Source organism: Vicugna pacos, chromosome 35 (assembly GCF_048564905.1).
Source record: "Vicugna pacos chromosome 35, VicPac4, whole genome shotgun sequence".
NCBI classification, from domain to species: Eukaryota; Metazoa; Chordata; class Mammalia; order Artiodactyla; family Camelidae; genus Vicugna; species Vicugna pacos.
This window is the reverse complement of record NC_133021.1, coordinates 26623848-26677423: the sequence shown is the minus strand read 5'-3', so window position 1 is coordinate 26677423 and position 53576 is coordinate 26623848. Positions and strand designations below refer to the sequence as shown.

Sequence of the window (53576 nt, the reverse complement as noted above, 5' to 3'; positions counted from 1 at the left end):
ATCACAGCCCGGGGTCTCCCTCTGCCTGATCCTCCCTCCCACACCTCCTTATGGGGATCATTCCCAGGTGCAGCATCTAAAAAAGCCTCCTGTTTGAAATCTCCGCCTGAGGACTTGGTGTCTTTTAAAAGCTCTCCAAGTAAATCGAATATCCATCAGGGCTGGAAATGGAAGTTTAACCTTTCCAAGCCCCAGTTTTTTCATTTGGCAATTGGAGTAACAACTCCCTTGGAGAGTTTTTGTTAGAAGAGATACATAATGTGATCATACAACATCTGGAGCATTGCAGGTACTCAGTAACTGTTGGTTGTAATTGTCTTTGTAGCCAATCAAGAACAGAGGCTACAGTCCCGGGTGATTGCCCCTTATGTGCATGTGCCCTAATGAGGTCTTCAGACGAACGCAGTAATAAAAGTAATATTTAATTCTAGAAAGATGTAAGGTCAATTTATTTGGGTATCAGATAGCAAATGAGAGATAGTGGTAAGACTACTGCATTAGCTGAAGGAAACACGTGATATTTACTGCAGAGACATTTCTGTAAGACGAGAACACCACACCCCCACCAGGTTTACTGGATAATTAAAAGATCAAAAATATTAACTAGGAAAGTGAAATAGAAACTTTGGAGAGAACTGTTATTTATGTAATTTAAAAAGTTGCTATTATTTTATAGGAAATAGTGACCAGCTGTTCTCACCTCAAAGAAGAGAGAATTACCTACATCTCTTGGATTTTATTCGGGAAGAGGGAGTTGGGCAGAAAGGCACACAACGTTAATTTTTTAAAAATTTTCCTGCTTATGCAGTTTTTAAAAAAAGGGTCATGGTACCCTTCTCTTCTGTATAAAAAGCACTCATAAAAAGAAGCTACTGAATCATACAAAGGAAAGTAATTTCTGCATCTTAAGTAGAATTGGGTGGGGCAGGATACTGTCAGGATTAATAACGCATAATTATTCACCTTGTCACCCATAATCCAGATAACGTTAAAAGCTTTAAGTTGCTTAATTCAGATTTTTTCCCCCTAAAGCATTTATAAATGATTACCTGACTTTGATCAGAGAAAAGCTCAAGGTTCGGAGCTGGATTGTTTGCATTCATGTTTGTCACTCATTTAAAAAGGAAATCAGATAAACTAGCTAATTTTCATCTTATTTCCCAGCTGTATTTCCCAGTGTAACTCAGTCTCCCAGATCTTTGCAATTGGTAGCAACCAAATAAGATCACAGATAACATATTTTGTAACTTAAAAAAAAATTAAAGTACTTCAGATATATAGGAAAGTAATGTAGAAGCTAATTTAATGAAGGGTCTTATGCCTGACACCTGATTTTATAAATGTTTGATAATTTTATGACATTTATCTCAGATTATTTTAAGCAATAAATAAATAAATAAATAAATAAATAAATAAATAAATAAAGCCCCCTCTGTATCCCACTATAATCTTTTTCTCCTCTTTCCCTGCCCAGAGGTAACTATTATCCTGCATTTGCATTGATCACTACTGTAATTATTTTTATAATTTTGATATATATGTAGATAACCATTGAAAAATATAGTAGTATTTTCATATAAATGCTATCACATTTCAACATGCTTTTTCTGGGTAACTATTAAGTGTTTAAAATTGATCAAAGCTGATATGTGTACATTTAATTCATTCATTTACCTGCTGTACCGTATTTCTTTATATGATAGAGCACCGTGTATCCATCCACAGTCTTGTCTTCAGTAATCTAGCTTGCTCCTAATTTTTCTCTATTACAAATATCCATTGTGCCCTGGATGAGGGCTTCTCTGTGATATATGTCAAAAATGGTTGGGTCCCAGGGCCACTAGCACCTTCAATTTCAGTCAGTGTTTCTAATTGGCTCTTGACACTGGTTTAATAATGTTGCATTCTCTCCAGTGCTGGACAGGAAACCCCAGTTCCTCACGATCTGATCCTCACTTGGTATTACAGATTTTTAAACTTTGCCAATCTGATGGTTATAAAACTCTCCTTCCTTCTCTTCTGAGGATTAGTGTTAAAGGTTCCTTCTTTTTTTGAGTGACTTGTAGGATCTTGAAATTTTCACATTTTGAATATATATCATGAAAACAGAAATAAAAGTCTAGTCCCTTTTCTTTTAAATTCCATCATGAACTCCGTCTTTTTTTTTTTTTTTGGTCCAACTTTAGTTTAATTTCCAACTAGTACTAGACTTGCCAGATACAATGAGTCCAAATCTTGGTTCCATCAGTTATTAACTGTATTGCTTTGGGCAGGTCCCTCAACTTTCCTCTGCCACATTTTCTATAACTGTAAAATGTGACCTTTATAATCTTTGCAGTCCCTCTTCCTTAACATTCTGTGTGTCACGATTTTCTGCAGTGGTGGTCTCCTCTTATACATTTGGTTTCTACTTTTATTGTGAAGTAATTGACCGTAACATTGTATTTAGTTTAACCTGAGCAACATAATGATTTGATAAACGTATATATTACAAAATGATCACCACAGTACGTTTAGTTAATATCCATCAACTCATGTAGTCACATTTCTTTTCCTGTGATGAGAACCTTTATGATCTACTCTCTTAGCAACTCTATAATTAATTTAAATGGATGAGAAATTTTGGATTCCAAGTTTACTAAGATAGATGCTCAAATCCCAGAGCATTAGCCCTAGAGGGATTCCCCTCCTCAGATGCAGAGGCTCCGAGGAAGGAAAATTGTGCTTGTAACGCTTGAGCTAAGTAAAGTCTGGGAAATGCTCCCAAATCTCCCCGGGGATGACAGGCTTGTTGTCTGGGCTACAGCCGGTGGCCAAGGAGATAAACACAGAAACTACCCTAGTACCAATTAAGCTGCAAAACATCTAATGCATCCTTGACTCCTGAGGGTTCCTGAGTCCTGCTCCAGGCCCCAAGGAGGGTAAAGTCTCCATTAACTTGAGCCACCTGTGACGTGTGCAGTAATTACTGCCCATACTCTGCCCCACATCTTGTTGCTACTGTCCACCCTACTCTTTATTCTTGAAAACATTTTCTATTGATACTACTTACCAATCAAAATTAAGCACAAGTCCTGTTGTCCACACATGCGCACTCCTGACTTTCAAGTCCTGAAATGGAACCACTGACAAATAAAGAAACCCTCTTATTTCCTATATATTGGGAAATATTGCCGGGTATAAGGGTTTGTATAACTTGCCACGGTTTCAGTCATACTTTATTGAACAAAGTAATTCAGTGCCTGAAGTGTTTTCTTCAGTGGACCAGCTCTGTAGGTCGTAAAAAAAATGCCTAAGATTTGGTGCCACCCTCATGGACCTTACCACAGCTAACCCCCTTGAGACAGGGGACAAGTAAGCAAAAACTGTGTGAGAGTGATGTGTTTTCAAAATATGCTGTGAGGAGGAAAGTTCTATGTCAACCTGATGTCATCACAGAGGCTTTGTCCACAAGGAGCGTATGAAGGATGGGTCAGCACTGAATAGCCCGAAAAATAAAAGAAAGACAAAGGCATAGATATGAAGATAAGAATTAATTTGGTTCTAAGGAATAGTAAACTTTAAAAAAAAAAGGAGTAATTTGGCTGGCAAGTAGGTTGCATATTAAGACACTGAGTGAGGAAACAGGAGAGTCTTTGGTCTTTAGGGAACCCCGACTCCAGTGATAAAGCACCATCCAATTATGAAGCTAGTAGCTAAAGTAACGCCACTAAAAACAAAGATGGAGCTCAAAGCATGAGTCTTTATTGAATTCTGAAAGCTATCAAAGTAAGCCACCTGCTGTAAGAAAAATTGCAGTGGACACTGAGTACAACTGCAGCCATTTCTTTCCTTCCTGCCCAGAGTACCTGGATGCCAGACCAGCAAGAGGAAAAATGGTTAAGCGATGTTTCTGAAACATTGATATCATCGAACCGTGGTCTGTCTTTAGATTAAGAGTTCCTTAGGGTCAGAGGCCATATCTTACAAGTTTTCCATTTCCTAGTCAGACAGAAATGGTGACGGAAGATGATGAATGGCCAAGGATGGTGAGTCTGCCGTCCCCTCCCAGCTGTCAGCTGTCATCCCTCAGAATGTGAAGAGCTAGCAGCTTCCTCCCCACCTACCTTCCTTCTCATTTTAAATCAGGACTATATTTGTATATATTTATCTGAATCACTTTGATGTATGTCTGAAACTGACACAACATTGTAAATCAACTATACTTCAATAAAAAATATTTTCAGAGACACTTGGATATGACTCTGGATCCCCAAAGAGAGCTCTGAGCTTGGTGGATAAATCTGGAAGCTATGAAAATGAATATTTTTACCCCCAAAGAGACAATGGAGCAAGAAGACGAAGAGGCTCAATGTTAATGATTGAGAAATTCCAGTTCAGGCAATGGAGCCACACACAGTGTAGACATAGGGAGAATGTTCAGAAAGACAGGAAGGAAACCAGGCCAGGGTGATGTTTACAGAAGTCAGAGAAGAGAAGAAGTGAAGAAAGAAAGAAAGAAGGAACACATATGCTTGAACTCAGCAGGCTTCTTGCCAGCTCCACTGAATGGACCACATTCTAGAACAAATAACAACATAGTTTCCTACTGGGTTAAAATTACCAGCAGGGTTTTAGTCAGACTCTGAAATTTGCTTTTGTACAAGTAAGGAAATATTTAAATATTGTAAACTTCTAGGGGGAAAAAAATTGGAAAACCCAATAAACTTGACAGCTGTGACACTTACAGGCCGAGCAGGATACATTCCTAATAGGACCAGCATGCAGGGAAGAGAAAAGGTGTAAAACCAACAGCATGTCTGCACACTCTCCTTGTCCACAACAATCAGTCATTTTGCCATTTCACCCACTTGCTTTTAAGGAGAAGGACAGTCTTATGGGAAAATTAACAACCAAGATACGATACGTCTTTTCCCTATGTGTAAATCAAGGAAGAATGCTGTTGACAAGTAGAAATTTCTTTTTCAAATTGCATTCATGAAAGCGAGTTTTGTAAACGATGGCTGCCTGGGTGGTATTCCAGGACAAGCACAAGCTGGCTGTGCTTATTGGAAGTGAACATTGCAATTTGCTTAAAATATTCCTCCATCCCAGTGTGCCTTACTCACCCTCAGTCCAGCTCCTGCCCAGTCAGGATACCAGGATTTCACCTCACCCTCCTGGTCACCTTTCTTTTGATGGGCACAAAGCTCTGGACATAAAACAAGAACATCTAGCATCTTTGTTCTTTAAGAGGTCCTGGGATGCTCTCTGTGGATAATCACCAGCTGTGGAAGGAAATTATAACACGTAACATGTACTGTTTCATCAGCAAACTCGGGGGTGTGGGGTTCATCTCTTCAGGGGAGGTAAATATTAAAACCACTTTTATATGGATTCTTCCAAATTCCTGAAGCTCAGGAGAATATACCATCAACATGAAATCCTCCACGTTTGATATAAAAAGCCAACCCAAGGCTTTGAGGAGGGGGTCGTGCTTATAAGCAGGTGAAGCCTCCTTCAGCCCGGTTGTCTCTGACATATTCCAAGGAGGATGGTAAAGTCTTGACAGCATTTAGATGGAGAAATGCAGGGAAACAAGCTGAAATCAAAAAAATATTCAGAGAGGTGAGTGTAAAAGATTCCAGGAAGGCCATGGGAAAGTGTACACGTTTTTTTTTTTTTTTTTTCCAGAAGATTGATTTGCATTTTGGAAAAGTCTTCTAATCGCCCAGAGTTTATGCAAATCCAAGTTCTGGATGTTTTCGAGGTCTGCCCTATCAATCGTAACACACAATGGAGAGAACTAATTATCTCACAACTGTGCAGCTGCATGCAACCTTCAGATTAATCTCAGAGTTCAAAGATAGAAGCACATGTGTAAGGCAGAAGCCATGCCAAATATGTACTTTGGAGCATTAGGAAATATTTGGTTTGATGAAAGAGTCTTCTTCAATAATAATTTTCCATCTCTCCACCATGGCAATGGGATTAATATATATTAGTCTGTCGACTAGGTTGCTGTTTTTCATTGTATTTGTTATTTTTCCATTTGGGGCTTAATAGACAGGAAATTGCAGCTTTTTTGGAGCTTTTGTAGATTTTGTAAATCCCAAATGGAAGAGACTCAAAAAAACAAATCCAAATAAGGTGCTTCTGCTCTAGTCAATTGAAATTTATTATTCCCTTTTCAAGAGAACTGAGCGTAACACTACACAATTCAATTTGCTGAAACTTGTCTCTTAATTTTTCAGCGAAATAGCTGAGGTTTGGACACAGATTTTTAAGACATCAAGTGTTTGTCAGCATCATACCTGAAGCAATTTTTCTAGAGGCCTTGGAAAGACAGCTTGGATCTCGGGGGCTTGGAAGAGCCCAAAGTCAAAGAGGCTCAAACACCCACTGTGACTCTGAAAGAAGCCTAGCTTTGTGACACTGGCATTTTCTTACTGAAATCCAGCCTTTGATCAGAAGAACATAAAAACATTCCACTTGGAAATGATCTACTTAAAACTGTCCACAGCAAAAATGGCTGGAAAAAAATACAGCAAAAACTAAAAAAGAGTTGTCATTTGTCACTGGTACAACTATATGTGTCTTGATTCTTCTTCTAATTTTTCTTCCTTTTTATAAATTGTCCACAATGAGAATGGAATGGTGTTTTATCAAAATAAAACTAAATATTTTTAAATGTTCCAACTAAATATTACCTCACATCTAACAGGATGCCAGCTCCTTTATGAAGTGAACATACTAGCTTAAAAAGTGCCCAGAATGTATAAGTGAATTTTTGAACCCTATAGTCCTCCTGGAAATGTTTATTTATTGTTAGAGAACAGGGAAGTCTATGTCCCCCTGATTTTTAGTCTTTGGAGTAAGAGATTTTTCTGTTTTCATATTCCAATCATATGATCTTTCCCCTTTACCTTACAAGCTGAAAACATGGTCCAGAGTTAGTGATTTGTTTTCTTGAATATGAATCAACCATTGCTACTTCCCAGCACATAAAGACACCAAGTTGTAGGGTTAGATCCAGGACAGTCGTCAGGGGAGAGGCAAGACTGGTCTTCCTGAACTCGACTGAATCCAGATGTTATTGTGTACAGTGAGCCATTGGAAGAGACATGAGCGAAGATTAAAAACTCTGTTCTGGAAAGCAACAGCCATCATCAATAGTAGAAGTCAGAGACAAGAGCAGCTCTGTAAACAAAAGCCAAAAAGATGGGCAGACTTCTGGACTTTCTCCCTGCTGCAAAGGATGATGGGACAGCAGGTTTAATGCCTGTATCCACAGTCACTACGTCAACAAGTGCTGAACAAACAAAGCATGGCCACGAATCCATCTGCCATATTTGGGGCCCTCTTCTCTATGCCAAGCATGGTGTTAAATGTTTCCCACTCTTTATCTCATTTAGTACACACAACTCTGCAGTGGGTGGTAGAACCCTTCTTTTCCAGGGAAACCTGAAGCTCGTGGTGGGGAGCTAAAATAAATTCCTCAAGATCATGCATCTAGGAAATAGCAGAGCTGGAGTTGGAACCCAGGTGGATGCAACTTCAAAGCCAGCACCCTTCAGTGTTACAATGTGGTGCCTCCTAACTGCAGTTTCACAAGAGAACATATGTCTAGCTCCTTGCAGCTTCATGGCGTCATCTCATGTGTCCTCACACCAGCACTGTGATGTAGGTAGAGAAGATATCACTTCTCTCCTAGACAGAAGAGCACAAAGAGCAGAGAGAAGGAGTGCCTTGCCCACGGCAAGAGAATAGGATTCCTGCCTTTTTTTACCCTCTTAATCCATAATGCATTGTCTGCAGTTTCTCATTTCACCAGTAAAATGTCTTTGTGTGGCAGTGAAAGCTATATGTTTTCTGCCAACTGAGCAGGAAGAATAAAAACACAGGCAGAACAGAGTCAAAATGTTAATAATCCCACCAAGACATGGGATTAACCTCTCCCTGTAAAGACACAAAATACGCTAACTCTGACCACCATAAGGACCTAGATTTGCATCTTATCTCAAGTGTGGATTTCATTAGTTACTTTATCTCCGGCTTTTCCATGAAAATCTTGAGCCTATATTTTATGAGCAACAAAATCTGTTAGATGCTTGTGATGAATTTCTTTTTAGCTTTCAGTCCCACCATCACGACGACAGAAGCCTTCTCTTGAGCTATAACTGCAACCGATTTTTCTACATGTTTGAACCCAAGTACTTTTTGACTGAATACTCTCTCCTTCAGACTTGATTCGAAGGAAGACTTGAGAGTTGGATGGGTTAAGGTTCTACATTGACCATTTATTGCCACGAGAGTGCTGGAAAGCAACCATCCCAAAAGCCCAGTGGCTTCCAGCAACAGGCTGTTATTCCCACGCTCAGAACGCAGCGGGTTGGCTGTGGTTCTGTTGATCCGGGTGGGCTTGGCTGGGCAGCTCTGCTTCAGGCTGTGGGTTGGCTGGTCTTGGTACCAGGTCAGTCTCCGAGGATTAGATTCCAGATCTACACTGTGTAGGTTTACTCTGGAGACAAGGCTAAGAGGGCAGCCAATCCCTAAGATCAGAAGGCCCTCCAGGGAGCAGTGAAGGCATGTTTGCATGTTTCAAATGTCTCCAGGCTGGGTCTGCAAGGATTCCCTGAAGGCTTGGGTTTTGAGGTATAAAAATGCCGGTAACAGTGCCTGAATCACAGGCATCCTTTTGTTGGGGCCACTGGGGAGATGGAGGGATGGAGAGGGACTGTAACACCCGCCAGAGCCAATAAGTTGCTCCTTCACTATCCTCAAGCTACAGCATACTTTTGGACTTTGGAATGGAATAGTTACAAAACACATGGCTAAATAACAAATAGGTTTGGGTGATAAAGCATGATATATACAGTTATACCAAACCCAGGTCTAAACCCAGCCCTATGACAAATAAGTGTAAAGGATGCTAGTCTCCATTTTTGCCCTAAAATTCTAATTTCCATGGAAGCAATCATGAGCCATCTCTAGCAGACAGAAAAAATTAATAAATAAAATATTGTCAAGTTGGACCCCTATTTCCAAACTGATTAGAATGTCAAAGACAAAAAAATTATTGTTAGTGATTTTTTTCCCCCATTGAAATCCTCTGCTGTGATTATGTTTCATTTTGCATAATGAAAGGACAACATCTAGCCTAGTGGTCTAGGTTTACAGTCGCATGTTTCAAATACTGGCATTCATAATTTATGATCACCAGATTTACACTACTTCATTTGAGTAGACAGAAAATGCTTCTCATTAAAAATAAATTCCTAAGCCATGAAAATTTTATCTTTTCTTTTTCCATGTTGACTTCCTCATAGTCATTGGCTAAATATCACTGCAAAAACCAATGTTGAATTCTGATACATTTTTATGTCTTTATACTAAATTCTAAATACACATCCTATGTCTGGGAATATTATGACATGAACAAAAACCTGAAATACAAAATGAAGCTATTTCAGATGTCTAACAAGGAACCATGAACATCCAAACACCCTATTAAATCTCAGTAAATTATACTTCAATTTTGTTCTAGATTTGAAAACCTTGCTTACTGATTTGAGCTGAAATTACACCCAGCCCCACCTTAGACTGTCCATCTTCCACTAAAAGCAACCTGGTGGTCTGTCTGTTTTGACCCCTTTGGATGCACAGTTGTGTGGGACCACTCCTCCAACTTTGCCCCTCCGAGACAGTCCTTCCTTTTGCATGTTCTTAGTTTATCCAACAGAGACCTTGGACCTGCAACCCCAAGCCTTATAATGTACCCCAGCTTCTCGTGAAGATATAGACCTACCTGGGCTTAGCCATCCAGGGAAGGTCCTTGTTTGCTGAGAGGGGATTCTGGGAGCTGAGGCATCATCACAGATACTGGTCCACTGGGATGCAGATTTTTTTGGATAGTAGATACAGGATCTGCAGTTGGCTGACCCCTCTGATGGGGAAAGGTAGACATGGAGGGCCAACTGTCAGTTATCAGAGGACTTTCAGCTGCACAGAGGGGAGGTACCCCGACCCCTATGTTGATCAAAGGTCAACTGTATTTTTACGTGCACACATGAGTCTTCATGAGGAAAGTGAAGATCTGAAGAAGCAGGTAGGACCAAGAGATTATATACTTTTAAACAAACAATAAATTTATAAAGTGACAAGACCAAGAGGCTCAAACTAGGGCAGTGAATTGTGGGACAGTGACCAGCAGATACACGGGGGAAAGTAACAGAAGGTCAGGGTTGTTTAAGTTGGTTGGTTCGTACAGGTGCACTTTGGCATTGACTCCAAGTCTCTAGTGATAAGAATGTTCTTCTTGGGAGAGGGTATAGCTCAGAGGTAGAGCGCATGCTTAGCATACATGAGGTCCTGGGTTCAATCCCCAGAACCTCCTCTAAGAATAAGTAAATAAGATAACCTAATTAGCTCCCCCTACCAAAAAAAGTGTTCTTCTCTTCCTGGTGTAGGGAGAGCACCTTCCTCATGGAACATCTTACAACTTGCTTTTAGGGAGAAAGGAGGAGGCAGAGCACCCTTCCTGCACCTGCAATTTCTCAAGCACCTTCCGCTCCAAATAATCAACACAGCAAAGTGGAAAAATTTTGGAGTGGTGTGTTCTGCCCCCTTTTAGTGGGAAGAAGAGACAAGGATGAGACCAACAGGACCTGATTGCCTGACTAGATGGATTAGGTGAAGGAAGGGGATGTCTTAGAGGATGCACAGATTCGGAAGGGATGTGAATAGTAGTGGAGATATGAGAGAGAGAGAAGGAGAAAGTGAATATGTTGAGTTTGACGTGACAACAGCTAGAAGAAACATTTTGCATACAACGTGATCTTGAAACTCAGTTTGGCTGGAGGACAACCCCGTATAGACGTTTTGCCAGCCCAGAAAACCTACAGAAGAGAGTTTTTAAGTGGAGAAGAAAAATTTTAATGTACTGGCTTTGTTTATAAATCTAAGACTATAATAAAAATCGCTCTTTCATGGAGACCTAAAAAATGATACTGATCTTTCTGATTCAAAATTTGCATGCCCCATCAGTGACTTCTAATCTTCATGGAAAACTGAAGATATGAACATAGTTTAATGCTTTGACATCATTAATTACTACCAACTTCAGATGTTAAAAGCAAAAATCCAGTGACTAAACATGATTTATGTGATTTAAATCAAGCAGATCATGAAGGCCCGTGTAATGATAGAATAAATGCACATTTTTATGCGATCATTGACTATAAAAGAAGGGTTTCTTCTAAGGAGTGGACTTTTGTAACAAGAACTACTCTGCATGAAAGAAAAATTGACTTTGGCTTTTAAAACTGAAGATCTAAGTGTGCTGCGAGCGAGCCAAAATAACTGCAAAGCATCAGGACTGTAAAAACAGTTCTGCAGCTTTTCCCAGTGGTGTTGCCTTCGAGTCATCTGGGATGCGCAGTCTTATAGTCACTGGGTGGGTTTGTACTTGGATGGGTTGTGGATTCTTCAAGAAATTAACAGAGAGTCAGCAACTACGGGGCCAGCTATTAAATTGCTCCAATTTTCATTGCTGAAAAGTTGACCCTTCCGTGAATGTGCCAGAAGCAATGATGAGAATGCAGGTCGAAACCAGTCTGCCAAGTCCCACCTCACTCGGCTCCCATCTGACTTTCGCAAACTCACTGCAAAAAAGCCTTCCTTCATCCAGTGCAGGAAGCCCTCCTGACTTGGCGATAGGTACTGGGAGCCATATGGAGAAAGCCAAGAGTGTGACCAGATGGTAGCTCTCTCTTGGACTTCTTCAGAGATTTATTTTTTCCTATGAAGCAGGGGGAATGGGGCAAGTCTGCCAAGCACATGGCCTGTTTTCTACTTTCATTATATGAGGCAGTCTGGGCTAGTCTTTTGGCAGCTGAAGATTTGGCAGGCTGGCAATCTTGGCAAAGCCACGCGGCTCACGGACTCAGGGGCCCTTCAGACTACAAAGTGATTCTTGCAGTTTGCAAAGTTGCTAGATGAAAGGGAAAAAAAGAAAAAGAAAGAAAAAAGAAAAAGAAATCATCCATTGCAGGCATCTAAAGGCAGGCTGGAAGTCTGACTAGCTCTGCCAAGATAGAGTGAAAAGAATGTATTTAACCAATCTTTCCAATAGGAGCCTTATTTTGAAAGTTTTTAATGCATAAATGATGAGTGGGCATTATAGAATGCCACCCGTGTGTAGATTTCCACACATTTCCCACAGTCAGCTCAGACTCTATGCATTTCATAGTGATGGTACACACTTCCTGGTTATTTTATAATTATAATAATTATTTCCATATTTTAAGGATAACAATGGCACTAAAGGGTTATGTTTCCACCTTCATGTTTAACTTAAAAAAGCAGCTTTATTGAGATATAACTCATAAGCCATGTATAGTGTCCAATCAAGATTTTTATTATATTAAATTATTAATGTATTTAAATTGTGGTAAGATATATATAAGATATATAAAACATAACTTGCCATTTTGACTCTTTGTAAATGTATAATTCTGTGCCATTAATTACATCCACAGTGTCCTACAAACATCAGCCCTAACTGTTTCCAAAGCATTTTCATCACCCTGAACAGAAACTCTGTAACCATCTAGCAAAACCTGCCCATTCCCCACTCTCACAAGCCCCTGGTAACCTCTAATCTACTTTCTGTATTTATGAATTTGCTTATTCTGGATATTTAATATACATGGAACGATAGAGTATCTGCCCTTTTCCGCATGGTTTATTTCACTTAGCATAATACTTTTCTGGTTCACCTGTACTGTAGCATGCGTCAGAACATTACTCCTTCTTTTGGCTAAATAACATTTCATTGCATGTATATATGGCATTTGTTTATCCATTCATCTGGTGATGGATACTTGGGTTCTTTCCACCTCTTGGCTATTGTGTTCAACTGACTTTCATCAATTGAATGACATTTCAACGGGGAGAACACATCCCAGAGTTACTTTGGAATCAACAGCACGTACGTTATGAGTACCTTGCAATTGTAAATCCTCTAAGGACAAGTGTCCCACGATGGGCTCTCCCAGTGCCCAGCACCAATGAAGATTGATTGGAATCAAGCATATATTAAAATAAAGGGCAGAATCGCTAAACATTTTTCCTAACATAATCTATTTGGAAAAAGATAATGTGGTTCCCTTAAGCATAAATCATTCCTGACTAATCAAATAGACTTCTTTGAGGTGATACATATTTATGTGGAAAAGCAGACCCTGAGAATATGGCTTGCTTAAATTTTCAAAATGTCTTGGAGAAAGTTTTATACCAAAGCTGTAATGTTTTACGGAAACCACCACAGAATTGGAAATAGGAGCAAGCAGGGTTACCATTATAGAAAAGTGACATTTTGTTCGATGAATATTTATTATGTGCTTAGTTAGGAACTACGGAAAGCACAAAATAAGATGTACTCCCCCAAACCCACAACCCTACAGGAACGGAAGCACAAAGAATAATTTAAAACGTGTATGGCATAATGGGTCACATTTTTACAAGAAAAAAATGTAAACAATGGAATTCCTTAGGGAATCAGATCTATTTTAAACATTTTATGTAAAGTGGTGGAGAATATATATATCTATATAAATCCGCAAGTTTACATCACCAATAAATTCTTCCAAGAAGGAAAGCCATAGATGAATTCATGCTTCACGAATGAACAAAAACAACAACAAATGGCAATGCACTCCCACTGAGTACTGAATAACAATAATATAATATGAACCCATCTTAAAAATTGGATTTTAATTTATCAATTCTATTCCATCACATATGACCCAGGATAAGTGACTAAGTGTGTTTTTCCCACACCAAAACTATTATATTGAGCATACATGGTTTTTTAAAAAATGGTTTAATACAATAATAGGAAGACGGTTTGGGAACACACCAGAAAACACCTCCTAACCTATCATGATCTTGGACCAGTCTTGCTTAGTCATGAATTAAATGTTTTAAATTATGGAATTATGTATCTAATCCTGCAGTTTCAAAAGGTCCATTTCATTGAAAACATCAACTTTATAAGATAATATGAATCTCACTACTAAAAGCATCAGAATGTTTTTTTTTCAAGAAAAACAATCTGTAGATTCATATTTTATGCAAGACATGAACAATTCCTTGGTATGAACTATTAAAACATTTTGGTTAAAATATGTTTAAAAATTTCATGTGGATTCTCAGAAAAACACACCAAAATTAACAGAATGATCAGAAACAACTGTTTAGCTTTTAGCAAATGTTATTTTCAATGTCAATAGCCAGGTGATAAAATCTGAGTTACTTAATTGTAGAAATAGTAGAAAATAATATGAAAACATCATTAAACTAAAAGAATTCAGAATGTGTCAGAATACTCAAATGCCAAACTTTAAGTTTACTATACATCATAATCATTGATCTAAGTTAACCAAAGGGCTTGTTACATGCCAAGCTCTCCCTCTTTTTTGTTTGTTTGTTTGTTTTTTGCTTTTTGCTTACGAACGTGAATTGAATAGATCTATTCGTAATGGGTAGCATATAATTGACATGGAAAAGATCCAGAGAAAATAAGTACAATGAGGAGAGTTGTGGTGAGGGATGTCAGAGAAGACAAATGAAAAAGTCTAGAATTGTAGTTGGAGAGGTAAAGATGGAGTGAGGCTATTTTGATGTTAAAAATTGCAGAAGGCAAAAGTAGGGGAGACTATGAGGTCATTCATCAGATCCTGGGATATCAGAGCAAGGGGAAAACTCTTTAGATTTTTGTGAGGAAAATTTAAGGTTGATGTCAAGGATATAACTCTTCAGAGTGGAATGTATCATAGACTCAACGTGAAGAGGAAAAGAAAACGAGTTAAGTCAACTCAAAAATTAACAAAGTTTAATACTTTGTAGATGGTGGATTCTCCTTGACTTGCTAGCAGATGACTATGGAGTCAAACACATCCATCTTCCATAAACACATTGCTGCTGAGCTGGGTATAAACAAAGATTCTGAAACCAAACAGATTCTGAAAAAATATGTATGTGACCTCATCCCACTCCAAGCTATTGGAAAAGAAAGTAATGTTTCAAGAGTTTTTTTTTTTTTCCCCTGGGAAACTATTAATGAATCTTACAATTTAGATATATTATTAAAATATTATTGTAATTTATGTAAAAATTTATGTAAAAATCTTGTAATATTATCATAATATTTACATAATTTTCACAACTTTGCTTGTATGCGCAGTGAGTTGGTCTATACATCTTGCCATTTCTAAGTTTCTTTTTTTTTTTTCCCCCAAATTAAAGCTACATCCAGGTTGAAGAAATGTGGTTTCAGTGAAAATAGGTTAATGGGTCTTTGTCTCTGGCAAAGCAGATATTAGTTCAGACTTAATTTGGATCAGGATTCACCTGGTTTCATTAAAGTTCTAAAATCTGAAACAGGGGAAATCTGAAATAGGGGAAATAAGCTAGGACTTTATCAGGACAATAAACAAATTAGATCAATAACATGCAGATAATTCTTAACTTTATCAGAAAGTCACCTTTAATCCTAAAATGTTCCAGCTGGAGCTAGAGGAATAAACAGATGACTCCAGTAATGTAGAGATAAAATAATGGTTGACTTAATTCATCTCAGAAACTATCACCCTTTATCTGCTGGGAACAGATGCACAAGGTACTTCCAATTATGGAACCAGGATCAGAACGCATTCTTCCCTCCAGTAAGAACATTTAAAAGTAAAATCAACGTCTCTCTTCTCAAGGTGCAACTTTCAGCTACATTTTTCTCGAAATAATGCATTGGTGGAAAATGCTAAATATGCTTCCGTTGAAGGGCTGAATCAGAAAGCACCCCCACAAGATCCATCATTCAACGTTATTCCCCTGTGTGTGCACCCGTGTGGGAGTACCTAGGCTCACAGGCCAAATGCCCAGAGGGTCAGGAAATCTATAATGACACAGGAAAAGAGCTCCATTTTTGTCCCCCAAGGATATACAGTAAATGCTATGTCATCTGGAGAATTCTGTAAGGGAGCTATGGACCAAGATTAGGCTGTACCAAGAAGAAGACAAAAATCCTGATGAAAATGTATTATTTTAAAATCAAGTCACCACATTTCATAAAGGTGGACCAGATGTCTAGAACTGAGTATATCTGCATGACTTGTGTCTTCTATTTCATCTGGATGGCCTGGCCAAGGGCAGACCAACATGTGTCTTAAATTGCACTTGCTTCTTTCTGATCATGCTCCTTAGGTAAGGTTAAACTTTTTTCTTCTCTACAACAAATGATTTAACTGTGTAAACTGGCTTGACTTCACCAACAAATTGTGGCTTTCATGGAATTGTTTTAAATGCCCGTTTTTAACCCTGCACGAAGCCCCCATTTGATTTGCCTGAATTTTCACCTTTTGAATGGGGAAGTTGGTTAAGTCAGTGTTTCTCAAAATTAAATTCTGATGCAGTGGGTCTGGTGTGAGCCTTGGGGGGTCTTCACTTCTGACAAGCTCCCCAAACAGGCCTATGCTGGTGGTCTGAGGATCACACTCAGGATAGTGGAGTTAAACAATTACTTAACCCATCAATTATAACACTTGGGTGTATTCTGAAGATACTCTGAGAGCATCATTGAAGTTCTGCATTTTTATGTTTTAAATTTTGCCATATTTCCACTCAAGAACTGACTCTAAATCTGCCTGGATCATTCAACAGGCAGTTCTTGTCTTGAATTCACAATATTAGACCACACCTTTGAAGGACCACATCTAAACCAAGTAACGTCACCCAAATATAGAGAAATGCCTTTGAGTAAATAAAAATCACTTTTTGTTTCAATAAACTTTATCTATAAAGACTGAAAGCTATTTTCTACTTTCAAAAACTTCTCAAATGGAAGGACAGTGACTACACTTCTGAAAGGTCAAGAGATTTGCCTTGGGTTTCTACAGCTGATGGGTTTCATTCCTTTTTCTGTTGAGCGGCTTGGACTTTGAAATTTAATATCTACCCTTGCAAAGACTGATCACAAGTATTTCAGATTTTCACAGATAAGTTTCTAACTGGAAAAGGCTGTGAAATGCTGGCTAGCTGGTTTGGGACATTGCCACAGTCTATAGAAAAATTCAGGCAAACCCTTGAGAAGTACGAATCGTGATACAGAACCTAACACATAAGAAAATGTGTTAACAAAGTAGGTTGAAAATATAAATAATTTAACACATTAAACAAGTAGCTATAATAAAGTAAATTACAGATTTCTCAGGAGAAGATATATACTAGTTGAAATTCTAGTCAAATAACAAATTTTAAGTAGAAAATATGTAGAAAAGAGATAAGGGAGGATGCAGGAAATCTAGGTGAACATTATCAGGCATAACCTACCAAGACTCAAAGGGATTACATATTGAAACCTCCTATCTTGTCTCATATTCAAATCCCCAAGTTCTGTGGATGTGATTTCTTTTAAACTGAAATTCCAAACTTCTATACTTAGTGTGTAGACTACAGAAAGGAACTGATAAATAGACAAAGCAAACACTGTCGAAGCAGTTAAATACATGTTACACTGATTTCAAAGGATCTATGCAAAATTGGAAACCAGTGTATTAACTGTAGATGTTAAACTATCTGATTTTATTTAGGATAAAGTGCACTGTAAGTAGAAAAGCATTAATTTTTACAATTGTATAGTATACTTAATTTCATTTTATTGAATTGGTTTACTAATTTGGAAGGCAAATAACATGCATTTGTAAATAACATTATGTATTTGTTCTGTTCATATCAATCAATATAGGTGAGTGAATTCAGTAAGTGGAAGTGACAAATAGCATTCAGTAGTACAAAAGTTTTAACATAATGGAAAATATCTTGTAGTAACCTATAATGAAAAAGAACATAAAAAAGAATATATGTGTGTGTATGCATGATTGAAACATTATGGTGTACTCCAGATACTGACACAACATTGTAAACTGACCATACTTCAATAAAATATTAAACAAAAATTTTAAATTATAAAATAAAATAATTTTCTTTCTTTCTCTACAAGCTGAGAACTAGATTTTAAAATGGTTGAGTAGAGAGACTCACAGCTCAGCCCCTCCCACAAATACACTGAGAATTATAGCTACAGACCCATTGAATCACACAGAACACCTACTGAACTCTGGCAGAGCATCACTCATTGCAAAATACAGAAAGATCCTCAAAATCCTATAAACAATAAGTCCATACTGTACAGCACAGGAAACTATATTCAATATCTTGTAGTAACTTACGGTGAAAAAGAATATGGAAATGAATATATGCATGCTCCTATATGACTGAAGCATCATGCTGTACGCCAGAAACTGACACAACATTGTAAACTGACTGTCAATAGAAAATAATAAATAAATAAAACTCAAGTAAACAAGGCTAGAGAATCTGCTCTCTCAACCTAACAATACTGCTAATAGTGTAATAGGTAGAGGAATGATAGAGTAAGGTCATCATTTGGACAATAAGAGAAAGAAAGCATTAAAGATGATAATAGACGAGATGAAGATAGTCCCAAAGAGAGCACTAGCTCGTTACAAACCCACACACAATGCCTTGTGGCTCACATCCCCAGGAAATACTTATTTCTAATTAGACTTGCCAACGAGTATACAAAGAAAAAGCCCTTAATGCAATGCATCTTTTAAAGGATCTCTTCCACTGGAAAAACTGAAATGGTAGTTATATTAGAAGGTTATTAGCAGTGCTGTGCTTTATACTTTAAGATACTTTCTCTAAATATTCATAGAACTTATTTTTGCTTGTTTTGGCCTAGGCTGATGATTTAACTCAAGAAAGGATTTCCTTTGTTATGCCAAGATTCTGTTTAGTGGAAATTTGGGATTATTCTTAATGCTATGGCGATTGGGAGTAAGGGGGTTTGCTTAATAATGATTTTACTAACGTCAAAATGAGTTTTCACGCTCAACTGTGAAATTCAATAAAAAACTGGAAATACATGCGGGGGACTCTGCATTAAGTAATCATCTTGAAAGAATTTAAATCTTTACAACCAGGGGGTGTTATTAGGGATGACTGTTCTCTTCAGGGCCACTGACCATGGTAAGCACATTTAACCTCATGTAGGTGTGCTTAGGTTCACGGGGAAATGGCTCTTGGCTCCTCTGAAGGGCTTCCTCTTCCTTGGTCCCTTTCCAGGATCACCTCTGTTTTAAAGAAAACACCCTAAAGTGACTGTACCAAAAGCATCTTCTTGCTGATTTCACTCATCTTTCTCACATCCTCTTCTTTATTCCCTCCTTGACCTCTTCTATATCCCAAAGATCTTTCTGCCTCTGCTTCTCTTACTTCCACATCATAAAAGACTTGCAATTTAATGGAAAGCGTTCCCAACATTTCATCTACAGTGAAGGTAGGTGAGGCAGGGCAGGCACCCTGACACAGGCACACGCATGTGGCTCTGTAGGAACATGTCTTTGCTCCTGTTCTCCTTTAGGCTTCCCATTTCCACTGTTAATAAGTTACAAGTAGTCACAGATAAATGAATTTCCCATTAAGGCCACCCTCCAGGTTATTTATTTATTAATTTTTAAAAGGATCTATTGAGTGTTGTGTACCAGGAACTTTACTTGGATCTGTGGGCTTAGAGATTGGGACTACCCAGCCCTTGTCCTCAAGAGACTCACAGGATAATAGAGAAAACCGATATTTTCCCAGCAGGCACCTGATGACTAGCATAAAAATAGAAAATGGAGGGGGAGTGTATAGCTCAATTGACAGAGCACATGCTTAGCATCCATGAGGTTGTGGGTTCAATCCCCAGCACCCCCATTAAGTAAGTAAGTAAGTAAATAAATAAATTACTCCCCTCCTCCAAAAATAATATAGAAAAGTGATAGAACTCTTCACTCATACAATTATTCATTCAACATGAGCTTTTAACTCATTCATTCAGGTATCATTCATATATGGTGAACAGGAAAAATAAGATCTCTGTCTTTGGGAGCTGAACCAAGACTGCCCACGTGTGCCTGCGTGCCTGTGAACGCCCACGTGCGTGCACACACACATGCAAACACACACACACATGCGCAGAGTGTGTACAGGTACTGATTTGAGTTTTATCTTTAAAGAACATATTTGATTTTGCTATCACACACAACAGCTAAGATTTGTGAATGCTGCTTCTTGCTCTGTTGTGATGTGCTCCTAACATCAGGCTCAGTAGAAGCCCTGTATTTCCAATTTAAAAACACTTTCCTGGTGAGTATTTTACTGACTACAGCTCCACCTGCATCTGATCATGCAGGCAGACAGGACACCCTTTGAAAAAATGTATCCTGCCATGTCAACTACGCCTAGTGGGACCTCAAACCTTGGCATTTAGCTATGTTTATGGAAACCTATGATCATGTTCCATATACAGATGTAGGCACAAGAGATGTGAAAAGAAATATCTGTGTGTGGGAGTTTTCAGTGGAACTGACTTGATGAGATAACATTATAAAGAAAATTTGTCAATATTTTCCCACATTGATAAGCTGCTACTTTTTGACTCCTGTCAAGTTTACAGATTCTTTAGCCGTTTGTGATAAAAGAATCATTGATAGAGAATAAAAAGTAAGCCTGAAAAGAGTTGATGGTCTGTGTGATAATGTAAGAAAGAGCTTTGAAAACTCACTTGCAGAACTGTGAAAAGCTCAACTCTTTTCAAAATGAGTTGTAAATATCTTAGAAAAGTGTGTGTGTGCTAATTTCCTGTTTCAATGGAGCAATAAAAGGAAAAGAAGAAAATGGGGGGAGGTTCTTATGACTATAGGAATGAAAGGAAGAAGAAATCTGAATCCCAAGGACTAGGAGATGAAAAGAGATTACCCAATCAAAATTCCAGCAAGTTATTTTGTGGAAAGCTACAAAGTGATTTTCCAGTTTTTATGGAAGGCAAAAGACAGAATAGCCAATATAATACTTAAGAAGAAGAACAAAATCAGAGAACTGACATTACCAAGTTTCAAGACTTAATATAAGGTGAGAGTAATCAAGACAGTGCTGTATTGACAAAAGAATAAACAAATAGATCAATGGTGTTCCACTGATAGTCCAGAAATAGACTCACATAAATACAGCCAACTAAGCTTTCACAAAGGAGCGAAGGTAATTCAGTGGAGAAATAATAGTCTTTTCAACAAACGGTGCTGGGACAACTGGACATCCGCATGAAAAAAAAAAATAGGAATCTAGACACAGATGCCTTTCACAAAAATTAACTGAAAATGGATCATAGACATAAATGTGACATGCAAAACTATAAAACTCATGGAAGAAAACATATGAGCGAATCTAAGTGACTTTGGGTTTAGTGATGACATTTTAGATATAACACCAAAAGCAAGATTCATGAAACAAAAACTTGGTAAGTAGGACTTCACTAGAATTAAACACTTCTGCCCTGTGAAAGATACCATTAAGAAAATGGGAAGACAAGCCATAGAGTTGGAGAAAGTATTTGCAAAACACATATCCAATAAAGGACTTGTATCCAAAATAGACAAAGAACTCTTGAAAGTCTGCAGTAGAACCTTACCAAGGAAAATACACAGATGGCAAATAAATGTATGAAAAGATTGTCATCATATGCCAAAAAGGAACTGTGGATTAAAACAACATTGCGATCCCACCACACACCTATTAGAATGGTAAAAATCCAAAACACCAACAACGCCAAATATATATAAGGACGTTAAGCAACAGGAATTTATATTCATTGCTGGTGGGATGCAAAATGGTACAGCACCTTTGGAAGACAATCTGGCAGGCGGGAGGGGGTATACAGAAACTCTCTATTCTGTATTCAATTTTTCTGCAAACCTAAAGCTACTCAAAAATACAGTGTGTTTTTTTTTTTAAAGAAAGAATAAAGCTGTCCCTGAAACAAAAGTCATATTAAAATACCAAAAAAAAAAAGAAAAAAAAAGAAAATTAGAGGCAAAAGTCTACCCTTCAGAAAAAACATAAGATAAGAAATTTAAAGTGAAATAAAACTGCCAATAGAACGTAAATGTTTTTCAATGGGACAGTGATTTTTAAACGTAGAAACAGAAACAGCAAACCCAAGGTAAAAAGTTTAGGGGGATTCAAACTCACATTGTTTTCATAGCCAGATCTCATCAGGACCTCAAAATTGCATGGCTATGCTCAGTATTCCAAAAATTCATTTGCCTATTTTGGCATATGCAGTATTCATATTCAACTGTAGTTGATATCATAGTAATTAACAGTCCAGGAGATGGGCCAACCTAATTTAATTAAAGTTTCTCAGGGAAACATCATTGTAAATTAATATTGAATGTGTTATATGCTGCAAAAGTAAAATAATGGATTCATAATTCCATGTTGTAATGATTCCTGACATCTTTGTGAAATTTGAAGAAAAGCTATTTTCCTGTTACATGGTATACTGGGAAATGAAAAGGGGCAGTGACGTACAATTGAAGACACTGGTCTGAAAACTCAGTAATAAACAGCTGTCTATAGATATCAGCAAATGGCATAGTATTTAAACAGCCAAATATACCTCCTATGAATAAGCATAACACCAAAGAGGAAAATTGAGTTGACCCCGAACGCCAAGATGTACTGTAGTTTCTGTTTTGTTTTTAGAGGTTTCCCTGGGCATTTATCGCTATGAGTTAGGGCAGTATTAGCTTTTGACAATTAAATACTCTCTTTTTTTTTAAAGATTGGTTGTTTCTTGAGTATTATTTATGATGAGGTTATTTCTGTCTGTTAATAGGGATGAATTTTTTTCTAAGTTAAACTGTGGATGGTGCAATTTGAGAAGCCCATTTTTATCTGAAAATGACAAGCCTTATGGTAAATTGAATTATTGTTCAAAATTCTTTATTCACACCCTCTGCACCCCCCCAATGCTGTATATATCTCTATGAACTTTGCCACTTGTCTTCTCAGTATCAGTATTTACTAAAGTAGGTAGAATTTAATGCCCAATCCTATAGACACTGGGTTTGGCTATTGGCTTTGAGTGTTGGAATATGAGCAAGAACAATTTTGTGCCAATTGCAACTGAGGCTGACACGGCAATGCATGTGTTCACATGTGAATATTGTTCTGTCCTGAGCATTCATGATCGTTATGTGAAGACTTTCTTCTGTAGCTGCCGCATCTTCAGCCTGAACCCTACAATAAATGCGTCTGGAACAGACCAGAGCCCAACCTGCACTGAAAAGCCGAGCCCAGCACCAATCAGCTGAACCTCAACTGTTACACAAACGCATGATAAATAAATCCTTATGGTTATATGCCACGGAGATTTTGGTAGTTATTTTATACACCACAATAGCAGAGACAAGCCTCATTCTCTTGCTCATAGGGAGTTTAGAATATGAGCACTCCAGATTTATTTACCTAGTTGATAACTCCACTTGGCTGCATCAAACATAACAGATCAAAAATCAAACACTGTTTTTCCCACTTAACATAGTCCTCCTTGAGTCTCCCCATCACAGCAAATGGCACCATGATTTAGTGCCCATCAAAACCCAAGAAGTCATTCTTGACAATTCCATGTCATTGGTCACCATATTTTATCCATGAGTAGCTTTTCCATAAATTTTCTTGAATTCATTCGCTTCTCTCCTTGGCTCCCTATGGGTCTCTACCCCACAACCTAAGCCATCTCTTCTCCTCATCAAAACATTCCATGAAGAGAATGAAAGACAAACCACACACACACACACAGCTTTGCCCCTGACTGAAGATTTGTCTAAGGCTAGAACAGTGGTGTCCAATAGAAATATACTATGAGCTACATATATAATTTTTAATTTTCTAATAGTCACAATCAAAAAGCTCAAAAGAAACAGACAAAAATAACTTTAAATGATATATTTTATTTCCCCTAATAGATCAAAAATGCTATCATTTCAATAAGTAATTAATACAAAAATTAATAATGAGATAGCTTAGCTTTTCATACTGTCTTCAGATTCAGTTTTTTTCTTTTTCTTTCCTTTTTGTGGGGGAAGGTAACTAGGTTTGTTTATTTATTTACATATTAATGGAGCTACTGGGGATTGAACCCAGGACCTCATGCATGCTAAGTATGTGCTCTACCACTTGAGCTATACCCTCCCCCACCAGATTCAGTTTTTAAGTTAATGCTTAACAAAACATTTCAGTTTGGACAAGCTACATTTCAAGTGCTCAACAGCCACGTAAAAAGTGAACACAGATCTAGAATATATGAATGCTTATAAATCAATAGGAAATAGTCCAAAAGAAAATGGGCAGAAGACATGAACATAAAAGTAAATTCATTCAGCCTTCTCTTACTTTGTTCCTGTTTAAGGACAATGTATATTTAAAGCTCTTTTTCTGAGAGCAGACTGAGGCACCACTGGTGGGAAGGGTGGGTTTCTTGTCCCCTAAAAGGTATAAAAATGGCTGTAAATCTTGATTCTCCATGTGATAATTTTATTTGTTATTTAGAGATTAAACAGACTGGCCACATTACCACTGAAGTTTCCTATTTAGTTCTATTAAAATTTAATGGTTATCAACGTTCTTAAAAATTCTAATTATCCAAGATAATTTTTATTCCAATAGCCAAGTCATTCCTCTGAGGGGAAATTGTGCTTCTCTGTGACAGAATCTTCACTGTCAGCATAATATCCATCCCAAAATTAATGAGATGAGTGGGATAAAAAAATCATGAAGGTGTACAAATTTACATATTTTCCTGAAGTCACAAAAGAGAAACTAAACAACCGAGTTTAGCTTCTAGTTCATTGCAGACAGCATCCCCAACTAAGGACATTTTCTTATCTCTTAAGAACATTCACCTTGTTAGGTACATTTAAATATATATATATATATATATATATATATATATATATATATATATATACACACACACACACACACTTGAGATTTCTGTCCTTTTAAAGGAACAATTATCTCAGCAGTTCTGCTAGACAGCACATGAGAGTTCTGAAAAGGTTATCCATTTCATAAACGCAACTATTAGACTTCTTGGAACTCGAAGTTCCTGATAAGCCTCTTCAGAGAAACAAGAGAATAAGGGAAATAATTATTGAGTCCCAGGAATAAAACTTTTGAAAGTCTGTGGTGGAAAAAACAACTCATTCCGGAGACAGAGGGAGTTAGACATGTGAGCCCTTCCTAGGCTGCAGATCCATTATTGGCAGGAGGAAGTGTTTCGGGGAACCATGCCAGTCCTGCTTTATAAGTGTCCTCTCACCCTGACCACAAGATCTAGCATGGATCTTTTTCAAGATAGGGAGTGACATAAATAAAAGTCATAACTGAAGATACAGTAAAACAATAAAACAATAAGAATTATAGCAACATTGAAAGAAAAAAAAGAAAAACCTTAGCAGAGGGAAGCCACCATGTTGGTTACAGGCAAAGGAAGGAGAAATGACACCAAGAGCCAATGCTGGAGACCACAGAGCAAGCCTGTGAGTGATGGTAATATGAGGGTAACCACAGGGTCCAGGCCACTTCCAGCCCCTAATTTGGGCATTAGGATGGATGCTGACATGGAACCAGGAGGTGGTACCTCAGCTACTGCAAGGCTGTAATCACGATTGGCACCAGAAACAGGAGAACTTTGGGTGAACCACCCAGACCTTCCTGCCACGGTAAGGGAAGTTGTTGAGTGATTTGGTTGCCCAGAGAATACACTTTGTGGAAGACAGGGAGGCAAAAGCTGTCTTCCTTTCCCTGGCATCGCTACCCACACTAGTGGTGTAGGCTCCAAGTCATTCTAATCTTACTTTTTCTGAGCATGGCAAAGGTTTTCAAGCTTTCAAAAGCTGGCTTTTCCATCAGCACTTTTAAAAACCTACTTACCAATTTTATGGACTACTTATTTTGTGTGCTATGTGATTTGTAATGTGAAAAATCCCCACTCCCCAGTCTAGTTTATGACCAGGAAGATGGCCCTACAGAGATTTGGAATTATTATTGTGTCTGTTCTTTGAGCTCTGATATATATCTCAGTTATTTCTGGGATACTGTATCAGAATCCAAAGATTCTGAAAGAAAGAACAAGCACATGACTTTAAATGGAGTCTTTTAAAACAGTATTTCCCTGTTGTCCTTTCTTATTTCCTCAGTCTTTTTCTGGGCAGTTAAAAAGTAAAACACTACTTCAGAAGATACACATTTAAACTACGTTGTAGGGGGCATGTAATTTGAATCTAAAGCACCTTAAATTACCTGTCCATTAGGAAAAATCAGATCTTAACGCTCCCAAAACTATTGTTTAATTGAAAGTGCTCAAAGAATAATCCTTCATAAATATTCAAATTCAGTGACTTGAACTAATATAGCTACATTTGCCTGTTCTGTCATGGGATGAAATTGAAAGTAATAAAGCTAATAAGTAAAAGTAGTGAACCACCTCCCTTGGATTAACATAGATTAATGGATTAATCTACCTTGATTAATATAGAAAGCCAGCCTTACAAATTTAAGCAAATTTAAGCAAAGCAAGCTATTTCTTTTCTTCTTGGTAGCAAAAACATTTTAAATTAAAGACACAAATTGGCTTCCAGCTTCCCCCAACCGTCTCACAATTTTCTACCTTTAGGAGATTCGTAAGAATAAAACAATGAACATTCATATGTCATTTACCCAAATTCATCAATTACTAATATTTTGTCATGTTGGATTTTCTTCTCTCTTTCCTTTTTATTTTCATGACCTATTTAAGAGTCAAGATAAATGATGTCTTGACATTTCACCTCTAAATACTTCAGTCTTTATTATCTAAGAACAAGGTATTCTCGTATATAACCATAATTCAATAATCCTATGCAAGAAATTTAACACTACTACAATTTTATCTTGTAACATTCAGTCCATATTCAAACTTCTCAAATTTTCTGAGGGATGTCTTTTATAGCATTTTTCAATCAAGGATCTAATAAAGAACCATCCATTGAATTTAGCTGTCATATCCTCATCTACTTTAACCTACAATTGTTCACCAGTTTTAAATTCTTATTCTCACAATTCTGAGAAGCATTTGCAGACATTATGCATAAATAACTCAGTATGTATTTCTAAAGAGGTAGGGCATTCCCTTATATAAACACAGTATGATTTTTTAAATCGGTATGTTTTTTAATGTTATAAACTTGATTGCTTCTTTTTATAAAAATTTAAGAAAACACTAAATAGAAGAAGATAGGGAAAAATCATTACCTTCTTCTAGTAAAAAGTGGCGACTATCTTGTTACCCTTCTTTTCAGTCATTTCTTTGTATGGTGTTCGTTTGCCTATTTGTTGAATTCACATCATTATATGGAAGGAACACCATAATTGAAAATCTTAAGTAATATATTTTAATTTCCTCTAAAGCCAGAATAACACAACCCAGAACACAGCTGGAGCAATGAGATCAGAAGTTTCAGGCTAATGACAGTAAAAACTAATGTCAAGGTCCCCTGGACTCCAAAATGCAACGTGGAATTGTGGCAGTAAGCTGACACCGGAAGTTGTTGCATTATATTATTCTTTAGTGTTTCAAGGTAATTTGTGACCAATAAAATGGTATCTTCAGTCAGACTAATCTGAATTCCAGAATTTTCTCCTGTGACATCTAATTGAAAAACTTGAAATGGATGAGAGAACATACGATGGTTGAGAGTTCCCTCAATTGCATGATCGTAAATTACCCTAATTCCTCCTTGAGAACTGCCTAGAGGGTATTATCAAGATAAAAGTATAGTTTTAAAATGAACTCAGGGGCAATAAAGGGCATCAAAAAATCATGAAAGTTGAGTTGACACAGTCTTGGAACAAATTCAAAACCTTCAGCATTTCAGTAGGTTTTTTTTTTTTTTTCCCTTTATCATCATGAACGCACTTTATATTTCCCAGAGGAAAGGGTCCTCAGACAGAACCATTCAGGATACATTTCAAAGAAATGAAGATGCAATACTACACATATATTGACCTGAAAAGGCATTGCAGAGACTGGCGGCACCACGCGATTAAATTAAGTGTCTAAAGGGTTATTTTGTATTTCGTTCAGCCAAAACTCTATAGGCAGTCAGACCCAGACAACTGAGATTAGAATACTGCTCAAAACATACATATATATTATCAATCAGTAAGAATTTTATATACATGCTTGATTAAACTATGACAAAGGTTTAAATAACTGGGCTTTTCTGAAAGAAAAGAGCAAGCAAGAAGAAAAAGTAGGAGTCCTCATGGTGTCTTATAGCCACAAATACATAAATATAAAGTAAAAGCAATTTATTAATTTAGAGCCATGTACCATTTTCTTTCTCTAAAGCATTTATGAACTTAGAAATTTTCTGAAATAATTTTATGTGACCATTCTTCTCATGGCTGTTGAAAGGAGCAATTCATTATTTTATGCATATATAAAAGAATTAATTAAAGTAATACATTACAAATGAGAGCTGTTCCTCCTTTGAGAAAGAGAGTTACTTTTCTTTTTTGGTGGCTATTATAGCTCAAAACAAAGTTTATGTTTTTATGATACCATTAAATCTAATTGATAGTCTTGATTTTTCCTATTATGTTTTATTTGTTTTTTAAACAGGAAATAGCCTTTTTAGTTGATATCAACAAGTTCGGGTAGCCCGGCCGGCTCCAATGAGCCACTGTTGCATACGGCGCTGGCGGCGGCGGAGGGAGCGTGACAGCGCTGCGCAGGGTGCTACAAGGCGTTGTCGCCGCAGCAGGTCCCCTTGTGAGTGGCAGACCAGCCACGTCTGCATGCTGAGGAAGACGGGTGAGGCGGTGGCCAGAGTGGCAAGGAAGGTCAACAAAACGGTGGAGAGCGGCTCCGACACCCTGGATCTGGCCAAGTGCAAGCTGGTTTCCTTCCCCATCGGCATCTGTAAGGTCCTGCGGAATGTCACCGACCAGGGCCACCGCATCATGCTGGCCAACAACGAGCTCAAGTCCCTCACCAGCAAGTTCATGACCACGTTCTGTCAGCTCCGAGAACGCCGCCTGGAAGGGAACGTCCTGCACCGCTTCCCCAACGAGGTCAGCACCCTGCAGCACCTCAAGGACTTCCCGGAGCAGCTCACCACCCTGCCTGCTCTGGAGACCATCAGTCTGGAGGAGAGCGAGATCATGGACGTGCCCGTGGAGAAGCTGGCTGCCATGTCCGCCTTGCGCCTCAGCAACCTGCGCTTCAACCCGCTAAACGCTGAGATTCGCGTCATCGCCCGCCACTCATCATGTCTCATGTCTCCAGAGGGCGCGCAGGCCCCTGCACGCTAGGCCTCCCTCCTCATGCCCGCCCAGCAAGGGGCAGAGGCCACCTGGCCTGGTTCCCTGAAGGGAGGGAGTCCCACAGGCTCATGGGAGGCCAAGCTTGGGGGGCTGGGGGCGGGTGGGCTGAACAGCGCATGGTGGGAGGGGTGCAGCGGTCCAGGACAGACCGCACAGAGCAGCAGCGGGCCCTGGGATGCCCAGAGGGCAATGGTTTTGACCTGCATGAGCCCCTCTTCATCCTGGAGGACCACGAGCTGGGGGCCATCACTGAGGAGTCGGCTGATGCCTCGCCAGACAGCGCCTCGCCCACCAAGCTCCCCAGCCCGGCCCACCTGGCCCGGGAACTGAAGGAGCTGGTGAAGGAGCTGAGCAGCAGTGCCCAGGGGGAGCTGGTGACCCGACCGCACCCCCACATCCTGCAGCTTTCCCATGTGATGGACGGCCCTATGAGTGAGCGAGTCAAGAACGACGTCTACCAGCTGGCCCGCCGGTACAGCCTCCGGGTCAAGAGCAAGTCGGTGGCAGCCAGGCCGTCGCTTCAGTGGGAACAGGTGGCTCCCACCATCCCCCACCTGCAGGAGGAGGCTGAAGCACCAGCAAGAGGCCCAGGTAAGAGGAAGCCAGTGCTGTCTCTCTTCAACCACGAGCAGCCCACGGCCCCGGAGCACAGCCCGCCCGAGTCCGGCTCTGCCCGGGAGACGTCGCCACGATGTGTCTCCCTCAGCCCCTCAGCTGCTAGCCCGAAGACCACCGCGCCTGGGTCCTGGCCGTCCCTCCGAAGCCCCTTTGACATGGAGACCTGCAACTGGCCCGACATGCGGGAGCTCTGCTCCAAGTACAGCTCCCATGATGAGGCGCTCCAGGCGAAGGGCGGCCGGCCCCGCAGCCTGCCGGAGGACATGATGGAGCCGCCTCTGTCGGGCAGAGTGGGCCGTTGCTGCAGCCTGAAAGCCAGGAGGGGCCCAGGGGGCCAGAGGCCGCTCAGCCCCAGCCTCCGGGGGGCCGCCCCCAAGGGGGTCGGATGGGGAAGAGGCCCTGTATGTCACCACAGACCTCACCCTGGAGGACAACCGGCGCGTGATTGTCATGGAGAAGGGGCCCCGGCCCAGCCCCGCTCTGGGAATGGAGGCAACCAGCAGGCAGGGACCAAGCTCACCAGCAGGTGTGGAGGGGCAGGGGCAGGGTCAGAAGTTCCAGGAATCTGCAGAGAATCGGCCTAAGGAAGAGGGTCCCAGGGACCCTGCGGACCCAAGCCAGCAGGGCAGAGTGAGGAGCCTGAGAGAGAGATTCCAGGCCTTGAACTCCGTAGGTTGACTCTGAGTCCTGGAGGAGGCAGCAGCCACGCTGGGGGATGAGGAACTTTGGCATCCTTGCCTGCAGCCAGGGCTCCCTGCTCACCTGAGCCCTGCCGGGGGCCCTCAGAAAGGCCGCCCCTGGGGGAGCACCCTGGTGTACCTAGCAAGTGTCTTCATCCGCTGTGAACACGCCGGTGACTTTCCACAGGCCTAGACGAGCCCTTTTTCCCTCTGAGGCCAGTGTAGCCGCTTCCCTTGTATATAGTCCTTCTCTGGTAAGAAGCCAAATATTGAAGCTCACTTCTTCCCAGGGAGAGCAAGGCCTGCTCAGGCCAGCCAGACTGAGGGCCCGACCATGGGACACGCGGGAAGGTGGCCTGGGGAGGCTTTGCTCTTCAGCTGTGCCTTTTCTTAGGATCCAGGCAGGAATGAGGCCCATAATTTATTGCTTTCCATCCTGTGATGTGTTAGTGTGCTCGCCTGTGTACACACTAACTAACTGTGTTCTGTTGTTGAGTCCGTACCTGGGAAGAATGTCGTGGACTCCGTTCAGGTGCTTCTGTGGGTTGTCTCGCTGGCCCCTGTGGTTGTCACTAATGTATACACATTTCATTATTTGCCAATGGTGTAATAACCACTGCTGACCAACCAAAACAAACAAAAAAAAAGGCAGTAGGATGACCAACCATCTTGGTTTTCCCAGGACTGAAGGCTTTCCAGGGACATGGGACTTTCATAGCTAACAGTGGGACAGTACCTGGTAAACAGGGGCAACTGGTCCCCGTACCAGGAGAGGACCTGGGGCTCTTGCTTCCTGACAACACCTGTGGTTTGGCGAACTCCTGACTCCTGGATCACCAGGTATCTACCTCCCACCTTCTCATCTGTGGAGGAAGCAGACTTGGAGCTCAGAGCCCACCACGTCTGGTCTGTGGGAGACTCCTGAGGCCCTAGGACTTGGGGAAGCCAGACCACCCAAATCCTACATCCATGGAGCAGTGGACACTTTTCCACTCCTAGGGTTAGGCTGTTCGTAGCTCAGACCACTGCTCAGAGCACTAACCCTTTCTCATAATGCTCACAGTCCTGTGCCCCCTCCCCAGCTCTGAGGCCTGCCCCTAACCAGGTCCCCTGTCTCTTGACAAGTGGCTGACAGGTTGGGCCATTGTTGGTCCATCATTGAGAACTTGGCGTCCAAAGAGATGCCTTGTTCAGCCTGCTCGTCTCCCAAGGCCTCATGGGCCAAGCTCTGGGAAAAGGGTTTTCAAGGTGAGGAGGTCAAAACGATTTCTAGGGCTTCCAAGTTCAGCCCTGGACACTGGGGACAAGTGGGCCTGCAGTCCAGCCCAGGCTGTCCTAGCCCCACCCAACCTATGTCTTGGAGTGGGATTTCTCTTTGTTGAAGAAAGAGTGTACTTTTCTGACACTCACAGAGGCACTGTATGGCCAGAGCCTTGCAGCTCGCGTGTGGCCTGTGGGCCAGCAGCATGGGCATCCAGGGGAGCTCATTGGAAATGCAGAATCCCAGGCCCCACCCTAGCCCTCCAGAATCAGAACCTGCACTTCAAAAGATCGCCAGGTTATTCCTGCAAGCACTTTACTGTTTGAGAAGCAAGGGCCTGGTGGCGACCCTGGGGATGTCCTCAGAGTGGAGGGTGAAGGTTCTCAGCTCTCCCCCTGCAATGCCAGGGCTCTGAGTCTGTGCTCATCCCCCTCCCTAAACCAGCCCCCAGAGACCTTGGCCTCAGATCTCTTCAGAGGCTGCATGGCACTCCCAGTGAAGGGACTGACCCAGAGCCACAGGAGATGAGGGCTGGGTTTGCCCTGCCCTCTGGAGCCCTGACTTTCTGAGTAACCTCTGCATGCCAAGCCAGAGCCCACTGTGTGAGTGAGCCCTTAGCTTCAGTCTGCAATAAAGAACGCATTGGTTTCAAAAAAAAAATGAGGTATTTATAAAAGGCTGTATAAAAATTAGACACCTTGAATTTTATATCAGTCTACCCAGAAAAATCCATCTGTAGAATAAAAGTTTAATTGGTACATTTTTAAATGCAAATGCAGCTTTTCTCGGTTACTATGATCTAGCATAAAAGCCAGAGAACATTTCAAGAAGTAACTTTAAAACCCTAAGTGCATAACTTCCATATGAATGTAATAAAATTCAAAATTAAATTTTCATCAAGATAAGTAATATATATGAATGTATATATGAAGTATAAATTCTGTAAGTCTTATCTGATTGCCAGTGTCAGAAAACTAAGAAATACATTCCTAGCATGAACTGGGATCTCAACCCACAAGTACGTGTTCTCACACATACAGTATTGCTCAGAATTATCCATTAGTTGTGTGAATGAAGATAGAAAATAAATGTGTGCGTGTGCCATCTTTTCTAATAGGACGCTTGATTCAGTTTATGTAAAGGACTTTCTAAGACTACTTTTAAATTATTGCCGCTAAAAAAATTAAATGTCCACTTAACCCTGGACCCTCCATTTTTAGTTCTGATCAGACAACCTAGACCTTTTGAAATATCACGAGGATTTGCATCTTCCAAAAGAAGTTACTACTGGAAAAGACATGATGCAACAGCTAGTACCTCAGATGTTAGTTGTTAAATTCACATCAAAGGCATGGGCTTTGAAACCCTTAGGTTATGTGCTGCAAAAAGATGGCAGAGGGAGCAGACACTAAAGGATCTGGAAAGCAGGCTTCATGCTGCAGAGCACCAAAGACAGGAAACATCTGGGACTACCAATGCGTTGGAATGTACCTTGTCCATCGATCATGGCTGAAAGAAAATGTCATGGCAGGTAGTGGTGGTGGAGGGACGTCTCACTTAAGATTTGCTGCGATCTGGTGTGGCAAACGTTATCAATTCCATTTTTATGGGAGCATACAGGAATTTGGCACATTAAGTTCCAAAACTAATCAGTTGCATAACTGGACTTGCCCCCAAGTTATCTGATTTCCGTTTCAGTCAGAATTCTTTTATCATCTCCACACCCTGTTCATTCATGCCTTTACAGTATCACTATTTCTACAGTCGCTCCCTCATCGCTGAGCCATCCTGGTACTGTGCACACAGGAGATGCTCATTAAATGTTTGCCAATAAAGAGTATACACTGAGCCCCGTGTGTTTGGCACAGATCCCATTACTTGACATACAAAGCAGTGAACAAAGCAAAACCCTAATCTCACAGAATTCACATTATAGAGAGAGGAGGCATGAAACCTTATGAGCAAGTAATTATTTATTAGAGGATGATAAGTGCCTGCAAGAAAAATAAAACTGGACAAAGGGAGAGAGGGATGGAGAAGTACTACTGTAAATAAACAGAGAAAACTTCTCCAAGACGGCAGCATTGAGCAGAGGTCAGAGTGAAGTGGAGGAGTGAGCCATTCAGATATCTGGGGAAAGAGCATTGCAGGGATAGGAAACAGCAAGAACAAAGAGCCAGAGGCAGGGCCAGACTTGGTGTGTTGGAGGGAAAGTGAAGAGACCTGTGTGGTTGGAACACCAGGAGGGGGCCGAGGGTGACTGGAGATGATGTCGGACAGAAGGCTGGTTGGCAGGTCAGGAGGCACGTGGTAGGAGGTTTTACTCTGAGTGAGATGAGAAGTCATTGAGGAGCCTGCTAGCATCTCACTTCAAAAAGATCCCTTTGGTTGTCCTAGAGAACTGTGAAGGGCAGGAATGGTGGAAGCTGGGATTGGAGCCGGGAGCTTTCGGAAATGGTCTAGAGAAGCAGCTACTTGGGGAAAGAGGAGAGACTGGTGATGGAGGTGTGGAGAAGTGGTCCAGTATTTTAGATGTGGGACTGTTTCTACCTGAGCCAGTGAAAGAGTTTGATGGGTCATTCTGTCTACTTACTAGTTCAGAGCACAGGGATGATTCTTTAGAGGATGAGCTTATTTGTTTATTTATGTATTTATTTCCTGGTGGTCTGTGGGCATAATTAGGCTAGAAGAAGGAATTTCCCGGCACCACAGCATCAGAACAGCCAAGCTAAGGCTCCCTATTAAATAGATGCGAGGTTGGGCTTAGGGGGTTGGCGAGCCAAGCTTATTGAAAACCGACTTGATCTATTGCACGATTTAATTAAGAACTGGATTCTTACTTGATGGACTCATGGCTTTTCCATAATATCATCACAGAGGCAGGGGGTGGGGAGTCACTAAATCCTTTGACTTTAAGATGATCTGAGACAAAAATGGAGACGCTTCATCTGCGTGAGAACTCTCCGACTATCACGAGCGATTTTATTTCTAATACACAGAATCACTGCCTTTCTTCCCAAGCAATTATCTAAGTAGATATAAATGTGCTTCGAAACTGTCTCATTTTCCAGGCACCGTTACTGTAACTTTGTTTCTGCCACCCTGCAGCCCAGTGTGCAATTGTCTTTGTTTCAGGCAGGTTTCCTTTGAAGAAGAAAAGGAGTTTTTCCCTAGGTTTCCATTTCAAGAAAATTAAATTGAATTGGATTTTCAGGTACCATTAATTGATGTAGAGAGAATAGGAATCTGATGATTTGGCTCAAGGCTTTAAAAAAAAAATAGAAAAAGACTTCAGTGGGGAAGCCTCCAGGCCTAAAATGTCAGTCTTCTTGCTATTTCTGCAACAACATGAACAGTAAAGAAACAAAACAACCTGCCTGATCATTCCCCTGGAGGCTGCGTGTTTTAAACTGCCGTTTCTATGTTCCATGTTTCGAAAGTCCCAGAGATAGTTTATTTATAGCAAAAGTACATTTAAGAGACAGAAACACTGAACAATCTGGAAAAATACTTTTAAGTATGTTTCACTTCCCCCCCAATCTAAATTTTGGTTTCCAGTATCTGTCATGATGACACAGTGAAATCTTTATTTGATACCCTCATGCGCCATGTAGGCTTACTGGATAATTAAAAGGCTCTTCATGTGGGCAATGATGTTTTAGGTCAAGGGTGGGTTTTTCCATATTGAAAAAAAATATGAGTGTTGTTAATTTCATTTTTTAAAAATGTGCATTAAGATGCACACGTGTATCTAGAAAAGTTGTTATAAATGGCCCCGTCCTGTCTAAGAAGTCCATTCCCTAATCCAGGAAAACTGTGAACACGTTATGTTACAAAAAGGAAATTAAAGTTGTAGATGGACTTAAGTTTGCTAATCAGTTGGCTTCAAAACGGGGAGATTATTTTGGATTATCTGGGTGAGCCCCATGTAATCACACGTGTCCTTAAAAGTGGAAGAGGAGATGTCGCAATGGAAGGAAGGCACAGATGCAATGTTTGCTTTGAAGGTGGAGCAAGGGGACCCCAGCAAAGGAATGCAGGTGGCCTCTAAAAGCTGATAACATTCTCCCCTGGATTTCTGTAAAAGAGCATGGCTCCACCAGCCTCATCATTTTAACACAGTGAGTCAGACTTCTGTTCATATGGACTGTTTGATAACATACTTGTGTGTTTAAGCTGCTAAAGTTGTGGTAGTTCGTTACAGCAGCAACAGGACACTAATACACCAGCCCCACTGGCCACAGTGCATAAACAGACACCACTGGTGGGTAATTAGGGGAAAATGTCTAAATAAGCTCCTGAGAGAGGCAATAATGAAAAAAAAAATTGAGGAATACTGCCCTGGATGTTGGCAAGCAGGCTCTCCTGCTTGTATTTCATAAAATGGGGCTGAATCAATGTTTGGATGGGCCAATTTTACAGCATCAGGGTCTGTTGCTTTCTCTGGAGAAGATGAGAAAATTGGCACAAATAGTTATTCCTAAATAGGAAGAACTAAGAGAATATTCTTCAGGGAAAAGATGAAGGGAAACCAAAGAGCTTATGTGTAATAGAAACTTGAAAAGCACTGACGTGGTAGAGTGTCTGTATGTACATTTTTGATGGAAGAAAATATCTGAAGGTTTACAGTCCAAAATGTTAACAGTGGGTTCTCTGGGTGGTCATGCTCTCTGTTTTGTTGCTGTCTGTTTGTTATGACCTTCCTACAAGAATTATATATTACAGGAGGTTTTCACATATGGTGATAGTTGGTACCTAGATGGGGACCAAAATTTCATAATAACTAGTTAAAAAAAATCAGTTTGTATAAAATAAGTTACAAGAATATATTGTACACAGGGAAAATAGCCGGTCTTTTATAATAACTATAAATGGAGGAAATATAGCCAATAATTTATAATAAATATAAATGGAGCATAACCTTTAAAAATGGTGAATCACTATACTGTACAACTGTACCTAATATAATATTGTACATCATCTATATTTCAATTAAAAAAATCCTGTGAATTGAGTCTTCATCTTAAAAAGTAGGACAAGAATTATAAAATACATTTATTTCATATCATATATTGTTACAATTAAATTTATGTTGCAACTGAAACTACATTGTTAGAACTGTGTTCTTCAAGAATATAGAGTCTAGAAAATAAAAGTAGTGTTTTTTGTTTTTGAAATACTGAAAGGTCTACTCTAAATAGAAAAGAAGCAGGAAGCTATAGAAAAGAGAAAACTGTTACTGGAAATGAGTTGCATGAGAATAAACATGAAGACGTTAAAAAGGACATCAAAATCATAAAAGATAAGCGAGTTTCTTCTGTCTAGCACAGGGAACTATATTCAATTTCTTGTAGTAACCTATAATGAAAAAGGATATGAAAAGGAATATATGTATGTATATGCATGATTGAAACATGATGCTGCACATCAGAAATGGACACAATATTGTAAACAGACTGTACTTCAATAACATTAATAAATGAATAGAAATATTTGAAGGCTTCATCAGATTAGGTTTTGCCTAATCCTTATATAACCAAATTCTTCCCTTTTCAAAGAATACTTCTGTAGTCATTCTTGTGCATTTTTTCTCTCTTCCTCAATTTAATTGGTGAATTGTGCCAGATTCTCATCTGTCAGTGATTTGGCCTGCAGCTGAAAGAGGTCACCAACCTTCCTTTTCATCAGATTCACCACCACTCCTATCTTTTTAAACGAGATTTTCAATTTCATTTTGCATTGAATAATTAGATGTCTAAGAGTTAGGCATGGAGGGAAATTTGAGTGAGTGCTAATGTTATCATTGTTTAAGCTCATTAGTTAGTAATATTCTGATGAAATTTGTTTCTCTACGTAACTTCAAGTTGGCAGGAGCTTAGGTGATGAACACTTGGAGAATTAGACCACCCTGTGTGGGAACAATGTTTGCGCTATTTTATCACACACACAGACACAGACACTCTCACACCTATTTTCCGCTCCTCAGAGGAAAAGCCCACATTCAAGGCGAGGCCACCTTTGACAAAATAAACTTGGGGTGACTAACGAAAATGCTCTCCAGTGTCAACACGGACTCAGCTGTCATTAGGCTGAGTGTTCTTAGAAGGATCGTGTTATGTTGCTCTTTTCCCTGTGGTCCTTTAAAGAAGCTCTCTTTCCCTGCATTAAACTCACAGAGTCAGTCAGTCACTCCCTCGTGAGAGGTTAAGCGGATGGTGGGGAAATCCCGCCAATATTTCCAGTCATGACACCAATGAAAAGACGGTCTTGACTGCCAAGATGATGAAAACAAATGCCTGGTCCTCCTGGTCTGCCTGGTCCAGAGAGCAACGCTGGTGCAGAGAATCTTCATCTGTGAGGGAGATGGAGGTGATGGCTCCCAGCTCTGCAGGCTGCCATGGAGCAGGAGAGGATGCCCTCCTTCCTACTGAAGAGATGCTGGGCTGTCATGGAGAAGCCCAGCAATGTCATGGCCAAGATGACCTTGAACCTTGACCAATTCTTGAGAGATCTGGGGCTTTGGGTGAGTAACTTACCCTCCCTGAGTCTATACTCCGTTAGGTGTAAAGCAGGAAGTATGGTTCCTCCTCCCACAGAATGTGGGCATGTAGTCTGATTTGGTATAATGCATTGAAATTAAAAATTCACTTCCTTTTGACTCTTGCTCTTCCATAATTTTATCATAAAAGTGTGATATGTCGTGTGTGCTTGTATGTGTTTTAAATGTCTAACAGTTGGGGACTAATTTTTCAAATGTACAGCATTCAAATAACAGACATTATGCAACTATTTTTAAAAGAATGTATTGATATAAAATGTCTAAAATAGATAAAATGAAAAAAGCTGGTTATTCAGCAAAACATATAGTGTCAACCCACTAATATATATATATATATATATATATATATATATATGCACACATTTTTATATACATTTTCCACACACAAATACACATTTATTTGTGTACAAAAGATCTGAAGGGATGCCCAATATAGCTACAATCTGCCCTGCCCGCTGCCTCCCAAGTCCCTGTATTTCAAGTGGGTTGGAAATATTAGTTAACTTCAAGCCTGGTACAAGCCAACTATAGTCCAATGATGTAAGAATTCAGGGATTCTATACAGAAATTCACACATTTACAGATGATGTAATACTTGTATTAAGAAAGTCAGAGTCATAATTCCCAATTCTTAGAGTTCCCCGTAGTCCTGGATACCTGGATCAGCCAATTACCCCACAAATAGTAAAAGCTATAGCCTAAATTTGCCTAAATGAAAATCCAATACACTCAGGAGGAAGTCTCAGGGAAATACATGTGCAGTGGGAAATGCCCCCAACCACTGAGAAAGCAGAATGGTCGCTTCTCTCCTTCATTTAATTATTAGGGATAAGCTTTACCTATGGGAAGTAAGGACCAAGTTTATTAATATATTTCAAACTTTTCACTTGACTTCTCAATGGGGAAGAAGAAGTATTGTACCTAAATTCTGGAGTTTATTACCCTGCCATTGTTTATGGCTTTTGCTACTCCAAGTCTCAGCAGTTGCAATGCATCTGAATATATTCTGAAGGTGTGTTTACTTTGGTGACAGCTTATCTAAGGTTTATTCTTAAATTGGCCTCCCTGATAGTGGAAAAACATTGATATTTAAATGATCTCCTTATTTTGATTACAGTTTTGATGGACTGAACATGAACGTGGGAGAGATTGGACTAGTTTAGCTGTGAAGGGTGATGAAGTATATATTTTCTCATGATTTTAAAAGAGGTTTTTGACTATTTTGGAGGCATTTTATATATATATATATATATATATATATATATATGTAAACATATATATATGATATCACTTCATACCACAGAGAGTTGGCAAGGATATGGAAAACTTGGACCCTCATACATCGCAGGTGGGACTGTAAATGGTGTAGACATCTTTGGAAAACACTTTGGCAGTTTCTTAGACTGTTGCACGTAGACTTACCTTACAACCCAGCCATTCCACTCCTAGCTGTTTACCCACGAGAAATGAAAGCTTATATCCACATAAAAGCCTGTACATGAATGTTTATAGCAGCGTTATTTGTAATAGCCAAAAAAAGGAAACAACCTAAATTCCCATCAGTTGGTAAATGGATGAAACTAACATTATATATGTATCTTCACAGTGGAATCCTGTTGGTTGATAACAAGGAAGGAAATATTGATACAGACTGCAACACGGATGAACCTTGAAACATTATGCTAAGTGAAAGAAGCCAGTCATAAAAGACCACATGCTGCATGAACCCATGTATGTGAGATGTCCAGAATAGGTAACCGTGTAGGCAGGAAACAGAGGCGTGAGGCTGGGGGATAGGGATCCAAATGGGGAATGACTGCTAATTGGTAAATGTTTCTTTTGTGGGGGGTGATGAAAATGTTCTAACTCAGATTACTAAAAGCCATTAAATGATAAACATCACATAAATGAATTTTATGATATGTAAATAATACCTCAATAAAGCTGTTAAAAAAAAAAAACATAGGAAGGTTACCAGTGTGCAGAAAACACCAGCAGGATGTCAAGAATATGATCGTTGGGGAGGTGTTGACTAGGTATGCAACAACCAAGGGGTCTTGTGTGTAAAATCTTACATACAAAGTCTTTATTTTAACAGGATGTGCATATAGAGGAATATGTCATCTTTAACTGGAGAACGTTTCAGTGCTGAGTTTTCTTTGAAATAGTGTATCTAGGTGAGAGTGCTGTTGGAACGCTCACCGTGAAAGATTGCCCTTCAGACTTATTTTTCCCTCAGAACAAGTCGAGTTGTTTCCTTCTCCTTTTTTAAAACAACCATAAATAAATGGAAAATGTTGACATACTGTATAACACAGTTTTTTTTTCCTTTAGAGACTGAAGAAAATGTTTTAGATTTTATTCCTGGTGGAATTCACAAACAAGAAACATAACAAGAAAAACCTGTCCAACCTTACCCACTCTTTTTAATTTTCTCTGAAAGGTGACTAAGATGGACCAACTCTGATTTCTGTTTTTCAATCTACCCAAGGGCAGTGGTCCTCATGAGCAAGAATAAGGCTTGCAAAGCTAAGAGGAATGAATGAAGTTCAAGGTCACCTCACTAGGGCATGAAATGCTCACAAGGTACCCAGTTGACCATATTTAGGAGCCAGATGTCAATGGTGTGAAACAATACATCTCAGCATTCAGCTTTCACTGGCACTGACCCCTTTCCTAAAAGTTCTGTTAATGAATGATTACAGAACACCGGAGTGTGGGTGGGGAGGAAGGGGAGAGTTGAACCTTTGTTTTAATCACTGTGATGGCAGAAATAGTGCTTCAGAAACCTTCACAGCAAACTGATCTTTTCAAATCCAAAATAGCATTAATTATTAATCCAATCATCAATTCCAATGGGCAGAGAACACCAGAAGGCAAAGAACACGTGGACGTTGGTTACCTCCTCCTACTCTTTAACATCTTTATTGAGGTAAATTTACATAACATAAAATTCATTCATTTTAAGTATATAGGTATTGAGGTAGAATTTACATATCATAAAATTCATTTGTTTTAAGTATACAATTATGTATGCAAAGTATACAAAGAGTTTTAGTAAATTTATAGAATTCAATTCAATTTTCTCTACAGAGAACATGGTTAGAATTGAAAAGCTGAAAGAAATTCAAGCAAGGATTTGTAGAACGTGCAAAGACCTTTTATTAGTAAGGCATACTGAGTTCAAGAACTTCTTAAACTTTAAAAAATTATCTATGTTAAAAATGTTACCCCCTTTAAGGATATGTTCTTTATTTTTTGTAAAATTGAGGGATACTCTTATTGCTATTTCAGGGATTTTACCAGAAATTACGGTAGGTTATTTTGGTACCATCTATCTCTATGTTTGCCTTTAAAAATAAAAATGTATGCTGCGTGAATTCTTAAAACACTTTAAAAATTGAACTGTTTGAATTCTGCCTTAAAAATAATTGAAACAAAGAATAAACTCTTGAGGGGTATTGAGGGAGTTGGCTGCTTCTAATAATCATGTCTTCCTTTCAAACAAAAAAGAAAAACAGATTCATAGAGCAACGAAGCAAAATTGTGTGCCAAAATGGTCATTATTCCCATAAAATGATAATAAAGGAAACTGTGGTTGAAAAAAGGGAACAAACAGGTTCTGTTTTTCTTGATCTGTATTGACTGGGTGTGGAATGGAATGTGTGTTTCTCCCCAATTCCCCGGTTACCTGCTTCGTTAAAGGAAAAAGCCTGTTTTTCTGCTCCCACCCTCAGCTACCTCACAGAGCAAAAATGCATTCCACCCAAACAGGGCAACACCAGGTCGAGACAATAAATGTTCAAGTTGGCTGTAAACACAGCGTATCCAGCCACGGACCCCGCGTGTAACTGATGATGATGGCGAAGTGTCTGAGCCAACAAGGCAATCGTCAAGGTTTTTTCGTTTCAAGGTTGTCTATGGTGGCCAAAAGTATTACAAAGTTATGCTAATATTCCAAGTGGCTTTAGATAATTATTAAAGTAATGAAAGGGAAATTAGTCCTAAACTGCAATGAACCAACCCGACAATGACCAAATTGTCTAGCCAGCCACATAGTGTCATGTTAAACCGTGGGTAGTCTATGTAGATACGGTTTTATTCATTCATCCATTTACTCAGTTAGCCAACTGATATTTACTAAATTTTTATATGGACTTCGTAGAGTTTACATAGAGTGAATCCTTTTATTTCGCCCAACATATGATGGCCACAGAATTTCTTCTGGACAACTTTACTTTCTCTTATAGTAGCATATATTTAGTAATTGTAAATTGCAAGTAAAGAAAATCCACTGAGTTACGCTACAGTTCATAGCCAAATATGTCTATCGATCAGATTTCATCCAAATCAGACACATTTTCTCCACCACGATTTCCCCCCAAGAGACATATCATTATTTCAGTCCACTTCAAGCAGCCCTCCCTTTTAGAATAGATATACTTTTCCAGCTGTTCACAGACATGAGGTTTATACCAGCTGGGAAGAAAGAATTTTTGGTTTCTGTCTAACTTATCTGGATTTGATAAGTGAAATGAAACAAGCAAAAGCTCCTTCAAGGATCCTAAGGAGGAAAACCTGAAATGAGGTGATGAGATGTGTGGCAGAGTCTCTTGCTCAGTCCGTGGACCTTCAGAGCAGAGCTGCTCTCCCCTTGCTCAAAAGCCACCTGGCCATTCACCTTGAGGCACAGTTATCTCTATGAGGAAAATGCATAATATTCACCCAGCACCAAAGTATGAGACACATGCCTCTGGGTGACTGATGGCTTCAGTGTCAGGATCTCTTTTATCAGTGAGAAGAAGCAGTTTGTACTGGAATTGCATGCAGTCAGAAAGGTGAAACCAAGTACATGCCAGTGCTCCACCCAAGGTCGTGGACTCAGCCCATGTGTAGCTCAAGTTCATCAGTCCTTAACTTACTATTGAAACTACTACGTTCCATCATCTGCATGGAAAGCCTCATACTGAGTTTCTGGGGAAATGTTGCCTTTTCCAGGTGGTACTCTTTGTAGTTTTACAGAGATATAAAAAGTCATGTTACAGTATTTTTTATTGGATTTTATAGTATTTTTGTAACTTTTTCATAGCCGCAGGCCTATGAAAACATTCTGTGGATTTGGATTTCATTGATGAAAACATTGATATCCTTATAACAAACACAGTAACAGGCATGCTTTATTATACACCATTCTTCGCTTTTACTATAATGCACCTCCACAAAGCGTACCAAATGTACTAATGTTTTTGGAAATCCATTGTTTTTTCTGTTCAACATTGCATGGAATATAAACAAAATGCAGTTCCCAGTTAAACAGGCTTCATTAATGAAGGTGACATACTAACATTAAAGTCAAATCTCTGCTCCTCAAGACCCACCAAACTGTTCAAACTAGCCCAAAATCAGAATTCTTGTTGTTGTTGTTGTTGAAAAAGATAAGCCCCTAAAACAAAATGAGCCCCTGCTTTGATCCTAGCATCCTGCGTGCTTTCCTAGGGCCATGTCCTCTGCATGGAAAACTTCAGCCCTGTTGTGGCATTTGGGTAATATCCTAGTGAGATGTGTTTCATTTGTCTGTCACTTTTGGGTTAGGAGCAAAAGATCAGGTTGAAAGCACTTTTCCCATTTCCTATTCACCCTTCCATCCTCTCACCTGCCCCTCCTAATGCTCACTCAATCCCAGAAAACAAAAACAAAACCAAAAACCTTTCCAAGCAGATGCACATTTCTGGAAACCATGCAAAATAGCAACAATTCTGGGTTGAAACTTTCCACATATTATCTACTTACTGTCCTCTCCCTCTCCCTTTCAAAAGATGTGCTTCCAAGATGCCTGGTGTGAAACTGTGAAGACTAAGCATTAGAGGTTATATCGCTTCATTTGTAACCCACCAATGAGAAGCCAGTCTCCGTGAATGTCGCTGCATGCCTGTGACCTCACCACATACTAGAAAAGGAAGCCCGTTCACAAAAGGACAAAATGCCTGTGGGGACTCATTGTCAAGTTGCTGTCCAGAGCATCTGAGTTGCTGTGGCTGACTTAGGTCACGTTAACGAGATGAAGACTTTCACAGGGAAAAGAATTCTGAAAATAAGATAGAGATATTTTGTTTAAAATGTACTGGACTTACAGAAACAGGCTTTCTTCCTCCCTTCCTTCCTTTCTTTTCTTCTTTGTTGCAAAGATGCAGCTTTATTTATTGAGTACAATCAATTGCTCTAAGAGCCCGTTGGATTTCAGTACAATAACGGAACACACTAAACATGCTCTCAGCAGCAGTGGACGACTGTGGATACTCAAAATAAGTCAAATTTAAACAAGAGCAAGTCAGGACTTAAAACTTCTCTGAGTTTCACAAAGCAGAAGTGGAAGCTACAAATTCCCTTAATAGCAACTACTGTTAATTGTAGCTGAAAAAGTTAGGATGAGAAGCTAAGAAGGACCTGGACACTGATCCAAGACTGATGTCCTTGTGATCCCAGTTTACAAATCATTGCATCTTCGTTTTGTGACTAGGAGCCTTCAAACCTTTTTTCCCCAGGAGAGGACAATAAAGTCATTTGGTAAAGCAAAGGACATATGATGATAAACTTCTAAGACATTTATGTCCTCACTCAATTTCACCCACTTGAGTGAGATGCAGAGTCATCTCAATGAGTACAAAGTCATTACGTAAAGCTGAGAAGGAATTAAACATCTAGGAATTTCAAAATACAATGCAGACCAGTAAAGGAAGGTCCATAAATTGTGAGCAATGTCACGACACACTTGCTCATGGCCAATGAACGAGCATTAAATACGATGACTTCACAGATTTTGGCGACAAGATCCGATAGAGGGAAATTATTGTCATTCCACTCATATTTTCCATGTGACAGTTTATTTCAGTACTTACAAATAGAAAATTATTACTAGAGTGATCTAAAGATGTGAGCTCAAAGGAGAAAAGGAATATTTTGGAATTTGTGGAGGTCACCACTGCTGTGGAAGATGGTTAAAAGATGCTTCATTAATAGTCTTCATGTGTCAACACCAAGCAAGAGACACATAGACAAAAAAAAAAAAAAGAGACACATAGACACAAAGTGGCGCCATCTTGAGAAACTTCAGATGGGAGCAGGGCCACCGTCCAAGGATGGTTGGTTCCCTTGATACAGCACTGTGCTAGAGACATTGTAATACTGAGGACCATTTAACACTTTCATTTTGAAAATCGTATGGCAAAGGTCTAATACAAGCCAATATGAGCCGTCTGCTTATTTCCCTTTTATTGTGGGTATCTTGCAATCTACTTCTCAGTAATTATGATCTCAGTGCCTTTGCAGCCTCATGCGTTTTGTGCCATTAATACATCTATTAGAATTGGGTCCTAACAAGTTCCACTGTTACAGTATATTGGTTTACTGTGTGGGTTTCTGCATGGAATACTGTACCTTTAAAAATAGTAGCTAGAAAACTCATGGGAAAAGCACAGAATAATAAGTGCTCTTTTAGCACACTGGGTTGTTCTTACATATTTCCTTTTCCTTCTTTGAGAAGGAATGGACCCCCAGTTCATAGGAAATTTGAATGAGGCACCCTGGTTCATTTCCAGCTAGATGGGAAGGGGACAAAATTATAGGATAAGATAATAAACTGACCTCAAAAAACATCCTCAAGCTAAATTATTAACAGTCCACAAATATACAAAACTGAATAAATGTCCACATTATTGTTTCAAAAGGGATGCAGTGATGCAAACTTATGAAGACTTCTTTCTAGAAATATGGCTTAAGCAAGAATCTTGTAAATATTAGGTGATTCAGTACATCATTTGAAAACCATTTTAGTCTAATCAGACCTGAATTGATCACACTGGACAGTAAATAAATATTCAAAGCAAAATTACTACATAAGTATCAAGAACTTTATTCTGTCATAGTTGACTGAACAGCATCAGATAAATGTTAAACTAAAGGAAGAAAATAACAATTAAATGTAATCATTCTCCCATGACTGATCATTTGAAGTTTTATGATATTTACTATAATCTTTTCTGATACTGTTAAACATAGTTTTTTAGGTCTTAGAATTTCCTCTAGAGCCTGAATGTCTCCAGTTTTGTTTGTTTATTTGTTTGTTTATTTATTTGTTCTGTTTTACTTTTTTTTTTTTCACTCTAGAGCAATGGGTTCTTACTAACGTGTTACTGTGATTCTGTGACTCGGTGAAATTTTTCCTTCTGTCATGCTGTGAGGTGTAGCATCCACAGCAAAGACTCATCACTGAGATCTTCCACAAAGAGCAGCAAGGAAACAGCCCCAAACAAGGCTGCAGGGCTGATGTGAGAAATGTCTCATTCAAATGCGATTTCCCACATGACACAGCACCAGAAAGGTTCCACTGGACCATTGAAACAGGAAACGGTTCTGTGAATAGAACTGCCAGGGCACAAGCAAGATGTCTCGAGAAAATAGGTTTATTCTTGTTAGGAGGAAGATAATCCTCTTTGCTGGACTTCAAATATGGGATATTTCTCAGAGAGGGATAAAGTTCTAACAGATACTCGTTAGCACAAAATATACCCTGACATGTAGAATTTCATTGCTTCAGAGGAGGAGAAAGAATTCAAAGAACACCTACAACTTCCCACCTGTAACTTTCCTTTAACTCATGACACTCTTCCCTTTTTGTATTAAACATTTAAAAATTTGTTCATAGTGGGAGAGCACGTGCTTAGCATGCACGAGGCCATGGGTGCAATCCCCAATACCTCCATCATCATCATCATCAACCTAACTACCTCCCCCACAAAACAAAAACAAAAACACAAACAAATCTTATTTATAAACTTTGTTATCCTGTCCTTCGGAATAATCACTGATATTACTTTTTGTGAATCCTCCCTTTTTAGTAACAGTGGGTACTGCATCATTGGACTTATTTGCATAGTTTCATGAAAAGGCAATTAGCTGTCTTATCAGTCTTGAACCCCAATATCCCAGAATAGAGGAATCTGAAAGCATCAACAAAACACAAAGAGTTAATCATCTTCATAAAATTGAAAAATGTCCCTCCAACTGTCCCCTTGAAGTTAGGTGACAGAAACTGCGGTCTCTTTCAAAAGTCATACCCCAGAGTAACCCATTTCTGTTTGAGTCCATGACATGCTTCTCTCAGACCTTTCCACGCGCTAGTGTGAAGACTACAGTATAGTTATCAGATGCTGTTCATTTAGCTGTTAACCATGTAAATCCTCCAAGTTCCTTTTGGGGAAAAAATGTATTCTTGAAAATGACAGAGTTCTCATATCATATTATTTTATATAAAGACAGTATCTACAATTTATGTAGCAGTCATCAAGCTACGTTTTTCATTTAATTTTCACTGGGTTGCCATGAGATTGGTATTCTGGTAATCCCCATTTTATAGCGAAGGATACTGAAGTCGAGAAATGGTAAATATCCCGCCCTAGAACAAGTAGCCAGCAAATAACAAAGCCAGCAAATTCAGAAAACAAATTTGAAACTAGATCTATCTAATTCATAACTATTATAAATCCAGCTGCCACAAGAATGTCAGTCCACAATGTTTTATTTTTTTACTTTAGGTTATATAGGGTTGAACCTGATTGTTACCAGCAAAATTATCTTTTCAGAGTGTTATTCTGAGTAAAACACTCCTTTAAGATGTCTCCAGGGTTTCTCCTTCTAGATTTACCTTCTCCTGAAATCAAACAATTGGGAAAAAACTAGACAAAACATGTGAAAAAATGGCTTTAAGACACTGGGTATCAGGCATGAAGAAGTGTTCCTGAGATCTGGGAAATGGATGGGATGGGCTTCCCTCCCTGCTTGGAGAGGACTCCGGGCTGTTAGTGCAAGGGAGGAGGTTGTGTCCCTCGAAGGGACTAAGCTTGGAGTCTGAAGAGGTAAAGAAGGCAAGACTTCACAAGGCAGAGGACCAGAGAGAAGCCTGCACAACAAGAGAATTCAAATCTACAGAACTTCCTGTTGGGATATTTAGCAAAACTGTAATATTAGGAAGCCACCCAAGGCTAGAGAAAGAACCACCAGAAAGACTACAGGCAGGACTCCTCTGGGCAGAGCACAGAGATGGAAATAGGGCTCACACTCGTTGGACAAAAGGAAGGATATTCAGGGGAGTCTTGCACAGTGCTGGAATGAAGTCAACCTCAGACTAAAAGCTGCCGTGGCCCCACCTTCCTTTCAAATGTGGTCACACTTAGGATCTGCCATGTGCATCTGTGTGATGGCTGCCTGCAGTAGACACGTGAGGCTGATCAAAAATCATTGCTTTGTACAGGCGCAGAATCTCATTTTGGCTATCGTGGGACCTGAGAGATGGCAGACATGGATTGATTAACTCAGAAATGAAATGATGTAGCAGAGCAGAAAGCTAAAAGGAAGCTTTTCCATGTGACTTATTTCTGGAATAAAGTGGGGCATAAACAGTAAAATTTTCCTCTGTTGTGTGCCAGGAGGATTCTCCCATAATCCTCAGTTTCTCGGTGTGGTTATTTCTCTCTTGACTTTCCTCTTAGGTTTCTGTATTTGTATCCTAAAGGAGCAGGGATGTGATTTGTGACACAGTTCTGAGATGAAAGAAGGTTCTCACCTGCAAGATATTTGGCCCTTACCTACACTGTCCTCTCAACCACATGCAGCATCTCCAGTGAGGAGCTCTATTAAGACTAACAAGAAAGTTGACTACAAGCTTCACGCAGAAAATATTCTACCATCATAATCTGCTGGTCACACATCCAATGTGTGCTCAAATTACGGATGGTTCCATGGTCACTGGGTAGATAAACTGGACCCAAATTTGGTAAGACAACCCAAGAGGTCACTTCACAGAAACAAAACACTTGAGAATCTAATCTGGGTTATACACTTTCTTCTTAAGGTAACACCAGAGGTGCCAAGAGATGGAGGAAAAATTGTCCTAGTTTTGAACCTCCCCAACTGCTAAAGGAGGGGTCCTGGTGACACTGAGATGAACTGGCAGCTCTATAGCCATTTGCCAATGCAAGTTACTATTTTCAATAGTCTTTCTTCAAAGGAAGGAAGCCTGTTGTGTCTTGTGGGGTCCCTTTGCTTTTGGCTTTACTTCATGCTTTAAAAATGCCTCTACTGTTTGGTGTGTAAAATAAGGGATGGTGAGTTATGAGAGTTTCAGGTGTAATAAACCTCTATGTCACAACCACATTACTAGCATCTACTTACTGGCACTGCAAACACCACGGTCCTGCACAGAGTTCCAACATCACCGTCATCAGCAGGGCTTAAACTAATAGAACGCACCATGAACAATAGTAAACAGTGATTCCATCCTCTGTTGATTAGAGAAGGAAACATTGTTAAATGAGCTATAACCAGTGCAATCATTCTTGCACACCATTCTTGCAGCAAGATGGACTCTTTCAAAGTTTTCAAATTCTGTGATCTTTCTTCACATGCCCATCCAGCCTGCCCACGCATAACAGTCAATCATCTTGTACTTGGAGGAGTTCCCTGGAATAGTTTGCTTTTTTTCTTTTTTGCACCAGATGCACGCAAATGGTGTTGCTTCCATTGTCTTCAAAGCAGGTACTTCAGGATTTTTACCTAACCAGTTTTCCCCATATGCCCAACAGAATGGCTTTCTCATAAGACATCACATAGCACTCAGTTCTCAAGATAATATGTGAGAGTGTCCGCGTAGCAATGGCAAGATTAGGGGAGCCGGACTTCTTAAGCGTTCGTTACTGATTACCCATGTGATAACGCATGGGTCTTGAGACTTCAAAGACACACACATATACCCTGCTCTCTTGGGTTCTCCACATAGCTTAAGAATTCATCATATATCCAAGCTCCTGCAGCCTGAGATCCACACGTCTGACTTCTAAATGAAACATTTTCTGACACTGTACTGCCATTCAAAGCTTTGGACATTTTTACCCCAAGGAATTTTATCTTGGGAGAAGTGGGGTTACAGGAATATTGATGAAGCATCCAAAGGTGTCTTCATAGAAATGAGTTTCCTTCTGAGATATTCCAGAGGCACATCAAAAGGAAAAACCAGTCACCTCTCATGGACACAGTCAACTTTGAACCATTTCTCTTTTAAGCTGGCTGATACCAGATATTAATTTTACTGTTCAAAACACACAGTTTCTTCTTGTTAATTGCTTTTCTTAGTGAGCAGTTTCCAAATTTATAAAGTTTTTCATAATAGTAACCAAAGCCTTTGGGAAATTTCAATAAAGTTTGGAAAGATACTGCAATAAAAGAAAAAAAAAAACCACATAGTTTCCATCACTCCATTTAGAATTTTATGTTGTCATAAATAAAAGTGACCACTGAGAAACATTTTAGTTTTCTGGAATAAAAGGTCATCTATCATACTTTTTAAAAGTTAGTAAGACATAGAAAAATAATTACCCATAATTTTATTACCCAAAGGAAATTATTTATGACATTTAAGTATAGTTTTCTAGTCTGTTTCCTATGAAATTTTAAAAGACTCTGATCATACGGTATATACAATTTGCATCATGCTTTCTTGAATGTAACATTATATCATGTGTTTTTTCATGTCATTAAAAAATTCTTTAGAGGGGAGGGTATAGCTCAGTGGTAGAGCATGCACTTGGCATGCACAAGGTCCTAGGTTCGATGACCAGTGCCTCCATTAAAGAAATAAATTAATTAAATAAACCTAATTGCCTCCCCCATAAAAAATTAAAAATTGAAAAAAATTTTTTTAATCCTTCAAAAAGACTACATGTGATTCCATTAACAGATGCTTCATAATTCATTAATCACATTCCTATTGTTGGACATTTAGATTATTCATAATTTTCTCAATTATTATTAATCTTTAGTTAACATCTTTAGATGTAAAACCATGCCAGAGTCCCAAATTAATTCCTTATGAAATATAAATTTGTGAAATTTTAATTATGAGGTTAAAGTTGCAATCTTTAAAGCTCTTCACACATTTTGCCAAATTGCTTTTCAGCAAAAAATACACCAGTTTAAACTCTCTCGAGCTGGGTTTGAGAATAAGCACATCACTTTCTACCATTTACATTAGGTCATCTCATTTTTAAACATATTTGCTAATTTGATGAGTGAAAAGAATATCTGTCCAAAAGATATCTGTTTTCTGAGCATTGCTCTATGGATTCAAAGCAACTCAGTAGAAGTTCCAATAGAATTTTTTCACGGCACTTGAGAAATGTATTCTTGAATGTGTATGAAAGAATAAAGAGCAAAGTGGAGCCTGAATATTTTAGAAGAAGAAAGATAACAAAGGCTAATTCTTCTTTGTTTGATAACAGCCCTTGTTTTGAAGCTCAAGTAATGAAAGCGATGTGGGAGCAACGTGGAGACAGACAAACTGACCAGCGTCACACGCAGCGTAGCAATAGACCCATTAAGACACAGAAATTGACTCATGATAGCGATGCAGGGCAGATCAGTGGGGAAAGAAGATACTTTTCACTTAGAGGAGCTAGATAAATAATTACACATACTTACATAATAAAACAGGATTCTATTTCTTCCCAAACAGAAAAATCAGTTCCAGAAAAATTAGGACTTAAATGACAAATATGAACCTTTGAAATGTTTTAGTTTTATTGGCAAATATCTTGCTGATCTTGGGAAGAATATAGAGTTTTCAAAACAAGACTCCAAGAGCATTAGCTAGCCATAAGGCACTCATGAAAAAAGAATGATGACTCTAAGTCCATTCAAATTAAAATCTTCTGTTCTATAAGATCTAATCATGTTACTTTGAGCAAATGATTTCACTTCTCTGTGCCTCGGTTTGTTTCTTGTAAAACGGGATAATAATGATATCTATTTCATTGGATTGTTCGAGAATTAAGAGTTCTGAGAGTCAGGCGGATGCCTTCGGCGCGTCCGGTGCAGGGGGCTGAGGGCCGTGGTGGCTGCCAGCGTGGGGCTGAGCGAGGGGCCGGCGGGCTCCGCCCGGAGAGAGCGTTTCCTCCGCCCGCCGAGCCCCGCTCCCGCGGCGCCGGGGTCTCGGCGGCGGCGGCTCCCGGGGAGCGGGGCCGTGCGGGCCGCAAACCTGGAGCGCGCCGGCTGGACCGAGGCCGGTAGACATCTACAGGCACTGCCATGTGAGAGTACCTGAGGCGCTCCTGAACGACCCGTTGTGGCCAGGACCAGTGACCCTGGTGATGGCGCGCTCAGAGGAGCTCAACAAGGACCTGAACCCCTTCACTCCTCTTGTAGGCATCCGGATCCCCGATCATGCCTTCATGCAGGACTTGGCCCAGGTATTTGGGGGACCGCTTGCTCTCACCAGCGCCAGACTCAGCTCCCAGGCCAGCTCTCTGAAGGTCAAGGAATTCCAAGATCTCTGGCCTCACTTCTCTTTGGTCATTGATGGGGGACCAATTGGGGATGGCCAGAGCCCTAAATGCCGACTAGGCTCAACTGTGGTTGACTTGTCTGTACCTGGAAAGTTTGGCATCATTCGTCCTGGTTATGCCCTTGAGAGCATTACAGCCATCCTCCAGAAGTACGGGCAGCTGCCCGACCTGGATCCTGCTCCTGAAACTCCTGAGGAGTGAGGGCACAAGGACTGGTGCTGGACACTATGTGTCTGTCTCCTGGTGGCTGGCAAGGCCTCATTTGCAGAGGCCACTGTGGCTGCAGTGTTACTAGTCTGACTTTTCAAGGCAAAGTTTCTTTCCCAACACTGTAGACCTGGCTTCTGATGCTGCTGGTTAAGCCTCACACCTTGGCTGGAGAAGTTTTATGTATTATCTGTAATTTCATGTATCAGCCAAAAGCTGAATAGACTTGAAGAACATTCCTAGGAGGGCCTTGTTTCGATAAGTTTCTTCTTCAGATTTTTGAAAAATAAATAACAAATTTGGAGTTTAAAAAAAAAAGAGTTCTGACAATCATAACATTCAGAACATTTACTAAGAACATTTATTTGACATTTAATAAGCACTCAATAATTATTACCCCATTTTTATTGTCATGTGGAAGGTTGGCATGCTTTCTATAGTGAAATAAAATTATCTCTATTATTTTCTTTGTGATTTTATAGGTTGACTGTAAAGTTGTCCCCATCTAGTCCCCACTGAGAAGTAAGACGCCCATGAAAAAAATG

At 39.7% G+C, this 53576-nt stretch overlaps 1 protein-coding gene and 2 pseudogenes across 1 annotated transcript; all 3 read left to right on the top strand.

The window, feature by feature from the left end:
• The first annotated feature begins 28788 nt into the window (after positions 1–28788).
• On the top strand, positions 28789–29304 carry LOC102527759 (leucine-rich repeat-containing protein 20 pseudogene; annotated as a pseudogene).
• A 128-nt stretch (positions 29305–29432) lies between these two features.
• Positions 29433–30793, top strand: LOC140691415 (pleckstrin homology domain-containing family G member 3-like). Its single transcript, XM_072954983.1, is given in 2 exon segments — positions 29433–30272; positions 30274–30793. Coding segments are annotated over 2 exon segments (1179 nt in total). The 3' UTR covers positions 30613–30793.
• An 18241-nt stretch (positions 30794–49034) lies between these two features.
• On the top strand, positions 49035–53025 carry LOC140691414 (threonylcarbamoyl-AMP synthase pseudogene; annotated as a pseudogene).
• Positions 53026–53576: the final 551 nt, after the last annotated feature.